The 72,023-nt window shown below is 43.1% G+C and overlaps 2 protein-coding genes across 3 annotated transcripts; both read left to right on the forward strand.

Annotated features, from left to right (window-relative positions):
* The first annotated feature begins 2,779 nt into the window (after window positions 1-2,779).
* Window positions 2,780-29,139, forward strand: LOC140128099 (intercellular adhesion molecule 1-like). The gene is made up of 8 exons (XM_072149494.1): window positions 2,780-3,265; window positions 16,541-16,801; window positions 18,699-19,010; window positions 19,626-19,907; window positions 22,574-22,846; window positions 23,555-23,788; window positions 25,590-25,856; window positions 26,994-29,139. Exons 1-8 carry the CDS (start codon window positions 3,211-3,213, stop codon window positions 27,227-27,229), a joined length of 1,920 nt encoding a protein of 639 aa, XP_072005595.1. The 5' UTR covers window positions 2,780-3,210; the 3' UTR covers window positions 27,230-29,139.
* A 19,919-nt stretch (window positions 29,140-49,058) lies between these two features.
* Window positions 49,059-72,017, forward strand: LOC140128086 (limbic system-associated membrane protein-like). 2 transcript variants are annotated; one of them, XM_072149467.1, is made up of 8 exons: window positions 49,059-49,505; window positions 54,446-54,626; window positions 63,297-63,587; window positions 64,455-64,688; window positions 64,766-65,023; window positions 65,215-65,475; window positions 65,727-65,987; window positions 71,539-72,017. In XM_072149467.1, the coding sequence occupies exons 2-8, from the start codon at window positions 54,572-54,574 to the stop codon at window positions 71,625-71,627; spliced, it is 1,449 nt and encodes a 482-aa protein (XP_072005568.1). In that variant the 5' UTR covers window positions 49,059-49,505; window positions 54,446-54,571; the 3' UTR covers window positions 71,628-72,017. The 2 variants fall into 2 exon arrangements, with proteins under 2 accessions (XP_072005568.1, XP_072005569.1); XM_072149468.1 differs by lacking the exon at window positions 65,727-65,987 and having other exon boundaries at window positions 49,138-49,505.
* The last annotated feature ends 6 nt before the right edge of the window (window positions 72,018-72,023 follow it).

Raw genomic sequence — 72,023 nt, forward strand, 5'->3', positions numbered from 1 at the left:
GGAGGTAAAATGATGAGGTAAAAGACATGAGGTAAAATGATGAGGTAAAAGACAGGAGGCTTCAACTTACAGAATAAAGAAAACGAATCAGAACTTTTAATAGATGTATATTGGTACGTTACCTAATATCCTAATTACTAAAAAAAAACTGGCCAACCCCTTTAACTTCTCATAAAAGCTTCAGAAATGTATGTTTGGATGTACGGACCATTAGTACGGAGTGAAATTTGAGTTTGTGGGAACTGGTGGTGAACAACTTCAGGCTGGATATTTTCGTTTCATTATTCCTTTCTCTTTTTGGAAAACCAACTAAAGTATGAGTGAGTTTCTTTGTTTTTTATGAGGTAAGAGTTTTTTTTTATCAAGCCAAGGATGCATATGGTTGATCTTGTGAACTTATTGAGGAACACGTGAGTTTGTACCCGTGTACCGATGGCCAAATCCATCTGTTACTACAATTTGTCAGCTGAACTGTTTGGGAATTCCAAAATTTTACATCCAACCTGATTTTTTTTGTGTATGCATCCTCCAATTCCATCCGCTTATGGTGTAAAAAGTAAGTTTTATTGACTCTCCATATCCTCCACTCATGATGAGGGATATTGGTGTACTTTATATGCTCAGTACCTACACAACATCCTGTGGCTGGAAGATCCATAGTCTCATTGCTCTCACAGTAAAGTATTCTGTCTATGACGAAGGGTTGACCACCGTTCCTCGAGGTGTTGGGGATGCCATAGTTATAGGCCGAGGTAAATCCTAAATCGATCTCTGTTCTACATTAAACTCCATTCTTTTGTACAGACTCAATAGCCTCAAGTTGGATAACTTGACCTTTTACTCTGATCCCCCCACTGCCCTAATGTCCTTAGTCATCCTCCTCTGCAGCAGCTTCAGTCCAAAAATTGTAGTGCCCAAAATTGTACAGAAATTGACCAGCAATTTAAGGACTTACCTCTCTTCATACATTCTCTGATTTCTACTATTTCTAGCAGCAGTCACTAACATTGAATATTCTGTACCTCAAAGTCTTCACCCCCCCCCCCCCATTACATTTTTGGATTGGAGTCGAATGGCTTCACGTTACATCTCTGGAAATGTCCTATTTTGATACTACTATCAGGGGATTGTTCTTACAGCTGACAGGACCACACTTGGGAGATTTCTAATTGGAGACCTGTCAGCCTGTAGTTTATCAAGGAGCAGTCATACATCTACGTGTACAGGGTGAGTGCGGAGGGGGGTGAAGTTCTCAGGAATTCTACATCTCAGGAATTCTTGTATTGTGTGATACCTTAGCCCACATGTCATAAAAATTTCTCCTTATTTAGACAATTTTTCCCGAAATTAGGCCTACAAATTTAAATTATATCAATTTGGATTTTAAATATTCATCTTCTTCAAATGATACCTAAAAAAATCTACACCTTGTCCCACAAAAATCAAGGCTTTGAATATTGATATGATACAGCTATCCCTGATGGAATTAGGAGATTGAAAGCCACAATAAATTCTCCTTGATCCCCGGTCTGGGGTCTGTATTACTTTAGAGGATCTATGGCCTGCATTTATTAGGGTTTTGTGTACTAAGGGCTCCACGGCCGCACTTTCGTCGGGTTTCCAGTTTTTTTCCGTTTTGCGCCGAATTCTGTCCCTTTGGCGCACGCGATCGGATTTTGGCGCAATCTTTCACGTGACAGAAATCAGGGGACATGGCCGTCGGAAATCCAGACGGATTCGGAAAAACTGCAGAATTTAAAAAACTAATTGTGTCACAAAATCAGTCACTCACATGCATCGGGAAATCGGTTGGTGAACTCCAGCGGACCTCGGCGGACTTCAGCACAGAAGCGACACCCAGTGGACATCAGGCGCACGACCTTAGTGAATCGCCGAAAGACCCGAATCCTCGTCGGAGAAAGCGCCGCTGGATCGCGACAGGACCGGGTAAGTAAATAACCCTCATTGTTGGGGAGGGGTCTGTTTTTGGGATATGTTAATTTGGGGGTTCTAGTTTGGAGTCCAGTTTTACTATTTTGGAAGGTCCATATTTATGTAGAGGTCTGATCTGGAGTCTATTAGAGGGTCGATTAAATATAGAAGTCTTTATTAGTTTAGGGGCCTGGTGTGGAGTCTGTATTATTTAAGGGGGTCCTATCTGAAGTTCATACATGTTTAGGCGTCTGCTCTGGAACCACTATTACTTTATGTGAGGATCTATATTTATTTAGGGTTCTGGTCTGTGGTCCATATTCATTCACAGGGTCTGAATTCTATATAAGTTTAGGGGTCTGGTGTGGAGTCCCTATTATTTAAGTCCCTATTATATAAAGTTCACACATGTTTATGCGTCTACTCTGCAATCAGTATAACTTTGTGGTAGAGTCTAAAGTCTATATTTGTTCTGGTCTGGGGCCCATATTTGTTTACAGGGTCTGAAATATCTCGTAGTTTAGGGGTTTAGTGTGGAATCTGTGTTATTTAAAGGGGTCTCAAATGAAGTTCATATAAGTTTTACTAAACAGTATTACTTCGGGAAGGGTCTATATTTGTTTAAGGGGTCCATATTCATTTGTAGGGTCTTCATTAAGTAATGGGTTTGTATTTGATTTGGCTGTAGGTAAAAATGAAAGCAGCCAGTGAACTTTCTCCTCATGTACGGAGTATAATATATGACTAATGTATAACGGTGGTGACTTGTTTGGGAAATTCCTTTTGTGATGAGGAAATCCCCCAAAGCTCCAATCACTCTTCACCTCCCTCCTACAAAAAAAAGAGAGCCTGCATGTGAGCGAGACTTACAAAGGAGAGGAAGGGTCTGCGAGCACATGGAGGGAAGACGAGACATCTGGATATAGACAGAGAGAGAGGATATAGGAAAAGTGACGTCAGGATATACGTAGAGAGACGCCAGGATATAGGTAGAGAGACCGCAGCAGTACTTAAAGAGTGCAGGCGGTGAATACTAGTTACAAAGTATCAGTGAGACTTCCTATATACACCCCCCATACCGCCCCCTCGCCCTATTAGGGGCTGGCACTCTACAGGGGGGGACACTGAAGGAAGGAGAGAGCTGGATTGAGTCTGGAGTAGATAAGACAGTCAGTCTACAGAAGACTACAACCAGGACATTACCAGGCTGTGCCCGTCTCCTCTACCCTCATCATCTCTGTACCCACCATCCGGAATTAACCCCTCAGCTGCCGCGCCATGAGGACCTCCCAGATGCTTCTCGCTTTGTGTACCGTTACACTGCTGCACCAAGGTAGGACTGATAGTAAATGATTGACGTCTATTAGTCTGGCACACATGTAGCAGGGCTGAGTGAGCGCACACTGTAACACATGCCGGTCATTCAGCACCACTTACTGTGGGTGTGGTAGGTATCAGCTAGTAAAGGCCACTCGTGTAACAAGTCACAGAATACTGCAGTGTCATCCCTGTAAACTAGTCAGTAACTGGTGATCCAGCAGAACAGGGGTTAAGTGGAGCTGCAGAGGGTTTTGTTAATGCTTTATTGATGCTGAGGGTGCAGTTCTGGGCAGAGACCCAAATCACCCACTGGTTGACTGCCTGCCCGGTCCTGAGCCCCCACCATGACCCAAACATGAGGAGTAGCGTTCTGTTCATTCATATCCACCAATGTCTACTCAGAAATGTGTCACAGAGATATGAGAGATGGATGTATCTATTATACATCTACTATCTGCCCATATTATATCTATCAGTCTGTATATGTATCTATCTACAGTATCTATGATCTATCTACTATCTGTCCTGGTCATATCAATCGGTCCATCTACAGTATCTGTGATTTATCTCTTCTATCTAACCTATAGATGATCTCATCAATCTATGAATCTAAATCATATGTTTCTAATCTATTATCTGTCTTACATATATTTATCTAGTACCCACCTATCTACAGTATGTATCATCTGTCTATCTCACACTTCTACAGTATCTAACTCATATCTACCTCATATCTATCTATCTCCTATCTATCTATCTATCTATCTATCTATCTATCTATCTATATATCTCATATCTATCTATCTCATATCTATCTATCTATCTATCTATCTATCTATCTATCTATCTATCTATCTATCTATCTATCTATCTATCTATCTATCTAATATCTATCTATCTCATATCTATCTATCTATCTATCTATCTATCTCATATCTATCTATCTATCTATCTCATATCTATCTATCTCATATCTATATATCTCATATCTATCTATCTATCTATCTATCTATCTATCTATCTAATATCTATCTATCTCATATCTATCTATCTATCTATCTATCTATCTATCTCATATCTATCTATCTATCTATCTCATATCTATCTATCTCATATCTATATATCTCATATCTATCTATCTATCTATCTATCTATCTATCTATCTATCTATCTATCTATCTCATATCTATCTATCTCATATCTATATATCTCATATCTATCTATCTCATATCTATCTATCTATATATCTCATATCTATCTAATATCTATCTATCTCATATCTATCTATCTATCTCATATCTATCTATCTGTCTATCTATCTACTTATCTATCTGTCACATATTTATCTAGTATCTGTCTATCTCTTACTTGTGTGCAGTATCTATCAATCTTATCTATCATCTATATATCTTGTATCTATCTATCTATCTATCTATCTATCTATCTATCTATCTATCTATCTAATATCTATCTATATATCTCATATCTATCTATCTATCTATCTATCTATCTATCTCCTATCTATCTATCTATCTAATATCTATCTATCTATCTGTCTATCTATCTCATATCTATCTATCTATCTATCTATCTATCTATCTATCTATCTATCTATCTATCTATCTATCTATCTAATATCTATCTATCTAATATCTATCTATCTATCTCATATCTATCTATCTATCTATCTATCTAATATCTATCTATCTATCTATCTATCTATCTATCTATCTATCTATCTCATATCTATCTATCTATCTATCTATCTATCTATCTAATATCTATCTATCTATCTCCTATCTATCTATCTATCTAATATCTATCTATCTATCTGTCTATCTATCTAATATCTATCTATCTATCTGTCTATCTATCTCATATCTATCTATCTATCTATCTATCTATCTATCTAATATCTATCTATCTAATATCTATCTATCTATCTCATATCTATCTATCTATCTATCTATCTATCTATCTCATATCTATCTATCTATCTATCTATCTATCTATCTATCTATCTCCTATCTGTCTGTCCGTCCGTCTGTCTATCTATATATCCATTCTATGGGGGAGATTTATCATCAAGTTTATGAGGTAAAACTGTTCTAGTTGCCCATGGAAACCAATCAGAGCACAGCTTTAATTTTATAACAGCTGTGGGAAAATGAAAGCTGAGCTCTGATTGGTTTCCAAGGGCAACTAGAACGGTTCCATAGCATATCAATCTATCATCTCAGAACTATACTTTTTTCTATTTCTTATGGAAGGAAAACCTGCCAGGAATTATAAAGTTTGAGACAAATAATAAATGTATATCATATCTCTGTAATAGATGTCTATATACACTCAGTGTACTACCTCCGGTTCCAATACATGACGGACCATGAAGCTTTTACACCCTATCACTACTCACTGTCCTGTCATGAGCAAGCCAGTGGGCTTAGAGTGAGCCCCCCCTTTATTCACACTGATGCCATGGTCAGCATTATCAGCAGCATCTGAGAGGTTACAAGGCTGGTATTAGAGTTAGCTCCGATCCTGGCCATTGCAGCACGGCTGTAACACGAATGGGGCCACCACAGCTCTGCAGCTCCCGCCACCCCTCCACAATGACAGTAAGGCGTCAAGTTGTCCTCAGACCTTTCCTTCTTGTCCAAATGGAGCAGGCTTCAAGGTGAAGTTCTAGGAACTTTCTTAAATAAACTTCTATTGAGGCGGATGTCAAACTGTATCCCGATCCTTAAAGGGAAATATCAGCGCCCCAATGCCCATAACACAGTAATGACCTTCTCTTCCACATCCTGGTCTTGCTACTTCCATGGATTTTCCGCCTCTGAACCTACCCTTTGGTGGTAAACAATACAATGCATACTTACTAACCTTCATGGATTGTATACGGAAAGGAAGACTCCGCTCCAAGGCTCCCGGAAGGGCAGGCACTTCTGTGTTTGGCTGTTGAGAGACATCTTAGCAAGTGAGTTTTTTGGCAACTTAAGAAGTTAAATGCAGATTGGAGACATATTGTCTGGTGCTCTTAACAGGGGAGACATGGATGGGGAAATGAGTATATGCATTATAGGGCCAAGTTAGAGTTGGTTCAGCCACCACATGTCAGGAGACAGGTTGGAATCTTTCCTCAGAGCTTCATCCCTGAGTCTTTCTCTCACCACCAACCTGTCAGGAGAAAGGTTAGAGTTCCTGCTTAGTGCACAGACGATTATCCCTGGCACCCAGAAGCTAGCACCAAATCCAGCTGCCCATGCAGCAGAGCTCATCCAGCTCCTCTACAAAAAGGATATTTATATCAGCCAGAGAGAAACCCCTGGTCCTGTGCTGGAGATATTACTACCACAGTCACCCACTGACAGACCCGCTATTCCTACCAAGGATTATGTTACCTGTTCTTGCTGTTGTTTGATCCTGCTGGCCCATGTTTGGGAACAGCGTGCCACCATGACACATGCTTCAGGCCGCAACCAAGCCAGCCACTCCAGTCCTAGCCAACAAGCTGCCCTCCACCAACATCTACAGACATCTACATACTTGTTACTGTCAGCTCCCTTGAACTGTTCTACTTTTTGCCACATTTCAGGCTTCAACAGTTAAGATATAAAATTGACATTTGTTGGTGAAGAATCAACAACAAGTGGGACAAAATTGTGAAGTGGAATGAAATTTATTGGATATTTTAAACTTTTGTAAAAACTAATAAATTGAAAAGAGGGGCGTACAATATTACTCAGCCCCCTCATACTTATACTGTATATACTCTCATATACTTATACTTTGTAACACCACTTTTTTTGCTGAAAGTCGCTTGGGGTATCAGGTCTCTATCAGTTTTGCACATCGAGAGACTGAAATTCTTGCCAATTCTTCCTTGGAGAACATCTGGAGCTTCGGGAGGTTGGGTGAAGCGTTGGTGAACAGCAGTTTTCAGCTTTTTCCACAGATTCTCAATTGGATTCAGGTCTGGACTGGGACTTGGTCGTTCTAACATCTGGATACATTTATTTGGGAACCTTCCATTGTAGATTTTCCTTGTCTTGTAGATTATCATTGTCTTGTTGGAAGATACATCTCTGTTCCCAGTCTCAGGTCTTTTGCAAACTCCAACAGGTTTTCTTCCAGAATGGTCCTATATTTTGGCTTCATCCATCTCCCCATCACCTTTAACCATGTGTGACAGTGGGGATGGTGCCACCTCCATGTGTGACAGTGGGGATGGTGCCCCCACCATGTGTGACAGTGGGGATGGTGCCACCTCCATGTGTGACAGTGGGGATGGTGCCTCCTCCATGTGTGACAGTGGGGATGGTGCCACCTCCATGTGTGACAGTGGGGATGGTGCCTCCTCCATGTGTGACAGTGGGGATGGTGCCACCTCCATGTGTGACAGCGGGGATGGTGCCACCTCCATGTGTGACAGTGAGGATGGTGCCCCCACCATGTGTGACAGTGGGGATGGTGCCTCCACCATGTGTGACAGCGGGGATGGTGCCTCCACCATGTGTGACAGCGGGGATGGTGCCTCCACCATGTGTGACAGCGGGGATGGTGCCACCTCCATGTGTGACAGTGGGGATGGTGCCCCCACCATGTGTGACAGTGGGGATGGTGCCCCCACCATGTGTGACAGTGGGGATGGTGCCACCACCATGTGTGACAGTGGGGATGGTGCCCCCCCCCCATGTGTGACAGTGGGGATGGTGCCACCTCCATGTGTGACAGTGGGGATGGTGCCACCTCCATGTGTGACAGTGGGGATGGTGCCCCCCCCATGTGTGACAGCGGGGATGGTGCCTCCACCATGTGTGACAGTGAGGATGGTGCCCCCACCATGTGTGACAGTGGGGATGGTGCCCCCACCATGTGTGACAGTGGGGATGGTGCCACCTCCATGTGTGACAGTGAGGATGGTGCCCCCACCATGTGTGACAGTGGGGATGGTGCCACCTCCATGTGTGACAGTGGGGATGGTGCCCCCCCCATGTGTGACAGTGGGGATGGTGCCACCTCCATGTGTGACAGTGAGGATGGTGCCCCCACCATGTGTGACAGTGGGGATGGTGCCCCCACCATGTGTGACAGTGGGGATGGTGCCACCTCCATGTGTGACAGTGAGGATGGTGCCCCCACCATGTGTGACAGTGGGGATGGTGCCACCTCCATGTGTGACAGTGGGGATGGTGCCCCCACCATGTGTGACAGTGGGGATGGTGCCACCACCATGTGTGACAGTGAGAATGGTGCCACCACCATCTGTGACAGTGGGGATGGTGCCCCCACCATGTGTGACAGTGGGGATGGTGCCTCCACCATGTGTGACAGTGGGGATGGTGCCCCCACCATGTGTGACAGTGGGGATGGTGCCCCCACCATGTGTGACAGTGGGGATGGTGCCCCCACCATGTGTGACAGTGGGGATGGTGCCCCCACCATGTGTGACAGTGGGGATGGTGCCCCCACCATGTGTGACAATGGGGATGGTGCCCCCACCATGTGTGACAGTGGGGATGGTGCCCCCACCATGTGTGACAGTGGGGATGGTGCCCCCACCATGTGTGACAGTGGGGATGGTGCCCCCACCATGTGTGACAGTGGGGATGGTGCCACCTCCATGTGTGACAGTGGGGATGGTGCCACCTCCATGTGTGACAGTGGGGATGGTGCCCCCACCATGTGTGACAGTGGGGATGGTGCCCCCACCATGTGTGACAGTGGGGATGGTGCCACCTCCATGTGTGACAGTGGGGATGGTGCCTCCACCATGTGTGACAGCGGGGATGGTGCCACCTCCATGTGTGACAGTGGGGATGGTGCCCCCCCCATGTGTGACAGTGGGGATGGTGCCCCCACCATGTGTGACAGTGGGGATGGTGCCCCCACCATGTGTGACAGTGGGGATGGTGCCCCCACCATGTGTGACAGTGGGGATGGTGCCCCCACCATGTGTGACAGTGGGGATGGTGCCCCCACCATGTGTGACAGTGGGGATGGTGCCACCTCCATGTGTGACAGTGGGGATGGTGCCACCTCCATGTGTGACAGTGAGGATGGTGCCTCCACCATGTGTGACAGCGGGGATGGTGCCTCCACCATGTGTGACAGTGGGGATGGTGCCCCCACCATGTGTGACAGCGGGGATGGTGCCCCCACCATGTGTGACAGTGGGGATGGTGCCCCCACCATGTGTGACAGTGGGGATGGTGCCACCTCCATGTGTGACAGTGGGGATGGTGCCCCCACCATGTGTGACAGTGGGGGTGGTGCCCCCACCATGTGTGACAGTGGGGATGGTGCCCCCACCATGTGTGACAGTGGGGATGGTGCCACCTCCATGTGTGACAGTGGGGATGGTGCCCCCACCATGTGTGACAGTGGGGATGGTGCCACCTCCATGTGTGACAGTGGGGATGGTGCCCCCACCATGTGTGACAGTGGGGATGGTGCCCCCACCATGTGTGACAGTGGGGATGGTGCCCCCACCATGTGTGACAGTCAGGATGGTGCCCCCACCATGTGTGACAGTGGGGATGGTGCCCCCACCATGTGTGACAGTGGGGAATGGGGCATTCAGGGTTATGAGCTGTGTTCGATCGTTTGGCATTGTGGCCAAAAAGTTGGATTTTGGTTTCATCTGAGCAGAGCATCTTCCACATGTTTGGTGTCTCCCTGTGGCTTTTGGCAAACTTTAAACAAGACTTTTTATGGATATCTTTGAGAAATGGCTTCTTCTTGTCTTCCATAAAGACCAGATTTATGCCTTGTATGACTGCTTGTTGTCCTATGGACAGACTCTCCCACCTCGGCTGTAGACTCTGCAGCTCATCCAGAGGGATCCTGGGTCTCTTGGCTGCATCTCTGATCAGTCTTCTTCTTGTTTGAGATGAAAGTTTAGAGGGACAGCCGGGTCTTGGTAGATTTTCAGTGGTCTGATACTCGTTATTTAGGTTTGTTCTTAAGTTGAATATGTATATAAGTCGGAACTGTATAGTTTATCATTGTACCTCAAGGCAAATTTTTTTTTGTCCCAGTAACAATTGGATTTTCAAATTTATTTGCTGTAATGGGAACAAAGAATATCAATTAAATGTCATTACAGACACTTTACAGCTGATCATTGCAGCCTGGGACTATAGTAACATCCAGAGAGCTTCACCAGAGGTCACAGTGGGCAGAGAGGTCCGTCTGTAACTAGGTTTAATCTGTAAGTCGGGTGTCCTTAAGTAGGGGACCACCTGTATACATTATACAAATAGGTTGTGGAGCTGAATAATGTCAATACTGTTCATAATGTTTATCCACCCCCTAGACTCTGTAGGATGGAGCAGGTTCCTCAATGTATCTATGGCCTGTTCCTTTCTGTTTTTGAAAGGGGCTTTCTATAATAAACCAGAACATCATCATCTATGACTATACATAACTTTCCATTGACATACAGGATGTGACTCAAAACTGCCTACTTCGGCATTTTCTTCAATGGACGGAGATATTTTTGACTTTTTTTGTCAATGAGAGAAAAAGCAACCAAATGGGTTACCAATGTGACCCACCAGGAAGTGGACCTACACAATAAGCCCACACATGTCACCTAGGCCGATACTCTGACAGCTAGGCCCACACCCTACACACAGGCCTGCACTTTTCACACCTTGTCCCATATGACACCTTGGACTTCACTATGAATCACCAATTTTTAATGGGGTTGGTTCTCATTTGCATTCTACAAGACTTTAAAGGGTGAAGGACCTGCATCTGCTGTTTCCTACACAGTGCTGATTTACCGTGCAGTGAGAGGGACAGCATTCTGGTAAGGACAGGAAGTGGACAGGGAGAGGACTTCCTTTATGCACAGGCTGATATGTGAACATACACTGAACTGTCAATAAAAAGAAGGAGGCGGGGTTCACTGCCGCCGGGAGAAAACATGACTCTTATATTCAGAAATTGACTCTTCTATACACATGAGAAAAACAGCTGTAATTAATGTGCAATGCCTCAGTGGCAGATAGGTGATATTTTTAGGACTTTTAACCCTTTACCAGCAGGTATTTTGGTGTGAGTGATAAATTTCTGGTGACAGGTCCTCTTTAAATAATTTGTAACTTATAGAAGGCACAGATAGGACTTCTGCATTTCTGTGTGATTTTTCTTAGTTTTGTAACATAATCACAGACTATAAACTGCACCACAAGTAGCTGTAAGTAATCTGGGCCAAGACGCCTTCCTCTTCCTGACTGTTGCTTCCTCAGGGCCCAGATTGCTTTGCCCATAAGTTGTGTTAGGTATGCAAAAAATCCTGAAAACGAGAACCTCAGCTGTAGGATGTAAAAAAAAAATGCAAGATTTCCCTTAAAGGGATTGTCCAGGAAGACAATATTTTTTATATATGTCCTTATAGTCTCCTCAATTCCTAAATTCAGAAAAAAATATTAATTATTTATAACGAAACTCTCGATGGTGCAGACTGTTAATCAAAAGGATGTCTCTATGGCAACAGACTACAAACAATCCCGGTAGTCATGTGTAGTTATAGTAGTAGATAATGTAATTTTTCCATCTGAACCCTCGGCTAAAGCAACATGGCAGAAAACGTGGACTGAAACGGGATTGAGGGATCAGACTACATACGGAGGCACATTAGTCCCTCACTACATGTCTGTTTTTAGTAAATACTAGAATTTTTCATCAAATAATTCAGGATTTTTTTCTTAAAATGCTGTGTTTCTCTCTTATTTTTCATGAACAAATGATCAATTACTTTTTTCTCTAGTCACAGAGGTGTGTCTCTATGCAGTGTCACATGAGAGGCACTGATTGGACAGTGCCAGAGTGTGTATAAGGGACATGCCCCCAACTGGTAACGCCTAGATGACAATTTATTCATACGTTTCTAGGAATAACAGAGGAACATAACAAGACAGAGCTCTAGGAAAAGAGGATCCGGAGGCTTGTTGTCAAGCTTTTCCTAAAGCAGACATGTCCACCTTTGTGTCACTTATAATAGTAGAGCTCTAAGAGTGCAGTAAGCGGGGGTTGGGTAGATTCTGACCCTAATTTTGGATGCTTTGCATTTCTTTCTATTGCTGGGTGTGAGATTAGGGATGCCGTGTGAGAGGGCATCTGGAGTATGTTAGGTATGGGAAGCATCTCATGGGGGTTTCCATCACTACTAAACACTGCGACAGTAAGTGAAGCCAGCTGCTCGCCTCTGACCACCCTTACCTCTCACTAGTTCTACGTTATATCCACCTAAATATGTAAACTTATTAAAATTGTGGTCAACACAAAGGTGAAGTAGACAATTAGAAGAACATGGTGTCCTCCTTCCATAAACATTGCCCCACTTGTCCCTGGATTGGGCCTGGTATAACAACCATATGCCTCTTTCAAGAACAGTAGGCCATAGATACAATGAGAAATTTGATCCATCGTACAGAGCCTAGGGGTATACGAATTCCAAAATTACTTGACATAGTAATTGGTCAACAATGAAAAACATTATTCAGTTGACTACAAGTCTATTTTAAGTAACTGATCTAGTCTAATTGTGGTCCCTACTGATGTTGGCACCTAATGTTTTTGAAATTTCTGCCGAATAAAAGAAAACTATGGAATTTCTAAGGTAATGGAAGAAGAGATGTATCGGGTAGAGCAGAAATGAGAAGGTTGACTGCTTCTGGCGCTCAACTTTTCTAATAATATTCTTGTAAGGATGTTCATTGAGGTACAAAGCCCTGTGGTGTTTGAGAATACGGGGGTGGGTGGGGTTGAGAAGATTTAATGGGACTTAAACTAAGATTGAAAAAATGATGCTCTCCTCCTGGATCTCCAGTCTGTTAAGATCAGAGACAAATGATGGCAGATACGATACTTGGAGTCAGCAGTTTCCGTGGTAGTACATCATGACCCCAAAGGCCAGTGATAGGCCTGTCACAGGCACAATGTACGTAATGTCATCATTCTTGTAGGATACATCTTGTATGATACTTATATCTTAGCACTGAGACCTCCATCAATCCTGGTCAAGCATTCACCTTTGGCTGTGAGACAAACCCATATCATCAGGTTTCCTCCATTGAATGTGACAGTTCCTTCAATTTCTCGATTCCCTTTATACTCAACTTTACTGACCTATTTGCAACACCCTCGCCGATGCAAGGCAGAGGGGTTGTTGCGAATATGTCCCATCATGTAGCTTGCAGCCTGTGTAGGTTCTGATCAACCCCACAGCAGGTCACTACATAACGCAGATGAGCACTGCAGCGGTAGAGTCTGCCTGGTAAGGCAGGAGTTAATAGTTAAATGTGATGTAATATGTGTTAACCAATCACATGTGTTATCCTACTGTATCTGTAAGCTGGGATGCTATTGGAGGAGTAGCCACCACCTGACCAGTGGCGAGTAATAAAACCCCTGGTCAGGAAAGTTCTAGAGTTCAGTCAGTCAGACCCAGGAGTCTGAACAGAGCAGTCTAGTCTAGTTAGACAGGAAGACAGACCAAAGCAGGTGAGCCCAGCTCCCTGCCTGAGTGTAGTGAGTTAGTCAGTGAGAGAAAGGGATATCATCCTACCTTCAAGGGTGATATCTGAAGCAACCCAGGACAAGCTGAAGCATCCTAATAGGACACAGCTACCTCCCAGCCTGCCCTTGCATCCAGGCTGGTGATCTACTCCTGTGGCTCCCTCCAACTGCATCTCCAGCATTCTACCATTTGTCAAGGCACGTTGCTACTGTTCCTGTTGGTTCCAATAAAGAACTGTAAGTTGTTTTTGTTCAACCTCTGCCTCCGTCTGATCCCTGCTACTACGGCTGTCACCATCACGGGCACCCTGTCCACCACACAGAGACCCATACTCTAGACACCGAAGGGTTGCCCCAGGGAGATCCGCTATAGCAGCCTCTCCCTCATCATTTCTTGTCAACACCACCCTGCTGGAGACCTGCCAGGCTGTAGGACAGCCCTCCGGTTCCCCATACCAAGCACCGTGACACTAGTGTGCCTAGGCCGCAACCGCCAGCCACTCAGGTACTGCGGGCCCCGGCTGCCTCCAGGCCCCAAGAAAAGGCTAGGCCCCGGTGGGGGATGTTGCAGATTAGTACCCATCAGAAACTACAAAACCAAGTATATCCTAAATTGTTCCAAGTCACATTTATGGATGAGCTACCCAAGATGATTATCTTTAACATGAAAGGAGTCAAAGTTGTAGTGGATGGTGCAGTGTACAGCCACTCCACCACTCCTATGTAGACAAATGTGTCTCCATAGCTATAGACCACAAACAGCCCACAGCTTCGTATAACATCTGGAAGTGCTCTACAAAAGCACTGTGTACCACAGATTTTCTCTGTCTCAGACATAACTTGGGGTCAGTTTGGCTCTTGAGAGGTCCAGGTTACCCATTAACTAATGATGAAACATCTGCTGGTGACAAGGACTTCCTGTAAAGTAGGTTTTCATAAAGAACATACATATCATCATTCGATTTTCCTAAACCCTTGAGCATGATGCTTCCACTATTGTGTTCACTCCAGGGATTGTATTGGGTAGTTGATGAGGAGTGCCTGGTTTCCTCTAGACATTATACTTAAAATTGAGGGCACAAAAGGCATTCAATATTGGTTTCCTCACACCAAAGAAATTGATCAGAGTACTTCTTGGCAAATTCCAGCTCGTGGAGTGTTGTAGTGATGATTGATCTTTGGAAATTTCTATCATCTGCAAACATGATCTTTGGAGCTGATCCAGAGTAACCATTGGGCTCTTGGTCACCTATCTTATCAAGGACCTTGACTTCCTTAGTTTGGTAGGTTGGCCAACACCAGGAGAAGTCCAAGTTGATTTTTCCATTGAAGCATGATGGTGATCACTTTCACCTGGTTCTCCAGATCTTATATAGGATGGTAACTTTCTATCTCATCTCTGACCTTGTTATGGTTATACTAGAAGCCTTCACCATTTTGGAATACACTATCAAGCTTTGATAACATTATATATTCTGTTCAGGGGCAAGTTTTGTCCTGGAGGGGTTACATTATTTGATAGGGTTAGATCAGTGGTGGCGAACCTCTGCAACGGGTGCCAGAGGCAGCACTCTGAGCCCTCTCTGAAAGCTGGACAGGACTTAAAGAGGACATGTCACCCAAAATTTCGGCACTAGGAGCTGCTTACTAAACTAAGCAGCTCCTAGTACTTGAACAAACGCCGCAGTGTTAGAAGGATAGCGTTACCGGAATCACTGCGGCGGGGTACAGTGTAATCGTCGGACCGCTCACAAAGCTGTCCGACATATTCATGAGGGGACGGGGTTGTGGCGTGGTTTGGGGCGTTGACTGCCGCATGACGCATGGCAGTCACCACCACCCTATGGAGCGAGCGGGGCGGTCCGGGAAGAGGTTTCTGGTAACGCTATCCTTCTAACACTGCGGCGTTTGTTCAAGCACTAGTAGCTGCTTATTTTAGTAAGCAGCTCCTAGTGGTGAAATTTTAAGGACTCCCCCTGCAGTCCCAGGACAACGGTGCATATGGCTATTTTGTATTTTGCCTGTGGCTGGAGGAGGAGTAAGGAGATGTGGACAGAGCTGAAATATCATTGGAGAACCTACTGCAGGAACCTCGATTCTTCCTGCTAACTGGAGGGATGCTACAATGATAATCCAAATTAACGTTCCTTCCCATAATGCATTGCGTTCCTCAGGACACTTTTACAATTTAGAGCAGAAAAGTTACTAAGAAGTTACTGCTTAACTTTCCATGTTAGCAATTAATGATAAATAAGTAGGTTTTTGGGCACTTTGGGGCACGTTTACTTACCCATCCCATTGCGATCCCCGTGGTGCGTTGTCCGTCGTGGATTTGGGTCCGGCGCGATTCACTAAGATCGTGCTTCCAAGTTCCTTCCTGTGTCCTGCTGCGCCGAGGTCCGCCGGAGTTCACATGCTTCTTCCTGGTGCATGTGAGTGCTTGAATTTGCGACACAAAAACTTTTTTAATTTCCGCTGTTTGTCCGAATCCGTCGGGTTGTCCCGACGGCCAAGCCCCCCTATTTCTGTTGCGTGCAAGCCACCGCCGATGCGCCACAATCCGATGGCGTGCGCTAAAATCCCGGGGCAATTCAGCGCAAAACTGAAATATTCGGGAAACCCGACAAAAGTGCGTCCGACGGACCCTTAGTTAATGAGCCCCACTGTGTCTAAAATGTTCACCATCACTGGGTAAGATGGTTGTGTGATTTGTGGTCATTATTTTTATGATATTGATGCCTTGTGGTTTCTCTTGCAGTGAGATCTGACGACCCTGTGGAGTTCAAGGCCCTAACTCCGGAGGTCTTCGCTCTGTTAAATGAAGCTGTCTGGGTGAATTGTTCTACACCCGATCCCAAAACTTACTTCGAAACTAGATTATTTAAGAAAGACAATGCGAATGGGACCAACTGGGTGGCAACAGAAGTAGTTGTCGATGACTGGGAGATGTCAACAATGTACTGCTACCTTTCACCAGACCAAGACGATAAAAAAAGTCCCATCACGGTCATGGCGTACGGTAAGTATTTCCGTATATAACAAAAATACAATCAGGGAATTTTTTTAAAGATTGCCACTTAATTTCTAGGCCATTTTAGGCCTTTAAACATATCTAGTTATAACTTTTTGTTTTTCCATTGACATATTTAGATGAGGGCTTATATTTTGCAGGATGAGTTTCAACTTTCAATAGACCAATTAGCCCAATAGATACAGTATAACATTAAAAGTAACGAGCAGTACTTATATACAGCCATGAGAGTAGTATATGCTACACTGTACCCATATATACTGAATACCTTTAGTACTACTTTCTAGTGCTCATATATACAGGATAAGAGTAGTAGTATTGCACATATATACAGGATAAGGCTATATTCAGATGAACGAGCACACAACGGCGCGCTGTAGAGGAGGAGGGATGAGTATAGGAGTCTATGGGGACATGTATCCAGCCGCATAAATACAGCCTCACAACGGCTGTCTGAACGAGTCCTTAGTATATTGTGTAAGGTCCATATATACAGGGTAAAAGTTGTAGCACAGAGTGCTCATTAATACAGAATAACATTAGTAGTACTGTGGAGTATTTATATATAAAGGATAGGATTAGTGGTCCTGCCCATTTATACAGGGTAAGACTACCAAAGCAGTTCTTTGCTGTGTCCATATATGCAGGTTGAGAGTAACTGTACTGTGCTATGCCCATATATACAGGATAGGAGTAGTAGTACTGTGCTATGCCCATATACAGTATATGAGCAGTAGTAGTGTGCGGTGTCCATATATACAGGATAGAAGTAGTAGTACCGTGCTGTACCCATCTATACAGGATAGGAGTAGCAGTACAGTGCTGTGCCCATATATACAGGATAGGAGTAGTAGTACTGTACTGTGCCCATATATACAGGATAGGAGTAGTAGTACTGTGCTCTGCCCATATATACAGGATAGGAGTAGTAGTACTGTACTGTGCCCATATATACAGGATAGGAGTAGCAGTATTGTGCTGTGCCCATGTATACAGCATAGGAGTAGTAGTACTGTGCTGTGCCCATGTATACAGGATAGGAGTAGTAGTACTGTACTGTGCCCATATATACAGGATAGGAGTAGTAGTACTGTGCTGTGCCCATGTATGCAGGATAGGAGTAGTACTGAGCCGTGTCCATATATACAGGATAGGAGTAGTAGTACTGTGCTGTGCCCATATATACAGGATAGGAGCAGTAGTACTGTGCTGTGCCCATATATACAGGATAGGAGTAGCAGTATTGTGCTGTGCCCATATATACAGGATAGGAGTAGTAGTACTGTACTGTGCCCATATATACAGGATAGGAGTAGCAGTATTGTGCTGTGACCATGTATACAGGATAGGAGTAGTAGTACTGTACTGTGCCCATATATACAGGATAGGAGTAGTAGTACTGTACTGTGCCCATATCTACAGGATAGGAGTAGTAGTACTGTGCTGTGCCCATGTATGCAGGATAGGAGTAGTACTGAGCCGTGTCCATATATACAGGATAGGAGTAGTAGTACTGTGCTGTGTCCATATATACAGGATAGGAGTAGTGGTACTGTGCCCATATATACAGAATGGGAGTAGTAGTACTGTGCTGTGCCCATATATACAGGATAGGAGTAGTAGTACTGTGCTGTACCCATATATACAGGATAGGAGTAGTAGTACTGTGCTGTGTCCATATATACAGGATAGGAGTAGTGGTACTGTGCCCATATATACAGGATGGGAGTAGTAGTACTGTGCTGTGTCCATATATACAGGATAGGAGTAGTAGTACTGTGTTGTGCCCATAGATACAGTAGATCAGTAGCACTCTGCCTTACCTGGGTCTAAGATTCTTCTTACAGACTCATCATATACTCAGTCATATTTCATGTCCTTCCAGCTCTGCCTTCCAAAGTCACTATAGACATTCAGCCTCTGCTGGAGGAAGAAAAAGAGTCTACGATCAACTGTACGGTTCATGATGTGGCTCCTCAGGAGCTTCTTACCATCAATATCACCAGAGGAGGAGATGTCATTGACAGCAAGTCATATGGAGGACCCCACGTGTTGGACAAAAGGACTGTGAGTCATGTATATACATTTACTGCTAGTCGCGGTGACAACGACATGAACTTCTCCTGTGAGGCCATCCTACAACTCGGGCGGGAGCAAAAGAGAACCAAGTCCCCTGAGATTACTGTACAGACCTACGGTAAGTAGGAGGACATTCCTGCCAGTTATATGTTTGTCTTCACCTATTGGTGGTCAAATTGTTATGAATTTTCACCGAAAATGTAAAAAATATTATAAAATTGGAGGCCTGGAGGGGTGAAATTTATCTGCTAATAAAGATCAGTGCTTACCCGTCACGGGTGGAAACCCCAAAGGGACTTGACAAAAAGTAAAAGATTGTCAACCCTTGCCACCACTAGGGGGTGCTCACTGTATACAAAATCATGATCACGTTCAATAAGAGCTGTATGCTTCTAGCGCCCTTTAGTGGTCGTTACCGGAAGACAAAATTCAAATAGTTTTCACTTTGTGGGAGGGGAACTAGGGAATTTTATCCTTCCAAAATAAGATGCAGCCATTGGATTATGGGCAGCCTTAGGTTGGATGGAAACCTTGGTATCTTCTTCTGGTACTACCCTCCCCTTCATAAAACAGGTCCAGCTATTTAAAATTTAGCACTATTTTTACCAATGTGACCTATAACTTTGTCTATTCAGTTGCTGTAAGAGGGCTTGTTTTTTGCGGGATCAGTAGTATTTTTTATTTAGAGTGTCTGATATCTTGCACTGATACCTTTTTCATGTTTTCATTTCAGCACTTCCAAAACCTGTTCTAGATGTGCCTAAATGGATAGAACTTAATACCCAGTTCAATGCAGAATGTACTGTTGCCAATGGATTTCCCCCAGAAAATATCAACATTAAGATGGTTGTTGAAGATACCCCATATGATGTTGAAAGTTTGGCAAAAGATGGAGCCATAAAGGCCACGACCCAACTGTGGGCGAATTATTCCGATCCAGGGTTGAAATCCATCAGATGTGAAGCTCAATTATTTAACTTTTACAATGAAAATGAGGCGGAGGTCAATGTTTATGGTAAGTTGTTGGGGTCTGACCATATAAAGATTTGGGGGTTCTTGTTATACGCTCGGTATCTGAACCCACTGGAGCCATGATTAGTCATCTATACAGTAATTCAGCTCTTATCTTTTCTCTGAGGTAGGGGCTCATTTACTAAGGGTCCGAATCGCGCTCTTTCGTCGGGTTCCCCGAATATTTCCGATTTGCGCCAAATTGCCCCGGGAATTTGGCGCACGCGATCGGATTGTGGTGCACCGACGACGGCTTTCACACGACAGAAATCAGGGACGTGCCCGTCGGACAACCCGACGGATTCGAAAAAATCGATTTGTGTCGCAAGATCACGCACTTACATGCACCGGGAAGAAGAAGGTGAACTCCGGTGGACCTTGGCGCAGCAGCTGGACCTTAGTGAATCCCGGCAGAACCCAAATCCACGTCGGACAACGCACCGCTGGATCGCGACTGGACCGGGTATGTAAATCTGCCCCAAAGTGTCCATACTCCCCAAAATAGAGTAAAAACTTTGTGCATTGATGGTGTGTACAGGGTTGGCACCATGTGTATGTAGACCGATGACTCACCAAAGGCCTCTATGATCTACATCAACTTGTTCAACACAGAGTAAATTATTCACATCACCATAGATCCCTCAAAATACAGTAGGCCCAGGCATCCACCAAAGTTTGTAATGGAAATTTCCAATGCGATGATCACAACTGTTACCATTTCAACAAGATCGATCACATTTATTTACCCGCCCCGTTGACGCCGCCGATCCAGAATGTCTGACGAGGATTCGGGTCTGCCGCGATTCACTAAGATTCACGTCCAATTTCCTGCATGTGTCGCTTCCCCGCTGAGGTCCGCCGGAGTTCACCTTCTTCTTCCCGGTGCATGTGAGTGCTGATCTTGCGACACAATTTGATTTTTAAATTCCGCAGTATGTCCGAATCAGTCGGGTTGTCCAATGGCCACGCCCCCCCGATTTGTGTCGCATGCAAGCCGGCGCCGATGCGCCACAATCCGATCACGTGTGCCAAAAACCCGGGGCAATTCAGCACAAAACGGAAAAATTTGGGAAACCGACGGAAATGTGCCCCATTGGGTACTGAACATAACCTAAATAATTGCTGAGGAATGTTGGGCCCTAGACAATCAGTCAAGTACAGTAAAGGATGCAAAATGTTGGAGATGGTAAAAGGTACTTTTTAAGGATTACTGAATTCATATTTCATTACTAACTTTTTAAAATATAAATATTAGTGTATTCCATTTGCTAATTTGACACCTGCTATAAATGTTGACATATTTGACAAAGGAAAAAAACTAGTAATATGTTCACACTTGTCAGGGCTTTCATTCACTAGGGAAGCCACAACAATCTTCTCTGTGACTCAAGTTCTACCATGATGTCCAATCTTTCATCCTGAACCATAGCTTTGTGGGCAGAATATTTATTTGGCCTTCAAACCTCAAGAATATTTTTGTCACAGTGGACTCCACATTTAACTTGTCCTTCATGGAGTAGCACAGGTCATGACAGGTCATCAAGTGACTTCTGAGACCCATTGTCGGACTGGGTTTCCTTTGCCTCCCCCAGACAAAGTTGTTCTGATGTTCACCATTCCATCCTAACTAGGCTCCAAATTGCATTGTCTTCTGCTGGCCAACCTCTGGCCATTATGGAACATAAAAGAGCTTGGGACTAATTGAGGATCATCTGTTTCTCCTCTTGGCCAGTCTGATCCCGGTGACACTACTTATGAGTACATATTTATAGCCTGTATTTGAGGTATCTCATGAGAAGGTCTCAATGTGAGGTTTTAATATTAACAGTAGTAGTCCTTTCTGTATACAACCCCGGTGATGTCACGTACAGGCCTCAAAGTAGGGTTTTATTAGTAACTGTAGAGTGGTTTTTGGATACAACCTACTTGAGGTATCTGGTGAGGAGGCATCAAAGTAAGGTCTGTATCCAGAAAGGACTACTACTATTACTACTCAGACCTTACTTTGTCTTAGATCTGGTCCTCATTCAAGGACCTAATGCAACTGTGCCCCACAATGGAGTACTGCCCCTAGTGGCATAACCACAAACTTCTGGAAATATTCAGTCTAGAAGGTTTCTCTCCCTGGAGACAACAGGGATGCGGTCATCATAGCTCAAATCATGCAGGATGGTCATTTGAAAACCTTTGAGCAGCTCAACAATGAGTTTGATTAGAGTGGAAGGTTTTTCTATCATTATTTACAGTTGAGGCACGCTTCATCTACTCAATATGAGACCCTTACTGTAGATAGTAACATTCTGTACTCCTGGCTTTTGGGCAAATTCTTGAAGATGAATTCCCGTTTCCTTTCTATCGAAAATGGGAAGATGATGTGATCTTCATCATGGATGACCGGTTGAGGGACTTGTTGGAGCCGGTACCCACATTGTCTCAAAGATTGAGTCAACTGTTGATAAACCTTGTTATACAGGTTTAGTTTTGACCTACATCTCAATGTCCTTGATGTCAGATTGATAAGATTGAGGGTCGTGAAGACCGCCCCTAGGACGCCAGAATCATTGCCCTACGAAACGCCAGCCCTGGCTTTAGATGACAACATGAAAGTGATGGTAGATCTTACCCCCCTTCCTATATTTATAGTAAATTTTCTTAATGCTTTTTTTACAGAACTACCAATTATAAACTTTGCTTTATCCTCAAACGTGGTAGACCGGTGGGAGAACGTGACTGCGTCTTGTTATGTAACTAATGGGAATCCAGAGGCTTATAATGTCACCATTGCTGTATACGGTGATGATGAGAAGAGTTTGGAGAAGTCCGCAAGCACCCATACCTTCACTGCATGCAGGGGAACCCCACGCCTTCCTGTCACCTGCACGGCTTATATAATCGGAAATACAGACCTATTCAGCGAAATAACACGGACCCTGGAGGTTTATGGTACGTGCGGTGAAGTCATTATTCATGCCAGACATGGAGAGATTGTGATTGGTTGTTATGGTCATGTGATTGGTTGTTATGGTCATGTGATTGGTTGTTATGGTCATGTGATTGGTTGTTATGGTCATGTGATTGGTTGTTATAGTCATGTGATTGGTTGTTATAGTCATGTGATTGGTTGTTATGGTCACGTGAAAGGTTGCTATGGTCATGTGATTGGTTGTTATGGTCATGTGATTGGTTGTTATGGTCATGTGATTGGTTGTTATGGTCACGTGATTGTTTGTTATGGTCATGTGATTGGTTGTTATGGTCATGTGATTGGTTGTTATGGCCATGTGATTGGTTGTTATAGTCATGTGATTGGTTGTTATGGCATGTGATTGGTTGTTATGGTCATGTGATTGGTTGTTATGGTCATGTGATTGGTTGTTATGGTCATGTGATTAGTTGTTATAGTCACGTGATTGGTTGTTATGGTCATGTGATTGGTTGTTATGGTCATGTGATTGGTTGTTATGGTCACGTGAAAGGTTGTTATGGTCATGTGATTGGTTGTTATGGTCATGTGATTGGTTGTTATGGTCATGTGATTGGTTGTTATGGTCACGTGATTGGTTGTTACGGTCACGTGATTGGTTGTTATGGTCATGTGATTTGTTCTTCATCTATAAAATGTGAAATTTGGTGTTTCTTTTTCCATTTCAGCCCCTGCAGAGTTTGATGAAAGTTTGTGCCCCTCAAATCCACTTCTGGTAGAAGGAAAATCAAAGTTTTCCTGTCAGGCAGAAGGACACCCAAAGGCGACAGTAGAATGTAGCAAGGATGGACGTCAAATAAGTAACATGGAGGCCGTGACTAAAGACATGACCGGGACTTATACTTGTCACGCCACAAACCAGAAAGGAAACGACACTAAGTCTGTCACCGTCATCGTGGAATGTAAGTCCAACGCCCTGAAAGCCAAAAACGCCAAGGGCATGCTGGGAGTTTTAAGAGTCATGTAATACTGAGTTTAACCAGCAGTGGCGACTGTAAGAGGAATTTGTAGTCATCACTTATTATAATAAGTTCTGGACTCCCCGTGATCCATTGTAATCTAAAATATGGCACGACTTTCACCAAGTTCACTTCTTTTTCTAGGTGGAAATCGGAGTTGGCTCCAGGTATCAGTAGGCCCCTGGGTGACAGAGCCTCAGTGGGCCCCTTTGCAGTCAACTCATATGGCAGCATTAAAAATTCAGTCTCCTGTTCCCAAAAATATTCCCTAGTTTATCATCCCAAACAGCCCCTCCATGTTTTTTTTATATAAGCCCCCTCAACGCTTAAGCATTCATTAGCTACAGCCCCTCTCACCCCTATGGATTCCATATGTACAGCCTAAAGTGGGCCCCCTAGCAGCCCTGGGCCCCGGCACTTGCCCGGTTATGCTCAGCACTAGCACCGCCCTGGTGGAAATAGAGGTTAGAAAGAAGCGAATTAGCATATTTTTTCAGGGATGATTGCAATAACGTTTCGCTAATTTAACCCCTTCTTTTACAATTTTACTTCCTATGGGTGGTAGTTTTCCATATGGTGAATCACTTTGGCACCATTTTTTTGTGGGCTCTGTATTTTACTGTGCGCTCAAATCTTTATTCTTGGGGTCAGTGTGATTACGGGGATTCCAAATTTATATAAGTTTTATTAGATTTGAATAGGTTTTCATAAGTGACAACCATTTTGTACAAAATAAAATTTCTTCATTTTGCCATATTTTGACTCTGATAACTTTTTCCGAGTTTGGCGTACCGAGCTGTGTAAGGTGTCACTTTTTGCGGGATGTGATGATGTTTAAATTGATACCAATTGTGGGACTGTTATGACCTTTTAATCACTTTTTATTTCAACTTTTATTAGTTGCAAAATGACAGAGTTTTCGGACATCTGAGCGCTATTTTATGTTATGGGGTTCACTGCCGGGAATAACCATTTTTTATATTTGCATAGATCGGGACTTTTGGGATGCGACAATATCTATATTGTTTATTTATTTTTATATAAGTTCTATGGAAAGGTGGGGAGATTTTAATTTTTTTTTTATTATTTTTTTTACAATATTTTTGGACTCCCTAGGGCACTTTAACCCTAGGGGATTTGATCATTCCTACTATATACTTCAATACAGCCTTGTTGAAGTATATGGTGGATCTGTTACAATATTTTTGGACTCCCTAGGGTACTTTAACCCTAGGGGGTCTGATCATTCCTACTATATACTGCAATACAGCCTTGTTGAAGTATATGGTGGATCTGTTACAATATTTTTGGACTCCCTAGGGTACTTTAACCCTAGGGGGTCTGATCATTCCTACTATATACTGCAATACAGCCTTGTTGAAGTATATGGAGGATCTGTTACAATATTTTTGGACTCCCTAGGGTACTTTAACCCTAGGGGGTCTGATCATTCCTACTATATACTGCAATACAGCTGTGTTGAAGTATATGGTGGATCTGTTACAATGCGAGCAGGCCAGTATGTAAAAGGTTAGCACCCTCTATCGGTGCCAGCTGCCCTCTCCATAAACTCCTTGCACCCGCTGACATACCATTGAGAATTATTGAAATCATTGCAAAATATTAAGACTATTGATTGCTATAGAATACCGCCACTCAACCCCCCCCCCACTACATATTTGCTCCTCCCCCAGAGCACTCATTTTCAGTGTTTTTCACCGATTTTTTTTTCTCGTTTCCTTAGATCCACCAACGACCCCAATTGTGACTGTTTCATTCAATGTGACAATTACAATAGGAGATCCCTTCAACATAACGTGCCAGTCAGATGGCTTGCCCTCTCCCGCTTACCGCTGGCTTATCCCTGATAATGCTGAGGTCCAATACTCTGAAGATAACACCTCAATAATAATCTCCGCAGCAGAGCAGTCCCATGGAGGACCCTACCTTTGCATGGTGCGAAATGCACATGGACAATCACTTGAAATTGAGGAGATGACAGTTGTGGCACGTGAGTATCACTGTTGGGATATTAAAGGGAACCTGTCACCACATCTTTCACAAAATAAGCTACTAACAGGTTCTCATAGAAACCAATTAACCAAATGCCAACTAAAAATAGTTTCCCCTTTACATTCCATTAAAATCGACTTTATCTTACCTGCCATACAGTCAGATCTAGAAGCAGTCGGATGGGAGAGTGTCCTCCCATCCTCAGTCATTTCTACTCCTCCCCATGCCCCATTCTAACCATTCAGAAATTCATGTCATGTGACCAGGGGGATCCAATCTAAGGTCCTTTAACATTTGAAAAATGTACCCCATGTATTTGATCGCATGCAATCACAGCCTACATGGACTTCTAGTCCTTACCATGCTCCATTCTGCTGTGATTTCATGTGATCAGATACATACATGAGGTAGATTTTTTAAAATGTCATGTGACCAGGGGGATCCAATCTAAGGTCCTTTAACATTTGAAAAATTTACCCCATGTATTTGATCGCATGCAATCACAGCCTACATGGACTTCTACTCCTTACCATGCTCCATTCTGCTGTGATTTCATGTGATCAGATACATACATGAGGTAGATTTTTAAAATCTTAGTGGGTAAAGGACCTTAGATGACATTACTCTGGTCATATGACATGAAGTGCTGAATAGGGCATGGAGAGCAGTAGAAATGAGGGCTGGAGGACACATTCCCTCTGACTAACTGCTAGAACTGACTGTATGCCAGGTAAGATAACAAAGTTTATTTTATGGGGATGTGGGGAAAACAATATTTAGCTAAATGAATGGTGGCATTTAGTTAATACAAATCTATGGGAACCTGTCACTAGCTGTATTTGTGAAAAATGTGGTTGTGTTTAAAGTGAGTATAGCAAAGTCACATTCGGTATCACAGGATGTGGTGGTGACAATTTTGTCCAGTGATTAGTAGAGATTAGAAAAAAATGGCGCCACCTATGTCCATAGGTCATGTCAGGTATTGCAGCCTCTTCCAAGTCATTCTCAGGCCCCTTGTTATTACATAAGAAGTTAACTGTTCTAAAAATATCCATAATTTTAGAATTTGAATTCTAGATTTTTTGTAAAAGATATTGGTGCAATGTGTTCTGACCTGTATTTTTTTTCTTTACAGCTGGCGTTAACATTGGATTGATCGTTGGTTTAGTGGTCGCTGGAGTTGTCCTTGTGGCTTTGGTCGTTTTAGTAAGGTATTGTGTATGGAATAAGAATCGAACAGGAAGCTATTGGTTATTGGGATCCACAAACCGCCCCGGTCACACTAACGGCAATATCCCAACAGCACCCACCGCCTCCGAAACCAAAGTGTCCATGACTGAAATTCTCCAACATGGAGATGGAGATTCATGAGGGAAATGGCCGCTGTTCTCCTTGGAAATCATGTTTATTTATCGGAAAGAGGGGTTTGACAACCAATCAGATTACACCTACAGTATATCTATCATCCTTGCTAAAGAAGCCTCCTGATTGGTTGACTGATTTAAATGGAATGGAAGCCTTTGTTGCTGTGACTTCCCAACGGTTCCTACTCCACCCCCACAACCTTTTCAGAGATATTTTTATAGTTTTCTATCACGTATAATGACATTTCCCTTGTTAATCTTCATAACGTGGATCCGGACTACTTGAGGATTAATTTTTTTAATGTAAATTTTTAATTTACCAAAGATGAAGAAGAACTCGATCATCATCGACATGAAGGACTGGGGAATTTCTAAAAATACCTGAAGCAAATGAAGACTGTGAACCTCAATATCTTGTAACCTGTCTATCTATCTCCTATCTATCTATCTATCTCATATCAATCTATCTATCTATCTATCTATCTATCTATCTATCTATGTATCTATCTCATATCTATCTATCTATCTATCTCATATCTATCTATCTATCTATCTATCTATCTATCTATCTATCTATATATTTATCTCATATCTATCTATCTCATATCTATCTATCTCATATCAATCTATCTTATATCTATCTATCTATCTATCTATCTCATATCTATCTATCTATCTATCTATCTATCTATCTATCTAATATCTATCTCCTATCTATCTATCTATCTATCTATCTATCTCATATCTATCTATCTATCTATCTATCTATCTATCTATCTATCTATCTATCTATCTCATATCTATCTATCTATCTCATATCTATCTCCTATCTATCTATCTATCTATCTATCTATCTATCTATCTATCTATCTATCTATCTATCTCATATCTATCTATCTATCTCCTATCTATCTATCTATCTATCTATCTATCTATCTATTATCTATCTATCTATCTATCTATCATCTATTATCTATCTATCTATCTATCTATCTATCTATCTATCTATCTATCTCATATCTATCTATCTATCTATCTATCTATCATCTATCTTATATCTATCTATCTATCTATCTATCTATCTATCTATCTATCATCTATCTTATATCTATCTATCTGTTTGCCAAGTAAAAGGTTCTTTATGGACATTGTTGTCTTCTTCTGTGGATCCTGGGGGGTGGGGGGGGGTGGGACCTATCAGTAGTTGATGGCACATCTTTGTTATGCTGCCACTTTTTACAATAATCAAGTGTTGCCCTTTAAGGACATTATTGGTGGCTCTCATGTAGACCTGATGAAGGTCCATCCAGTATATAATCCCTATGAGAAATGTGTATTATTCTGCATTACTGTAACACTAGTGGGTCAGCACACTGAGCATTAGTCATAATTCGTCACATGTCCACGTTATGCAGTTATTTCACTTTTTTTCATGTTTTATTATACTGTAGGTTTCTTAGAATTGTGTTATGTCTGGTTACTGCACCCATCTCAGGTATAACCACACCGGGTGATTGTAATGTGTTCTTAACATATCAGTGTTGTTCATGTGATCTGAAATAAGCTACGTTATGTTTCTTTCCACTTCTCAAGATACTTACAGGGTAACACTACCTTCCAACAGTAACATCTCTCTATATGTACTTATCCTGAGTCACATCCTGTATGACACTCCAGAGCTGCACTCACTATTCTGCTGGTTCCTAGGCTGATCTTATACAGAGTCATAAAGGTGGCAGATTGCACAACGAATCCCGATTGCACCTGATACACCACACATCAACTTGTTGAAAAGTAGAGCTGCCCTTTAAGTATCCCCTCCATCGTTCTTGTCTTATTTATATAGTGTTGTTGTTTCTGTGTATATAACTGGATGAATGGAACGAAAATGAAATAAAGTTTTTCTTCAGGTCCACAGTCTGTATTGTCTGATGGATGATTGTCTGCTGGTTGGAAGTGACGCGGTTAATGGTAGTGGTCAGATGTATGGACTGACCGCTCGTCTTTCCAATGAGTGATGATGCAGGAAACCTCAGAGAAGTTTCTGTCAGGACTATCCGTGACTGAACGGCCACCGAATGGTCCTTATTGTGTACACATGATGTATATGTTGTATTGCAGCCCTTTTTACAGTAAAGTGGTTTCTCTACGATGTGTTTTGTGGGTATTTATGTTGAAGCCTCGGCCCGTTTTGTGGTAAAATAACAGGACATTATGAATTATTTTGTCCGATAAAATCACAGGCACCTAAAGGACTCCAGTACGGTCAGTGCGGAGGTGCGCAAGGTGCGATGCGTCCACCAGGGGTTGACAGGATTTGGGCAGCCATCGCCCAGGATGGAGTGTTCTTGGTTTGAGGCCTAGCTGAGTGGTTGTGGTGGCTGATATTAATCCTCCCACACCCTTCGGATGTATAAGAGGGAGGGTCGCTCACCAACCCTTCAAATCTCAAAATTTAGCTGATTTATGCCCCTTAGGACCTGTCTCCTCTTCATGTGTAACGTTACCACACCGGGAGCTGACCACAGTGTGAGGGAAGCTGCATTCCCAGGGACTGCTATGGCTTGTAGCTCGGCCTACTGCCAGATGGCTTGGTCCAGGAGAACAGGCCTCGTCCACACCCGTCACCAAGGAGATGCAAGAAGAAGAGAGGGCCGTGATATAGATAAAGGATTCCCCAGTCTGTGTGTGTTAACAGATCTCCGGGCAGATTTCTAGATCTCTGCTTGCTTTCATAAATATACAAATATTCATCACACACATATACAAGTACCCACAACTATTTTCTCCATATTACACTTACACTTGTATAAGATTACAATAATATACACAAATTTTACATTACAAGTGACGCTATTATGGGCCATTACTCCCTCCCAGACAGTAGGATGGAGGAGAAGTGGTTTACTGATTGGTGATCGGGGTACAGCAAACAGGACAAACACATATATCATGGGGGCAGAAACCTGGCGTCTTCCCTATGTCTTTCAGTTCCTGCGATACTTCTCACATTGGAGTAAGCTTTGGGCTCTATCTTCCTTCTCTGACTACAGCAGATGTCAGACAATCCATGGGAGGGAGGGGGGAGGCTCTTTCACTGCAGCTCAGCGCTAGACACTGTGCAGGAAGCTGCTGTGTGGGAGTCTGCAGTAAAATTTGATCCTCCCTACACCAGAAGAAGAAGGAAGAAGGAGCCTACAGACATGTGAATAACATGGCTGCATGGGGGTCAGCCATTCACAGGTATTATCTGCTTCATGCATGCAGTTGCAACATCCCCCACCGGCGCCCGCAGCCCGAGTGGCTGGCGGTTGCGGCCTAGGCACGCTAGTGTCACGGTGCTTGGTATGGGGAACCAGAGGGCTGTCCTACAGCCTGGCAGGTCTCCAGCAGGGTGGTGTTGGCAAGAAATGATGAGGGAGAGGCTGCTATAGTGGATCTCCCTGGGGCAACCCTTTGGTGTCTAGAGTATGAGTCTCTGTGTGGTGGATAGGGTGCCTGTGATGATGGCAGCCATAGTAGCAGGGACCAGACGGAGGCAGAGGTTGAACAAAAACAACTTACAGTTCTTTATTGGAACCGACAGGAACCGCAGCAATGTGCCTTTAACAGAGTAGTGGAGTGCTGAGATGCAGATGGAGGGAGCCACAGGATGTAGAGCGCCAGCCTGGATGCAGAGGGCAGGCTGGGAGGTAGCTGTGTCCTAAAAGGATGCTTCAGCTTGTCCTGGGTTGCTTCAGGTATCACCCTATCCTCACTAACTCTTAGCTATTAGTTCCAATCTTCAGGCAGGGGCTAGGCTCTTCCTGCTCTGGTCTGGTATGCTAGCTGTACGGAGTCTGTACTGGAGTAACTCCAGTCTGCTTCTGCAGACTCCTAGGTCTGACTGCTCTCTACTCTCTTCTGAGAGAACTCTGACCTGAGAGAGTGAACTCTCTCCTCACACTGCACTCTCTTCTCAGAGAGAACTTCACTTCTTCTGGAAGTTTCCAAGGATCTTGTTACTCCCCCTGGTCAGGTGGTGGCTGCTCCTCCAATTACATCTCAGCTCACAGAAACAGTGTGTAACACATGTGATTGGCTGACACATATTACATCACAGGAAACAATTAACTCCTGCCTTACCAGGCAGGATCTACCACTGCAATGTTCCCCTGTGTCCTTTAGTGTTATGTAGTGTGATGTAGTGACATGCTGTGGGGCTGACTAGACCCTACACAGGCTGCAAGCTACATGGTGGGACATATTCGCAACCACTCCTCTGCCTTGCATCGGCGAGGGTGTTGCACAGTCATTTGGCAAACAGCTAACAAATGATACAGCTGTTATGGGAATAGTTCAGCCAATGGGAACACTAAATGTATTACTATAATAAAGCATTATAATTATAGGGTATTATGAGTTTGGGGCTACAGATAAGCATCAGTGGGGCATAATGAAAGAGGTAACATTATAAGTGAGGACTTCAATGACGGGTGCTGTTATAGGTAGTGCTACATGAATAGGGGAAGTGTCGTAACAAGACACCAGTGGGCCTCCGTGTGAACTCTCACTGCCACCCCCATCCCACACATTACACTTGATAATACACATATGCTGAACAGAAACACACAGCACTATACTTTCATACCGCATATATACAGATCACTGGATTAAGGTTGTGGGGGCCCCCGGGCACAAAATCTTGCAGAAGCCCCCACTGAGCCCAGAGAGGGTACAAATTTAATATCTAACAGTAATCCGTTAGGCAGGATCCCCCTTTGTATTCTGTTAGGCAGAGCCCCCCCCCTTAGTAATCTGTAACACAGCACTCCCCCTTAGTAATCCATCAAGCAGGCCCCTCTTTTTAGTTAATTAGCCCCAATGCAGCATAAAAAAATACAAGAATGTACTTTCCTCCTGCTTTTTCTTTGGTGTCCTCTGCATCTTCATGCCAGCGGTCATGGGCAACACACACCGGTGCTCTGCTGTCCTATAGATGCGCATGCAAGTGATTATATACTGAAACCAGCTCAGCAATGGAGCTGGGTAAAGGGGCAAAAGAGTGCCAGTAATGAGCCGGCCCTGGTTGCTGCTGTCTCTGGAAGCGATGCAAAGCCGCGGTACTGTAGCAAGCACATTGCTGCTTGTGTGGACCCATGAAGGAGCAAAGTGGTGGAGGCTCTGAGACCCGTGCACTAGGAGCCCCACCCATAAGCCAGCCCTTAGTGTCTAGCAGCCCACATATATACAGTCCAGCCATTTCCCAACATTTATGAAATGTCCATCAGCTTCCCCTTATATGTGTCCTGTCAAGCCGCAGCCCTCCTTATTAATTTGATGTTAAGTAGCCTCATGAATTTTTTTCCAGCAGTCATCCCTCTGTAATTAAATTTCCAGCAGCCACCCGTCTGTAAATACATTTCCGGCAGCCACCCTTCTGTAAATACATTTCCGGCAGCCACCTTTCTGTAAATACATTTCCAGCAGCCACCCCTCTGTAATGAAATGTCCAACAGAAGCCACCCCTTGCTAATGAAATGTCCATCTCCCTTGGCTTCCATCTTACACTCATACAATTGATTATTTTCCACTCTCACGGACCATTTCATCCCCGAGCCTGGGGGAATTATAAGTTTGTGGAACACATTACATTATTATTTTTTAATTTCACATGGGGCTATTATACAGTGTGAGGTACATTGGGATCCACAGGGGAGGAGCATTATGCTACGTGAGGATCAATAAAGTAAGTGGTCCCTGAGGGCCTTGGCTTAGGATGTGCAGGAACCTATAGCTCTGTTTTTGCATTACCCAATCCTGGGCCTAGGCAGTCTGATACCCCAACTCTGTATAATACCCCTTTTGTGTAGCACCCTCCCTAGGTGGCCCTATTTAAAAGCCCCATTTTTAAAGTCATAACCTCCCACCCATATGTAATGTAGACAATTTAGAAAAAAAACTCAGTTTGCAATTAAAAAAATAGACTTAGTAGAAAACAGTAGTACAGTGACATCTAGTGGTACAGAGCAGGTACTGCTACAGGCATGAACTATCTCTCACATCCAGATGAAACCTACCATATAAACATTCCAAAATGCATTGAAAATGGTGAAAAAACGCATTTGCGCCGTTTTCTTGTGGGCTTGGATTTTTACGGATTTCACTGTGCGCCCCAAATGACATGTCTACTTTATTCTTTGGGACGGTACGATTACGGGGATGTATAGGTTTTATAATGTTTTCATACATTTACAAAAATTAAAGCCTCGTAGAAAATGATTTTTGGGATCTTTTGGGATTACGCTAATAACTTTTCCATACTTCGGTGTACAGGGCTGTGGGTGTCATTTTTGCGACTTTTGATTGCGTTTTCAATGCTACCATTTTTAGGAGTGTACGAGCTTTTGATCACTTTTTATTGAATTTTTTCAAAATGGCAAAAAAGTGCCATTTTTGACTTTGGGCGCTTTTTTCAGTTGCAGGGTTAAATGCAGTGAAACATTGCGTTTACAAACGTAAACGGTAATGTAATTAGGCAAATCACCTCTCATCAGCTGTTGTATATGCGTTTCAAATGCAATGAAAATGCGACCAAAACGCAACGTGTGAACGCGCCCTTACCGGTAAGTCCTTGCTATTGTATCTACCAGACACAAGAAATACGTAGATTTATCTTCTTTGTCTTGTAATTGTAAATCCATAATACAGTCATGGCCAAAAGTTTTGAGAGTGATACAAACATTAATTTTTACAAAGTCTCCTGCATCAGGTTTTATACTGGCAATTTGCATATACTCCAGAATGTTATAAAGAGTGATCAGCTTAACAGCAATTAATTGCAAAGTCAATATTTGCCTAGAAAAGGAACTTTTTCCCCAAAAACACATTTCAACTTCATTGCAGGCGCCTTAAAAGGAGCAGCTAACATGGTTTCAGTGATTGCTCCAGTAACACAGGTGCGGGTGCTGATGAGGACAGGACTGGAGATCCATCTGTCATGATTAAGTAAGAATCACACAGCTGGACACTTTAATAGGAGGCTGGTGCTTGGCATCATTGTTTCTCTTCTGTTAACCATGGTTATCTCTAAAGAAACACGTGCAGTCATCATTGCACTGCACAAAACTGGCCTAACCTGGAAGAGTATCGCAGCTAGAAAGATTGCACCTCAGTCAACAATCTATTCTATCATCAAGGAGAGAGGTTCCATTGTTGCCAAAAAGGCTCCAGGGCACCCAAGAAGGACCAGCAAGCGCCAGGACCGTCTCTTAAAAGTGTTTCAGCTTGGGGATGGGGCTCCCAGCAGTGCAGAGCTTGCTCAGGAATGGTAGCAGGCAGGTGTGAGTGCATCTGCACGCACTGTGAGACTGCGGAGACTCTTGGAGCAAGGCCTGGTGTCCAGGAGGGCAGCAAAGAAGCCACTTCTCTCCAGAAAACACATCAGGGACAGACTGATATTTTGCAGAAGGTACAGGGAGTGGACTGCTGAGGACTGGGGGAAAGTCATTTTCTCTGATGAATCCCCTTTCCGATTGTTTGGAACAGCTGAAAACAGCTTGTAGGAGAAGACAAGGTGAGCGATACCACCAGTCTTGTCTCATGCCAACTGTAAAGCCTCCTGCAGCCATTCATGTGTGGGGCGGCTTCTCAGCCAAGGGAATTGGCTCTCTCACAGTGTTGCCTAAAAACACATCCATGAATAAAGAATGGGACCAGAATGTCCTCCAAGAGCAACTTCTCCCAACCCTCCAAGAGCAGATGGTGATGAGCAATGCCTTCTCCAGCATGAGGGAGCACCTACCATAAAGCAAAGGTGAGAACTAAATGGCTCAGGGAACAAAACATAGAGATTCTGGGTCCATGGCCTGGAAACTCCCCAGATCTTAATCCTATTGAGAACTTGTGGTCAATCATCAAGAGACGGGTGGACAAACAAAAACCAACAAATTGTGACAAGATGCAGCAGTGATTGTGCAGGAATGGACGGCGATCAGTCAGGATCTGGTGCAGGAGGTGATTGAGAGCTGCCAGGGAGAATTGCAGAGGTCCTGAAGAAGAAGGGACAACACTGCAGATACTGACTCGCTGCAGTAACTCCTTCTCACTGACAATAAAAGCTTTTGTTACTCATAATATGATTGCACTTGTATTTCTGTATGTGATAAAAACATCTGACAAACCAGAGGGCAACAGATCATGTGACAATATCATATTTGTGTCATTCTCAAAACTTTATTTTAGACTCTTAGAGGGAACCAAATCTGAAGCATCTTCTCTCTATGGAAACCTTAACGCTGCAGACCATCAAAACACTTGCTCTTATGGAGGTGGTCACACTTGCTGATGATCAATTCATCTATGACATTTCATTACAAGCACCCAGCTGCTACTTACCATTACAAATAATTTACAAGCAGTAAGGATGTACATATTTTACATACTCCTTCTATATTTTGACTACATGGAGAGAAATGGAAAATAGTTCTTTAAGGTTACAATAAGTTAGTAAAAAAAGAACTTCTATTTTTTAAACCCATCCAGCTATGTAACCCCTAAAATATGCTGATGTGACGGCCCGGTCACTAAAGATGATTGCTCATACAAAAATGTGTCTGGGACTGGTGCCATGGTATAATATTCAGGAAGTTAAGTGAATTGGAGGAACCACTGCATATTCCCTGGTGGGGCATCGTTTTGGGTTACTAGCAGTAACTGGGTGTGACCTGTGTACCAGTCTGCCCAGTCAGTATCCAGTAATGGGCTGGGGTCATCATGTATTATCAAAGCTCCAATTATACACAGGTCTCAAATGAGAAATAAAGTGTATTATGTGCAGAATAGTTGGCAGGTCATTCTAAAAAACATTAAATAAGGTATTTTTAATATGGTCCCTAATTCTCAAGAAATCTAATAATAAGTCTCTGTGGCTTCCACTGCTGTCGGATGATTCGTTGTGAATGTGACCACTGAGCCATCGCTGGCCATAGCTGTCACGTCTGAATAAGCGCCATATGACACCTCAGGATATGAATGTGACGTCAGAACTTTTAGTCAACGGAAGTGGAAGCCCCAAAAAACAAAAGCCGCCCCTGGTGCCACTTCTATTTTTTTTCTAAACTAGTCTCTGTGTTCTTCAGAAAATCACTTTTAATTATCTTTTTTGCCTTCGAGCCGTTGTTCTTGTGGTTTTTTTGTGCAAACAAAGCTCTTACTAGAATAAAAACCACAAGGATCTTCTGAGAAATCTAGAATATGACTGTGTGGATAGATCTGGCTTCAGGCCAACATATACCGGAGGATGGTCCAGCTGTCAGCATGAATAGCACCAGACAAGTTTCAAGAAACACCCTTGGAAAATGGTCCATTGGGGGTCATTTACTAAGGGCCCGAATCGCGTTTTTCCTTCGGGTTACCCGAATTTTACCGCCTTGTGCCGATTTTCCCAGAATTGCCACGGGTTTTTGGCGCACGCGATCGGATTGTGGCACATTGGCGCCGGCATGCATGTGACGGAAATCGGGGGCGTGGCCGTAAGAAAACCCGATGGATTCGGAAAAACCGCCGTATTTTTTTTTTTAAAAGTGTCGCTTAACACGCACTTACCTGCACCCGGCCCGGCTTGGTGATTTCCAGTAAACTCCGATGGACTTCAGCGCAGCAGTGACACCTGGTGGACATCGGGCGCACTACCTTAGAGAATCTCCAGAAGACCCGAATCATCCAAAGAGAACGAGCCGCTGGATCGCGACAGTGGCGCGTTCTGTGCGGTGGATACGGGTCTTCCGGTGATTCACTAAGGCAGTTCCTCCGCCGTCCACCTGATGTCGCGTGCATGCCAGCGCCGATGTACCACAATCCGATCATGTGCTCCAAAATCCCGGGGCAATTCAGGGGAAATCGCCGCAAATATTCGAGTAACACGTCGGGAAAACGCGAATCGGGCCCTTAGTAAATGACCCCCATTGTGTCTGACACAGATCATTGTGCCAAAACATCAGTATTGTAAGGGGTTAATACCAAAAGAAAAGCACAGAGCCTACTGATCATGGAGGAATCTACCATCAGATCTGATTCCTCATGGTAGGTTTCCTTTAGGTGGCTTGGTTTCAGCTGACGCCTCCTTCTTATCAGTTATCACTTATGACTATTTGGCTTCTTTGCGGGAGAGCGTTATGTCAATCCATGGACTCCAAAAACAATTATTGGGTGTGTTTTTTTGTGAAAACTGCATGGGGATCCTGATATTACAAAGTATTTCATGATTCAGCAGATGTAAAAAGGTTGTCGGAAGGAATTGACCATAGGTTTTCCTGCCCGGTTTGCCAGACTAGTGTCAGTTTTGAATGTGATCTATCTTTATCATGTCAGGGTTATGGTTTTTAGAGCTGCTTTTGCTTTATATATTTTTGTGACCTTGGGGATCAGAAACAAGTAGAGAAGCTATGAGGTTTTATTTCTGGTTTGATAGTTCAGGTAACCCCGAGGTTAGGCTAACAGGGTGTTTTAGAAATTGAATCTAGGGCATTAACAGGGAGAGTGATAGTCATGCTTGACCCTTGCCTCCCATGCCTCTAGTTACAACACCTTGTTTCCTCCTCTTTCCTTTTTCTTTTCTACACTCTATATGGACATAGGGTGCCCGTAATCACCTGATTGACCCTTTGTTTATGGCACCTCCACCGAGGAACATCCGGAAATTTGAGTGTAGATATTCACCTGTTACATATCAAGATGTGCAGCCCACAGAGGTGAGCTTTCCTTTTCACTAAAAGCTGCATCTATACTCTTGAACTGTATAAAGAAAGCCACCCGGCTCACACTCGCTTTGTCTCTTCCTATTTTTTGCAGATGGGCAACCGTGCGTTCATACAATTTCTTTGAAGCCAGATTACTGTTTGTTCACTTTTAAACGAATTCAGTAAAAGCTAAGTTTTAACCACGATTTGTATTTTTTTGTATTGTTACATCGACAGCCTTAACTTGCATCTGAATTATATGCAGGTTCTGCTGGCTTGGTGTTTGAGCTTGTAATTGCCTTATCAGCAGGATCTCTCAGGGTAACATTGTTATTTTGATTCATAGAGGTGTAAATTATCTGGGTGCAGTAGTGTATTATAATATAGGCGTCTTGGACGGTAGCCTGGGACCCATGGCCACCCAACCACCCATTAAATTTTATACTGAGAAGGACCTTTTTTTTTTTTTTTTTTTTTTTTTTTTATTAATAGATTTTTTTATTGAAATTTTACAGAGTGAACAAAAGACATACTCAACAGTGTTACATTATTGATATTTTTCACAACCACCTTAAATCCAATTATCATGTTATTTTCATCCCACATCCCCTCCCCCCCATTATCCAATATTATTTATCCAAAAAACAAAGAGAAAATACAGCACCTTCCCCCTGAACCCTGCTGGAGCTGAACAAAACAAAGAGAAAAAAAAAAAAAAAAAAAAACAAAAGGAAAACCGAACCAGAAGAAATTTATTGGCTTTTTTCGGACTCCCATTGATCCCACAGCTGCTTAAGTTTTCTACTACTTCTATATCTTTTTTCATATGTACATTCATACGACTTAGTACGTTCCACTATACTTTGCCATTCTCTCGTCCCCGGAGCGATGCTATCTTTCCAATGTTTAATCAGAACCCATCTTGCTAGAAAGAGAACCTTCAAAATCAGGTCAGACTTGGATCTTGGGCCTATGGTAGGGGAGATTAAGCCCAGTAGGCCGAGGGTGGCCGTTCGCACTAGGGAGCAACCTACCCGTCTCTCTATAATTTCAAATATCTCCGACCAATACATCTCGATCGTGGGACAATCCCATAGAATATGGAGGATATCAGCATTGGATCTATTACACCTCGTGCAATTAGAGTTGTCCTTTAATCCTATCCTATACAAAAGCTGTGGAGAAAAATAAATCCTATACAGAATATTCAATTGTGTACATCTGTGATTTAAATTAATTGAGCTTCTAACCACATTTCCATATATCTCCCCCCATTGTGCTTTAGTGATAAAACCAACTTGATTCCCCCACTTAACTTGACTGGAGTGACTCAGATCCTGGTTTAGGTCTTTTCGAAAAAACTGATACAATTTAGATAATTTAATAGAGGTCACTCCAGTTTCTAATAATTTTGTGAAGGACCTTCACCCTTGAAATAATCACACATCTGTTCCTGCTCTCAGTACATATGTACACAAGAACCATTTCAGGAGCTTTAAAGGTCCTCCAGATGTCCTGAAACCACAGATTGAAAGCAGGTAGAAGGGACTCACTCTTCATTCCCCATGGAGATGATTCTAGTACCATAGGTGGAAAGTGGCCTAATCTGCCATTGTCTGGTTGAGTTTTTCGGTAGAGTAACCTTGCTGTGGTTAGAAATGATTCCTTCCCTGTACTTGAGGGAGACCATGGAACCCCTGACTATAGAGCTAGCAAGATACAAGTTTGTGAGCGTGCCTGGTCCCTGGATGAGATGGTAGTACACCATAAAGAATTTGGATGGGCATAGTGGGGATTTGCTCTTTCAAGGCGGCATACCTGAACCCCATTGGTCAAGAAATAACATGCCATATTCATATATTACATGAAACCCAGCAAGAAGAGAAAATACCATGTTATTTTTTCCATTTCTCGTGGGAGCGGTGAGCACAATTTGTTAATTCCTGCATTCTGCAAAGTTGGGAAACCTTTTCCAGCCAACATGAGATTGGTGGGGTCAGTGTCGGACTGGGTTTCAATAGGCCCACCAGAGAAAATCAATCTAGGGGCCCACTCTTCATTATCCCCCAAGAAATATACTCTAGAAGCCTTCAAATTGTGTTGTTTTCAGATGAAAAGCCAGGGCCCTCTGGTACTCTGGTGGGCCAGTCCGACACTGGGTGGGGGTATCTCCTGGAAGCAATAAAATGGAATAAGAGCTTTCTTAGCCATCAGTATGTAAGTAACATGTTTGTCTTTAGATAACCTGAAGCCTCCAACCCCAAACTCACAATGTAGAACAATGTTGCAAAGTCTGGCGAATATATTTTCCGAATGTGATTTTGCGCCTTTTTCCAGAAGATGTCAGTCTTTGGGCGTTACCACCATGTATGTCCTATGGCCCCACCACCCTCTTACAAGATGTTTTCTCACTTTGTCCTGGAAAAGTTCTTGTTGGACAAGGGGATGGTTACAGTCAGGGATAAGGGTGGACTGCCACCTTGTTGGCGGATATCCATGCCGATGTTAATAGAATATGGCTGCCAGTGTTTTTGGCACTCAATCGAAGTCGACATAATTAGTGGAAGGAAGATCGGCACTGGACAGAATCTGCTTTTGTTTTGGTTGGTTATATATAAAGTTGACCAAGACCAATTAATGACCAAACCCAAGTTTTCATCCACATAATTGTGTTTTTTAATCATTTATATTAGTATATTTATAAATGTATATCCTTGTAGGTGAAGTGTCCTGTATCTTTGTATAGATTTTCTCAATAATAAAATGTTTATGATGCAAAACACTTCACCTATAACATAGGGTAATAAATCCGTTGTGATAGACTGGTCCATGCTTGTCAGTGACATCCAGAGGGGTAACATGAAACAGATGGGCCCCAGTGCAAAGTCTGTGCCAGGCCCCCGACTATAATGTACGATTTATGGTACTAGTCTTCTCATATAGAGCCCCCTAAGCCTGTTGGGCCTGGTTGCCATTGCACATTCTGCGTCCCTGGTGACAATAGGGTGATAGGATCCAGCTATGGAGCTGGTATATAATACACTGTTATTATGATCACACACATCCTGATATAAGTATCTGCATAGGTCCACACTTAAGCACAGGAAATTAGCTCTTACATGATGAATCTGTATGCCGGACATCCCCATCTCCGTACTATGAAGAGTCCGGCAGCCATTGTATACGTGAGACCATTGTGCGCAGGTTACTATAAACACGGACAAGAGAGCGACTCTCACTGTCGACGTCCCACATCACTTGTATACATCCAGCGCTACCCGTGTAGTCTGTGGCTCTGGCTATATATACACATGTGTAGGGTCCTGTATATGGAAAAGTAAGGTTTGGTGTCTTTGCAAAAACAATGTGATTTAGAGGACTTCCTCCATCGCCCATGTTAAGACGTAGGGATATCACAAAGGAAGATCCCAACTATAAATTTGTTAAGATTGAGTCCAGCTCTTGGAGACTTAAGAACCAATACATACTCATTTATTAATATCATATCTGTGTGTATATAGTTCGTAGCAGCAGGACTGTGAAAAGTAGTTTCATATTCACAATTTCGTCAGTAATCAAGAAAGCTTTATTGTATTGTATTTTCCCTTGGGGGCGTTTCCTCACACTGCTGTGCTCTTATTTCATTGCATTGAACTGCCCCATAGACCCTCCCCTCTTACAAGTCAATAACATTGTCATTAGGGTCTTTTAGTAAGGAAAGGCAAATTACCAGCGGTGAGACGGATTTGCGCATTTACCCTCAATCAGAAGTTTGAGGATTTCGTCTGACACTTGCCCCAGCTGCTGAATCTTTAGCCATGTTTGTAATTTTTACCTCCTATAGGGAAATCTGGTGACACTCTTAGAAACTGATTAGCATATCCATAAAAAGACGGTTCCTTCTTCTCGATATGAGGCTACAAAGTTACATCTTTCCATCTATATCACGTCATTGTTGTTTTGTATGGTATTTTGGACTTAATAATTCTTTACTGTAAAAGCTGTAGACACACTGGGGGTCATTTACTAAGGGCCCGATCCGCGTTTTCCTGACGTGTTACCCGAATATTTCTGATTTGCGCCGCTTTTCCCTGTATTGCCCCGGGATTTTGGCACACGCGATCGGATTTTGGCGCGAACGCGGCGGAAATCGGGGGGCTTGGCCGAGCGAAAACCCGACGGATTCGGAAAAACCGCAGCATTTTAAAAAAAAATTTTGCGGTACTCGCGCTTACCTTCACTTGGTCCGGCTTGGTGAAGATCAGTGCATTCCGGGGAACTTCAGCGCAGCAGCGCCACCTGGTGGACGTCGGAGGAACTACCTTAGTGAATCGCCGGAAGACCCGAATCCACCGCAGAGAACACGCCGTTGGATCACAAATGGGCCGGGTAAGTAAATCTGCCCCACAGAGTCACTGTAGGAAGGTATGATACAAGATGTCCTACAGGGCATCTGCAGCACACGCCACTGGGCTGACAGGAACATGTATGTAGATGTTGGTGTGGGGCGGCCTGTAAGCCAGGACTTGAGTGGCTGGCTTGGCTGTGGCCTAAAGCTTGTGTCATGGTATCACTATGTTCTAGGTTAGGAGTCATCCACCCGTGTCCTGGGCCGGCAGGATGAAGCAGAGAAAAAGAGAGAGTTTGAAAATAACTCAAAGTTGCGTTTATTGTGAAGAACTCCAAACAACAGCAGTAACAGGGTCTTAGGCTGGCAACAAAATCCTTGAGAGAGGCGGCATGTTAGTAGGCTGGCCATGGTAGTTGTATATCGTTAGCCTAGGGCCAGTGGTCAGTGTGGCTGGAATCAATGCACTTTTTGTAGAGGAGCCAGATTGGCTCTGCTCCATGGGCAACATGAATTGGTGCAGCCTCTGAATGTCAGGGAATATGACCCATTTTATTCCTGGTCATGTAATGTCAAACCAGTGCACAGCTTATTGTATACCTGATCATTTGATGTCACACAGGTGCACGGCTTGTTATTGTTAGGATAGGGTACACACAAGACAGGGGAAGGTGAGCCCTGAGCTTACCCCAACCTCTGTCCCTTCCTATAGCCCCCCCACGCTAAACCGTGGGGCGACTACTTGAAGACTCGGAATATACTGAGTAAGTGTGGATAAGGGCAAACACAAACAGACTGACAAACATAGAACATGAAAGAATAGTAAACAAGCCGGAGTCACAACTAGAGGGAACGTCAAAGGCAGAATCAGTAAGCAAGAGTCAAAGTCCAAAAACTAGCCGAGTTAACAACAATATAGATACAGATACTGAGCAATACAAACGAGCAGCAACCAGGGAGAAAGGGATTTTCAAACACTGGCACTGGGAACTAGTGAAGCTGCAATTTATGCAGCCAGAACTCCACCTCCAGAATCTGATAGGAGCTGGACAGTACCTGGGAATTAACCCCTCACGGTGCAGAATAACCAGGCACCCAGCAGAGGTTCAAAGTCCCAGCCCCTCCTAGACAGCGCGAGATCTTAGCAGCCGCTGCCCAGGACGAGAGGTGGAGTTTGCGCGGATACGCGCCGGGGTACGGAGAACGCTGCTGGCACCACCAGAAGAACCAGAAGTCCCAGCAATCTCCCTAGCGAACCTGACAGTACCCCCCCCCTGACGGGGGGCCTTCGGACCCCTAGATCTTAAAGATGGCTTCTGAGGGTTGGCCTGATGAAACAACCTGAGCAACCGTGGAGCATGAACATCTCTAGCCGGAACCCAAGACCTATCCTCAGGACCAAAACCCTTCCAATGGACCAGGTACTGCAGGGAGTTACCTACCCATCTGGAATTCACCACTTTTTCCACTTCAAATTCCAGATTCCCCTCCACAATAGATGGAGAAGGAGGGTCAGGAAGAGGCAACACAGGCTCCACATAGCGCTTAAGAAGACTTTTATGGAAGGTGTTATGAACCCGCCACCCCGCTGGAAGTGTAATCTTAAAGGAAACCGGGTTAACCATATGAGTGACAACAAACGGACCCACAAACCTGGGCGCAAACTTCAAAGAGGGGACCTTCAATTTAAGGTTTTTCGTGGATAACCACACTTTATCCCCCACCACAAACGTACCAGAGTTAGTGAGCCTTCTTTCAGTCTGTTGGACCATAGAATCTTGTGCCCTCCGAATACTCTCCCGAACTTGTGACCAGAGCGAGCGTAACTTGGATGCAATAGCTTCCGCTCGAGGAATGTTAGAGACAGGCACAGATGAAAAAGAGAAACGAGGATGAAAACCATAATTGCAGAAAAACGGAGATACCTGTGTGGACGAACTACAGTGGTTATTAATAGCAAATTCTGCCAACGGAAGGAATTTCACCCACTGGTCCTGACTGTCCGAGACAAAGAGTCGCAGATATTGAATCATCTCCTGATTCATTCTCTCGGACTGACCATTAGACTCAGGATGAAACGCAGAGGAGAACGACAGATTAACTTCCAGTCTAGAACAGAATGCTCGCCAAAATTTGGAAACAAATTGTACGCCCCTATCAGACACAATATCATCTGGTATACCATGGAGGCGTACAATATTCTGTATAAACAAATCAGCCAATTCTTCAGCTGAGGGTAACTTTTTTAATGGAACAAAGTGTCCCATCTTGGAGAAACGGTCCACTACCACCCAAATCACTGTATAGCCTTGAGATGCTGGCAGATCAGTGACAAAATCCATTGACACTTTAGACCATGGCCTGGTGGGAACTGGAAGCGGAAGAAGAGGCCCCTCAGGACGTCTCCTGGGAGTCTTTCCTCGCGCACAGACCTGACAGGCTTGGACAAATGTGTGCACATCTTTAGTCATGTGAGGCCACCAGTAACTTCTCTTTACGAGATCCAAGGTACTCCGCATACCCGGATGACCTGCCAATACTGAGCAATGCGTCTCCTCCAACACTCTCAAACGACAAGAAATAGGAACAAACAATTTGCCTTCCGGAAGGTCTTTGGGTGCAGATTTTTGTCCTGCTAAAATTTGAGAGGAGAGGTGGGAGGAGACAGCTGCCAACACAACACCTGGAGACAAAATATTACTGTCCGTAGTCGCTGGAAGCTCAGGAGTCCCAAAGCTACGGGACAAGGCATCAGCCTTCACATTTTTTGACCCAGGTCGGTAGGTGACCACAAAATTAAAGCGAGAGAAAAACAAGGCCCACCTAGCCTGACGTGAGTTCAAACGCTTAGCAGTATCCAAATATACTAAGTTCTTATGATCTGTGAGCACAGTTATCGGATGAAGAGCTCCCTCCAAAAAGTGTCGCCAGACTTCAAATGCCCACTTAATGGCAAGGAGCTCTCGATTACCAATATCATAATTCCTCTCACAAGAGGAAAACTTTCTAGAGAAATATGCACAGGGCCTCAGTCTGGTGAGAGTGGAGGACCCCTGAGACAACACTGCACCTACTCCTACCTCGGAGGCATCAACTTCCACAACAAACGGTAGAGAGAGGTCAGGTTGAACCAAAACTGGGGCTGACGAGAATGCCGCTTTTAAAGTTTCAAACGCTGAGCAAGCGGCAGGGGACCAGTTGTTTGGATCAGCACCCTTACGGGTTAGATCCGTGAGGGGTTTGGCGATCACAGAAAAGTTCTTTATAAAGTTCCGATAATAGTTAGCGAAACCTAAAAATCGTTGAAGGGCCTTAAGATTTGTAGGCCGAACCCAGTCCGTGAGCGCCTGAACCTTACTCGGATCCATCTGTACATCAGAGGGAGTCACAACATAACCTAAGAAGGAAACCTTCTGGACGCAAAAAACACACTTTTCCAGCTTAGCGAAGAGGTGGTTTTTGCGCAACCTGGTAAGTACTTGGCGGAGATGTTGCTGGTGAGAAACCATATCAGGAGAAAAAATCAAAATATCGTCTAGATACACCACCATAAACACACCGATGTAATCATGAAAGATGGAGTTCATAAAACCTTGAAAAACCGCTGGGGCATTACTCAAACCAAAAGGCATAACCAGGTATTCAAAGTGCCCCAAAGGTGTATTAAATGCGGTTTTCCACTCATCCCCTTCTCGGACCCGAATCAGGTTATAAGCCCCTCTGAGATCTAATTTAGAGAAAACTTGGGCCCCAGAAACCTGATTTAAGAGATCCGGGATCAAGGGGAGGGGACCTGAGTTTTTTACCGTTATCTTATTTAATTCTCGATAATCAATACACGGCCGTAAACCACCATCTTTTTTCTCAACAAAAAAGAACCCGGCCCCAGTGGGCGACTCAGAGGGACGAATATGTCCGATTGCCAAACTCTCCTCAATATAGCTCTTTAGTGCCTCCCGTTCTGGCACCGACAAGTTATATATACGACCCTTAGGCAATCTAGCATCGGAAAGAAGGTCAATTTTACAATCAAACTCCCTGTGAGGAGGAAGGACTTGGGACAAGGGTTTAGAAAACACATCTGAGTAGTCAGAGAGAAAACCTGGAAGACTCTGATCTTCCGTCACTACTGTACATAGTGAAACTCTGGTCAGGTGTTCCTTACAGAGAGGACCCCAATGAACCAGCTCCAGAGTTTCCCAATTAATTACCGGATTATGGATCCGGAGCCAGGGTAGACCAAGAATGACATTTTCAGACAGGTTTTCCATAACTAGAAAAGAACACCATTCTTCATGCATAGCTCCCACCATAAGCTTCATCTGCGGGGTTCGGAATTTGATCAACCCTGCCTGTAGAGGGGTCAAATCCGCACCCGACATCTGGATAGGAGTGGACAATGGAATCAATGACATGCCAAACTGAGAGACAAAATTATAATCGATTAAATTAGTCGCAGCACCTGAATCCAAAAAGGCGCGACCAGTGCAGGAAACAGACTGAAACTTAACCGTACAAGGTAAATACATTCTAGCCACAATAGGGAGTACCTGAGCTCCTAAGCAGTCCCCCCGACTACTGCTTAGGAGCGGAAGTTTTCCTGCTGCTGCCTCTTGGAACAGGTGTTGATCTGATGATCAGGACTTCCACAGTAGAAACAAAGATGGCGTCTCACTCGACGTTGCTTCCGCTGTGCAGGAGAGATGCTATCCAGCTCCATGGATTCCAATTCTGGACTACCCGGAGACGGACTGGCCGCTGGCTGACAGTCCGAGGACACCCGAGGTGATCGCCTGGATCTTAGGCGACGATCAACTCGGATGACCAGAGTCATAGCATCATCTAATGTCTGAGGCTCGGCATAAGCTAAGACTAAGTCCTGTACTCGGTCTGACAGTCCGGACATAAATTGGTCTTTTAGGGCGCAGTCATTCCATTGCGAGTCAGTCACATACTGTCTGAACTGGGCACAATACTCTTCTGCTGTCCGTTTTCCCTGACACAGAGATCTAAGGTGGGAAACTGCAAGTGCTCGACGGTCAGGTTCGTCATAAATCTGGCCTAAAGCAGAAAAAAAAGCGTCAAGAGAAGAACGGGATGGAGAGTCAGGTGGGAGAGAAAAAGCCCAATTTTGCGGATCCCCACGCAACAGGGAAATTACCACGCCCACCCTTTGAATCTCTGTGCCCGATGAACGAGGGCGTAAAGAAAAGTAAAGTTTACAGCCCTCCCGAAATGAAAAAAAATGCTTACGGTCACCAAAAAACACGTCAGGGAGAGGAACCTTAGGTTCAGGTATGGGTGGCAGTGGATCCTGCGGTGATGTCTGCCGTGGAACCTGCATAGATTCCTGAATTTGGAGACGGGAAGCTAGATCCTGAACAAACTGAGTTAGGGTCTGGACCTGAGCGACCACAGCTGACAAAGGCTCCATGGAAGGAGAGAATGTAGCAGGTCGGATACAGGATGCAGACCTATGTTAGGCCAGTGTTTCTGTTAGGATAGGGTACACACAAGACAGGGGAAGGTGAGCCCTGAGCTTACCCCAACCTCTGTCCCTTCCTATAGCCCCCCCACGCTAAACCGTGGGGCGACTACTTGAAGACTCGGAATATACTGAGTAAGTGTGGATAAGGGCAAACACAAACAGACTGACAAACATAGAACATGAAAGAATAGTAAACAAGCCGGAGTCACAACTAGAGGGAACGTCAAAGGCAGAATCAGTAAGCAAGAGTCAAAGTCCAAAAACTAGCCGAGTTAACAACAATATAGATACAGATACTGAGCAATACAAACGAGCAGCAACCAGGGAGAAAGGGATTTTCAAACACTGGCACTGGGAACTAGTGAAGCTGCAATTTATGCAGCCAGAACTCCACCTCCAGAATCTGATAGGAGCTGGACAGTACCTGGGAATTAACCCCTCACGGTGCAGAATAACCAGGCACCCAGCAGAGGTTCAAAGTCCCAGCCCCTCCTAGACAGCGCGAGATCTTAGCAGCCGCTGCCCAGGACGAGAGGTGGAGTTTGCGCGGATACGCGCCGGGGTACGGAGAACGCTGCTGGCACCACCAGAAGAACCAGAAGTCCCAGCAATCTCCCTAGCGAACCTGACAGTTATATCCCATGTCATGTGAGGTCACACAGGTGCACACAGGTGCACTGCCCGTTATATCCATGGTCATGTAATGTCACACAGGTGCACGGCCCGTTATATCTCTGGTCATGTGATGTCACACAACTGGACGGACTGTTATATGCCTGGCATTTGATGTCACACAGGTGCACGGCCCTTTATAACCCAGGTCATGTGATGTCACACAGCTGGACGGACTGTTATATCCCTGGTAATGTGATGTCACACTGGTGCACGGTTCATTATTTCCCTGGTCATGTGATGTCACACAGGTGCACGGTTCATTATTTCACTGGTCATGTGATGTCACACAGGTGCACGGTTCATTATATTGCTGGTCATGTGATGTCATGGCTCATTAAAACGCTCTACTCTGATTACTGTGATATAACAAGGGATATAATGAGCCGTGCACCTGTGTGACATCACATGACCAGGGAAATAATGAGCCGTGCACCTGCGTAACATCACATGACCAGGGATATAACGAGCCGTGCACCTGTGTGACATCACATGACCGGGGATATAACGGGCTATGCACCTGTGGGACATGACCAGGGACTGGTGTTTATCCACAATGAACGATGAAGCTTCCTAAGCAAGCAGAGATCTAAGAAACTGTGAGAAATTGATAAGGAAATTTTATTGGAAAATTATAGAACTTTCCAATATACAAATCATTTTTTTAGCTGAAATGGGAGCCCCCCTTAATATCTACATGAACAGAGATGTAATAAGACAACTAATATCCCCAGATTCATAGGGGAAGCTTGTGGTGTGGAGTAATGGCTTCCTGTTCTGCTAATAAGTAGAAGAAGAGACCTGCTGCTGGTAATAAGACACAAGACGTTTGGGTCGGAGGCCTCCTCCGCACTGACCTGAGGAGAGCGAACGATGCCTCTGTAAATAAGAGGCTCACATAGGGAGCACAAGATTATTAAAGTAAACCCTACAAGGAGCTTGGGATGCTGGGAAAAATCTAAACATCTGCCAAGTATTCCCCAACGTCTGTGCCGGGGATTTCACAAGACTCTGAGAAAAGGAAACTGCAGCATGTAGTATATACTCCAGGAGCGAGGTAAGAGACTTCTATGTTATATCTGTATCTTATATCGGACCATTGTCATACACCCGTATACTGCTCTATATGATCCAAAGCTACTACTACACCACATACACCTGACATCCCCATCCATCCTACTACATCTCCATCTGTTCTCATACTACTACACACTAACACTATAGAAATGTACATGCAACACTACTCCTACATAACCTACATGTTACTCCACATCCTCCTATTACTCCATATATCCTCTCCTATATCTCCTCCTATTACTCCATATATCCTCCCTATATCTCCTCCTATTACTCCATATATCCTCTCCTATATCTCCTCCTATTACTCCATATATCCTCCCTATATCTCCTCCTATTACTCCATATATCCTCCCTATATCTCCTCCTATTACTCCATATATCCTCCTATATATCCTCCTATTACTCCATATATCCTCCCTATATCTCCTCCTATTACTCCGTATATCCCCCCTATATCTCCTCCTATTACTCCATATATCCTCCCTATATCTCCTCCTATTACTCCATATATCCTCCCTATATCTCCTCCTATTACTCCATATATCCTCCCCTATATCTCCTATTACTCCATATATCCCCCATATATCTCCTCCTATTACTCCATATATCCTCCTATATCCCCTCCTATTACTCCATATATCCTCCCTATATCTCCTCCTATTACTCCATATATCCTCCCTATATCTCCTCCTATTACTCCATATATCCTCCTATATATCCTCCTATTACTCCATATATCCTCCCTATATCTCCTCCTATTACTCCATATATCCTCCCTATATCTCCTCCTATTACTACATATATCCTCTCCTATATCTCCTCCTATTACTCCATATATCCCCCCTATATCTCCTCCTATTACTCCATATATCCTCCTATATATCCTCCTATTACTCCATATATCCTCCCTATATCTCCTCCTATTACTCCGTATATCCCCCCTATATCTCCTCCTATTACTCCATATATCCTCCCTATATCTCCTCCTATTACTCCATATATCCTCCCTATATCTCCTCCTATTACTCCATATATCCTCCCTATATCTCCTCCTATTACTCCATATATCCTCCCCTATATCTCCTATTACTCCATATATCCCCCATATATCTCCTCCTATTACTCCATATATCCTCCTATATCCCCTCCTATTACTCCATATATCCTCCCTATATCTCCTCCTATTACTCCATATATCCTCCCTATATCTCCTCCTATTACTCCATATATCCTCCCTATATCTCCTCCTATTACTCCATATATTCTCTCCTATATCTCCTCCTATTACTCCATATATCCTCCCTATATCTCCTCATATTACTCCATATATCCTCCCTATATCTCCTCCTATTACTCCATATATCCTCCCTATATCTCCTCCTATTACTCCATATATCCTCCCTATATCTCCTCCTATTACTCCATATATTCTCTCCTATATCTCCTCCTATTACTCCATATATCCTCCCTATATCTCCTCATATTACTCCATATATCCTCCCTATATCTCCTCCTATTACTCCATATATCCTCCTATATCTCATCCTATTACTCCATTTATCCTCCCTATATCTCCTCCTATTACTCCATATATCCTCTCCTATATCTCTCCTATTACTCCATATATCCTCCTATTACTCCATATATCCCCCTATATATCCTTCTATTACTCCATATATCCTCTCCTATATCTCCTCCTATTACTCCATATATCCTCTCCTATATCTCCTCCTATTACTCCATATATCCCCCCTATATCTCCTCCTATTACTCCATATATCCTCCCTATATCTCCTCCTATTACTCCATATATCCTCTCCTATATCTCCTCCTATTACTCCATTTATCCTCCCTATAACTCCTCATATTACTCCATATATCCTCTCCTATATCTCCTCCTATTACTCCATATATCCTCCCTATAACTCCTCATATTACTCCATATATCCTCCCTATATCTCCTCCTATTACTCCATATATCCTCCCTATAACTCCTCATATTACTCCATATATCCTCCCTATATCTCCTCCTATTACTCCATATCTCCTCCTATATCTCCTCCTATTACTCCATATATCCTCCCTATATCTCCTCCTATTACTCCATATATCCCCCCTATATCTCCTCCTATTACTCCATATATCCTCTCCTATATCTCCTCCTATTACTCCATATATCCCCCCTATATCTCCTCCTATTACTCCATATATCCTCCCTATATCTCCTCCTATTACTCCATATATCCTCCCTATATCTCCTCCTATTACTCCATATTTCCTCCCTATATCTCCTCCTATTACTCCATATATCCTCCTATATCTCCTCCTATTACTCCATATATCCTCCTATATCTCCTCCTATTACTCCATATATCCTCTCCTATATCTCCTCCTATTACTCCATATATCCTCCCTATATCTCCTCCTATTACTCCATATATCCTCCCTATATCTCCTCCTATTACTCCATATATCCTCCTATACCTCCTCCTATTACTCCATATATCCTCCTATATCTCCTCCTATTACTCCATATATCCTCCCCTATACCTCCTCGTATTACTCCATATATCCTCCCTATACCTCCTCCTATTACTCCATATATCCTCCCTATATCTACTCCTATTACTCCATATATTCTCCCTATATCTCCTCCTATTACTCCATATATCCTCCCTATATCTCCTCCTATTACTCCATATATCCTCCTATTACTCCATATATCCTCCCTATATCTACTCCTATTACTCCATATATCCTCCCTATATCTCCTCCTATTACTCCATATATCCTCCCTATACCTCCTCCTATTACTCCATATATCCTCCCTATATCTACTCCTATTACTCCATATATCCTCCCTATATCTCCTCCTATTACTCCATATATCCTCCTATATCTCCTCCTATTACTCCATATATCCTCCCTATATCTCTTCCTATTACTCCATATATCCTCCTATATCTCCTCCTATTACTCCATATATCCTCCTATATCTCCTCCTATTACTCCATATATCCTCCCTATATCTCCTCCTATTACTCCATATATCCTCCTATATCTCCTCCTATTACTCCATATATCCTCCTATATCTCCTCCTATTACTCCATATATCCTCTCCTATATCTCCTCCTATTACTCCATATATCCTCCTATATCTCCTCCTATTACTCCATATATCCTCTCCTATATCTCCTCCTATTACTCCATATATCCTCCCTATATCTCCTCCTATTACTCCATATATCCTCCCTATATCTCCTCCTATTACTCCATATATCCTCCTATACCTCCTCCTATTACTCCATATATCCTCCTATATCTCCTCCTATTACTCCATATATCCTCCCCTATACCTCCTCGTATTACTCCATATATCCTCCCTATACCTCCTCCTATTACTCCATATATCCTCCCTATATCTACTCCTATTACTCCATATATCCTCCCTATATCTCCTCCTATTACTCCATATATCCTCCCTATATCTCCTCCTATTACTCCATATATCCTCCTATTACTCCATATATCCTCCCTATATCTACTCCTATTACTCCATATATCCTCCCTATATCTCCTCCTATTACTCCATATATCCTCCCTATACCTCCTCCTATTACTCCATATATCCTCCCTATATCTACTCCTATTACTCCATATATCCTCCCTATATCTCCTCCTATTACTCCATATATCCTCCTATATCTCCTCCTATTACTCCATATATCCTCCCTATATCTCTTCCTATTACTCCATATATCCTCCTATATCTCCTCCTATTACTCCATATATCCTCCTATATCTCCTCCTATTACTCCATATATCCTCCCTATATCTCCTCCTATTACTCCATATATCCTCCTATATCTCCTCCTATTACTCCATATATCCTCCTATATCTCCTCCTATTACTCCATATATCCTCCTATATCTCCTCCTATTACTCCATATATCCTCCTATATCTCCTCCTATTACTCCATATATCCTCCTATATCTCCTCCTATTACTCCATATATCCTCCCTATATCTCCTCCTATTACTCCATATATCCTCCCTATATCTCCTCCTATTACTCCATATATCCTCCCTATATCTCCTTCTATTACTCCATATATCCTCCCTATATCTCCTCCTATTACTCCATATATCCTCCCTATATCTCCTATTACTCCATATATCCTCCCTATATCTCCTCCTATTACTCCATATATCCTCCCTATATCTCCTCCTATTACTCCATATATCCTCCCCCATATATCCTCCTATTACTCCATATATCCTCCTATATCTCCTCCTATTACTCCATATATCCTCCCTATATCTCCTCCTATTACTCCATATATCCTCCCCTATACCTCCTCATATTACTCCATATATCCTCCCCTATACCTCCTCATATTACTCCATATATCCTCCCTATATCTCCTCCTATTACTCCATATATCCTCTCCTGTGTCTCCTCCTATTACTCCTTATATCTTCGTCTGTGTGTACAGCTGTCTCGTTGTGTATACAGCCCCTATGTCTTGTCACTCTTGGCCCTGTGCACAGGACTATATGGAGTCCTGTGAAGCTGCTGCACAATTTTCTGCTGTGTCCCATCCCCCATTGAGTACTTTGTCCTATACCCTTCAGGTGGTAGCAGTAGAGTACTCTCTGGGGGGACTTGCACATCTGCCCTAGCTTCCTATTTACACAAACCAATATTATTTTATGTTCTTACTCATTTGCATAGTTGCCATTGATGCAATAACACTATTGGTGGTAATACTATTCCAACCCCTTGAAATACAGAGTCTTCAACTTTCGATTCCTCTAATTGCTGAAGATGTGATTTCTCAGGGTCATAATAATCCCGCCCCCTTGTACATCACAGTTATACACAGTGTGTAGATTTTTCTTCTATTCTGCTCAGGGAAACAAGCATCGGTGCGTCTCTGCGGGCGACTTCCTTCCATCTATTGTTTTGGCAAAGTTTATGATAAAGGAGATGTTTTCTCTCTAAGCCTGTAAGCCACGCTCAGATTCACAGCGCTCTGCCATGAAGCTCCATCTCCTCCTCCCCGTCCTCACATCACTTTTCAGCAGTCTATTAGGTGAGTTTACAAAACTTTACAGCTTTATTATCCTTCCATGTGACGTTATGTGCTTTGTGTAGTCTGCACAGGGTTGTATTATTGAGGGGAGTCCTTGGAGATGAGATACGAGGGGTTGTATCCAGCTGGAGGGTGGATGGTTGTCTACAAGGTCCTTCTCCTTCTGAGGGCCTTCAAAGTCAGGTTGGTGGGGACATTATGGGGACAATTATGTTAAAGACTATCAAACTACACCCCCACGTCTTCCTGAGTAATACTTTATGTAGTGCTATTAGATTTCAGCTCTAGTATAAATGGCAGATTCCCATTCCAAATTTTTTTCGGATTCTTCTGTCCTTCTTGAAGTTCCCTGTGGGATTATACTGAACACCAGACTTACTCTATTCTTAGATCAGATATTTGTGAGACATAAAAAAATTAACAAGTCTTAAAGGGATAATCTGATAAAATGTCTTAAGGGCATATTCATATGTTTTTTATATTTCTGTGTATGTTTGTGATGCTATTAGTGTACCGTAGAGATTGACGGGAAAATACATTTGCAACATTTATTGTGGGTTCTGTTTTGACGACTTTTGACTGTACACTCTGAATGACACCGCCCCTTTATTCTTTGGGTTGGTACGGTCATGTGGATACCAAGTATATCTAGCTTTTATGCAGTTTTAATAGAAATATTTTTATCTTTTTATACAATTTTTGTTTTGTTTTGCCATATTCTGACGCCAATGACTTTTCCATACTTTGGCTTATGGAGCTATGTAAGGTGTCATTTTTAACGGGATTAGTTGACGTTTTCAAGGCTTCCATTTTGAGGGCTGTTTGATCATAATGAGGCTCATTTACTAACCCGGTCCAGTCGCGATCCCGCGGCACGTTGTCCGACGAGGATTCGGGTCTTCCGGGATTCACTAAGGTCATGCACCCGATTTCCTGCATGTGTCGCTTCTGCGCCGAGGTCCGCTGGAGTTCACCTTCTTCTTCCCAGTGCATGTTAGTGCTTGATCTTGCGACACAATTCTTTTTTAAAATTCTGCGGTTCGTCCGAATCCGTCGGGTTGTCCGACGGCTAGGCCCCTTGATTTCTGTCGCATGCAAGCCGACGCCGATGCGCCACAATCCGATCGTGTGCGCCAAAACCCGGGGCAATTCAGCGCAAAACGGCGAAATCGAAAATATTCGGGAAAACCCGACGGAATCGCAGCCGCAGGACCCTTAGTAAATGTGCCCCATTGTATACAAATTTTTATTTGTAGGGAATGATATAGTAATAAAGTGTCATTTGGAACTGATTTGGGGTTCACTGATGAGAATAATAATTTTTAGATGCCTAACTTGTTTTGGTTTGTCTATTTATTTTCATTTCTGATCTAGGGAAAGATCGGAAAGGTCTGATCGCTTATTTTATATATATATAGCAATACTATGCCCTTGCAGTATATGGACTTGTTACTGCGAGCTATAAAGATCCTGCACAATGACAGAGACTTCCAAAATGGTGGCGCAGGCATTTAATTACTACGGATGACTTTGGCCACAGCCAGATACCGTTAGCAAAATACAGGTGTGGACCCACATAGTGCAGGAAAAATCCACTATGTAAAGCTCAGTCCCTAACCCTTTCCATAACTTCTTAACCCCTTCCCAACATTTGAGGTGGATTGAGGTGCATTCCCGCATTTTGCAGTACAGTATTTTCCGGACTATAAGGCGCACATAAAAGCCTAGGATTCCAAAGTGCGCCTTATAGTCCGGTGCACCCTATGTATGGAGGAGGGCAGCGGACCCTACTTACATAGGTCCCCGCTACCGGAGACCGGAGACAGCAGATCGCCAGCGGGAACTGCAGACCACGCGGCACGAACAACTTCTGCAGCGTCGGTCTGCAGTTCCCGCTGGAGATCTGCTGTCTCCGGTAGCGGGGATCTATGTAAGTAGGGTCCACTGCCCTCCTCCACCTGAACGGACCCCCTTCCCCGGAGACCACTCACCTCTTGCCGCTCCCACCTCTCACCGCTCCGTTTTCTGCCACGCCCCCGGACCTCCGCCACGCTCCCGGCCACCCTGCGCCTTATAGTCCGATGCGCCTTATATATGGAATTTTTCCATATATAAGGCGTTTTCTACTAATGCGCCTTATAGTCCGGTGCGCCTAATGGCCCGGAAAATACGGTATTATTACGTCAAGCTTCTAGCCCCAACCCCAGAAGCTGCGGGTGTTGGCTGTAAATTATAGCTGACACCCTACTCTAACAACCGCGATTGGAGATTTCGGGGGTGGGGGTCCGCTGCTCTGATGGCAGCCCCGGGGTCTGCGAGTCTGCGTGATCTTCTTCCGGGAACAGGAATCTGCCTTTTAGTAGGACCGGGCTGTAACACACTGAGCATGCGCTGCATCTGTGTTATATGACTGAGAGCTGTTAATAAGTAAAAAAAAAATAAAGTTTAAAACATTTAATAAAGTTTTTGCAATAATAAGAATTAAAGTAAAAGTCCCCTAAACACAAACATCCCCTATACACGTTTAATAAAGTAAGAAAAAAACACAAAAAAATCACCAAAAAATATCGCAGCGTCCGTAACAATCTGTACAATAAATCAGTAACATTATTGAACCTGCTTAGTGAACGCTGTAAAAACAAAACCTGAAAAACTCAGCAAAAATGTACATTTTTTATTAAATCCCTTCACAAAAATGTTCCAATAGTTATGTGCGCCAAAATGGTACCACTGAAAAGGACAACTCAACACGTAACAAATAAGCCCTAAACCAGTTCTGTCAACCAAAAAATATACGTTATGTCTCCGAAAAGATGGCGATAAAAAAATAAATTACATTTTCTTTATATTAGTTTTTTCCCAGTAAAATTGTAAAAATATATAAAAAAAACTATATAAATGAGGTATCACCGTAATCGTAGTGATCTATTCAATAAAGATAATATAGAATTTTTAGTGTACGACCCCCACAAAAGGAAAGGAAACCAAAATTGAGGATTTTCTTTTCCTGCATACATTCAAGAGTTAATAAAATCTCATCAATAAGCTACAGACCCACTAAAATGAAGTATTTGTAAAGTGCATCTCATGTCGCAGAAAATAAGCCCTTATATGTCCAAATTGCCAAAAAAATAAAGATTGTATAGCCAATAAAAAGTGACAATGCATAATCTGCTCTGAATGGCGCAGCTTCCCTTCGATGCCCTGGCGTGTGCCCATACAGCAGGTTACCACCACATATGGGGTATTACTATACATGGGAGGGATTGGGGATCAAATTTTGTGGAGCGTTTTTGGTATTTTATCCACTCAGGACTTGTACATTTTGTAAATTTCAAAATTGCATCCGATTTTGTTTTAACCCACAGTAAAACAATTAAAGGGTTAAAAATATTTATAAAATTTGTTTTACCTACGTTGAGGGGTGTAGTTTCTATAATGGGGTAATTTATGGGGTTTTACTTTTATTTAGGTCTCTCAAAGTGACTTGAAACCTGAGCAGGTCCCTCAATAGCAGGATTTTGCTTTTTTTATGAAAATGTGAAAAATGGCACCTAAAATTCAAAGCCCCATAGCATCCTACAAAAATAAGACTATGCATAAAAAACCATGTCCACATAAAGAAGACATTCGGTGAATGTTAGTTATTACGTTTTTTTTGCTGTTATGACTATGTGTGGAAAAAGTAGAACATTTTGAAAATCGGGAATTTTTCCAAATTTTCAGCAAGAATCTGATTTTCTCATAAATAAATGCAAAACACACCACCAAAATTTTACTAACCAAAACTAACATAAAGTACAAAGTGTCACGAGAAAAGAATTTCAAAATCACTCGGATATGTTAAAGCGGTCTGAAGTTATAACCACTTATAGCGATACAGGGCAGATTTTTAAAAAATGGGCCGTGTCAGAAAGGTGAAAAGTGGCTTCGGTTTTAAAAGAAACCTACCATTGGATTTGATGCATTTTGAAGCAAACATACCTTGAGAATGCTGTAGCTACACTGATGCAGGATCATATCTTGGTTAATCCCTGAGCTGAGTGTTGTTGCTGAAAAAACAGATGTAACATTCAGGAACTTGGGAAAGCTGGGTCAGCATGGCTGCCTAGATCACGGAGCTTGTAATTACAAATGGCGGTTAGTCAACCATCAACAGGAGCTGTATCGCTCATACACAGCAGCTGGGGGATGGTGCAGCAATTGATTTTTCTGTCTGGCAAGGAGAAAAGTGATTGCATCATCATCACCTGCAGAGAAAAACTCACAGGCTAGGGCTAGGCTAGGGTTCTGTGTCAGCACTGAAGCTGTACCGAACACTGACTCTGTATCCATGAGGTCTGGACTGGACCATGTGCTCCCACTGCACATGCTCACCAGAAGGATTCTGACATGTAGAGGGCCTTATTCGCAACTTCCCTATTGCCCTTTGGCAGGGGTGTTGCATATGAGAAATCAGTGTTTATTTTAACAGGCGCAGCTTTTGTTTTACTTTTTGGCATTGGTCAAACTTTTTATGGTACAGGTTGTACCTTGGATTGGTACAATGTGCAATGTGCCCAATATTTTTATAGTCAAACCTTGTTCTAGTCCTGACAAGTAGCTAGAATTTGGATATTTTGGTAGAAGTTTAGGTAGAATGGCATCAAAGAATAGCAGACCATAGACCGAATGTTTGTTTTACCATTTCACCCCATGTATTGGTCATGTATTTTCACAAAAAAAAAACAAAAAAATCCCAATGATCCCAGTGGGCCGTAATTTGCTGTTGATGATACACGAGGACGATCAAAGTCCATTTGGTTGTTATAAAGGGGTCTTTAGTTTTTTTCTTTACACCAGGCATCCTTTACAGATCTCTACCCCACGGTGCCATTAGACAATAACACCTGGAGGAAGACTCCTTTAAGTTCACATTTCCAATGGGGGGGGGGCAATCAATTATAAGAGCAAAACAGCAAAAAAACAGAAGCCTCTGACACCAATGAATCCCATAAGACCCCGTTACAATGGGGTCCATTAGTCTTCCTTTAGAGCGTCCATTGTTTTAGTAAATGCCGGGGTGTAACATTTGGCCTCCTTGAGGAGGAAATGTGTGATTTACGGCGTAACGGGAGGGATTTCCAGGGAATATATAGATTGTGAGATACAATTGGGGATCAGCAGGATCATAGGGTATAGCAGGATTATACCAGGTTCTGTGATAGTCCATCATGTGACTCAGCCCTTTTATTCTTATGATGAATTATGATCTAATCAGAGGACCTTACCGATCCTGCGACACAATACAAAATCCGTAGCAGAAGACCCCAGCCGATGGTTATCCTCCACTAGGCATCATTTTATATTACACTCCATGCTGAGTGTGAATGTATGAACTTCCTCTCATCTGCTCATAACCGTCTCTGATTATTCACAGGAAATGAAAGAAGCAGATATAATTAACCCCCTAGGGACCACAACATTTCAATGTTTTTTTTGTTGAGTCATTGAGAGCTGTCACTCCATCTACAGAATTGTCAGCGGGAGTGTGACCATACAAACCTGCAGACAGTGTTTAGGTATTGACCCCTGAGAGTAATCAGACCTTGTTGTTAGTAGCAGCAGGACTGTGAAATATGCATTGTAGCTTCTGCAAGTGCACTGGGGGTGTGTCCTCACACTGCTGTGCACTGAGCAGCTCCAAAGCCCCTCCTTTCTTCTGTATATAACAGCTATTGCAGACTTATGTCTGAATAGAAGAGTAGCCACTCAGAGGAGAGGGGAGGGGCTGCACAGCCTATCAGCTAAAGGCACAGCAGTGTGAGGAAAAATCCTGTGTGCATGTAGAGAGGCTACATTCATAGGGGAACATCTATCAGTACTTGTAAGCCAGTTTTTTGGTGAACAAGTGCTGGAGTAATCACAACTATGCCGAAACTGATATAGTTTTGCCCCAAAGGCTTAGACCTCCTGATGGATTCCCCGCGGTAGGGTGTGTGGTGACCATCAAATCCTGGTGAGTGAATGATAAATTCCCCCATATAATATTTTTTATTTTAAGAGTACATTTTTTAAAAATTAGGAGAATGTTTTTGTTTTCTTCTTTTTTTCATTACCAGGAGGGCAAATGGAAATAAAATTGTCACTGCTTTATTTTGGAAGCTTTTTTTTTTTTTGGTAGAGTTTCCCCCGAAAGCCTCGATCACCTTAAAGGAACAATTGTTTATTGTCAAAATTTCACACAATAAATTCCACAGTGACAAAACCTGCCAAGTCCACCGCCCCCGGCCGTTACCTCCAAAAAATTCCTTCCTGCCATAGAAAAGACAATCACATTTCTTCTAAGATCAACATTCAACCTGGATAAACAAGTCTTTGGTTTTCTTCAGGCGATTACATTATATCTGTCGGCACAGACTTCCTGTGAAAGTTGCAGCGGTGACCTCAAATAAATCAACTCCAACAAGTGCGAAGGGCAGGGACCCTGGGACATAAACTTTGTACAAGTACAGGACGAGGGTGACTCGGGAGCGTTACATATCGCCTACTGGCAGGTTCCTCACTTACCAACACATAATGGGGTTTTATGGACATATATCACCTATATACCATCACTACATCTTCCCTTATTGCGGTATACAAAGTGTAATAAAAAGGGCGGGATGAAGGAATATCTTGCAAGTCCATTTAAATAACCAAAAATAAACTCGTCAAAGTATGGAGTGGGGCAGGGGGCTACTTAATGGGAAACCCCATTCTTTATTGTAGATTTGGACATTGATGTGACCTAGGTCTGGTGACAGATGGCGCTGTAATCACCAAAAATCGAAATGTGTACGAAAACATTGAAAAAAGGGGAAATATCAGATCCAAAGGAGTGCAAGAGGCGAAAGTGAGTGGCAGCTCATTCTCATGACTTGTCATCTAAAAAGCAGCATCTACAGAACAAAACCAACCACACTGAATGATCTCCAACAAAGATCATGGATGGAGCAGCACTTGTTCATCCTCAAATTATTAAAAACGCTGTCAATGGATTTTAGCATAGAAAAGGATATTGTCAGATTCAACTAGGTACACAAAGAGAACAGAAAACTACTATCCACATCGTTCCCGGGTTACGCTGAATGTAGTTTCTAAATAAAGACTTTACCCCTGGGGGTGAAAATGCAGGGTCAACTTTGGAATCATTGGATAGATTTTTATGAAATATTTGTCACATATTTGTTTGAAATAGCATCTGTGTATCTCTAGTTAAGAAGATTGTTATTTCTCAAGATATCCCCATTTTTGAAAATCTCTTTACCCATTTTGTTTTTTTTGGCGATTACAGGGCCATCTGTCAATCAAAATGACCTGAAAAGTAGATTGAAGTAGATGTGAATTTCCAATAAAAATGATGGTCTCCATGTAAGATGGGGGCGGGGTAGAGGTCAAAACTTGGTATCATTGGATAGATTTTTGAAAAATATTTGACACATGTTTAGTTTTTCACTCTGATGTGTATTTTGTGAGATATTCCACAATTATAACCTTTTTGTTACGTCCAGTATATAGGTTGTTAGTTGTAGATCTGTGAGAGTTCAACATAGACAACCCGCACTGATCATCTGTGTACAGTGGTGGTGAAACACTTTTTTTTCATAGGTTAGTTACACTTTAAGATCTCAGGTATCAGTAAATACCTGTGATAATACCCCCCTAGATACATGACATTTTCTCTATAGTCAGTCACTTATGGGTTATGGAACAAAGTTTAAAGAAATGGGGTGTTTCTTAGCTGCTCTGGGGTTGTCCTTAGCATTAAGCAGGGGTGGAGTTCTTCTACAGTATGGGATTTACATGGATTTACATTTTCGAAACTCTGATGTAGAAACATATATGTGTTCATGAAACATCCAGACTACAGGTGTAAAAATAATAATGGAGCACAACACCCAGCATTCCCCAAACGATGCAGCATTTTAACACTAAAACATGTTCATAAATTTAATCTCTTATAGATTACAACCTGTGTTATACTTCTGAGCTGGAATCACCATTCTGCAGGCTTCAGAGCTTATATCTCAGATATTGCAGGTCCAGTGTCTGCACACAACTGGTAAAATGCATTCTGGGAATTGTATATTTTACACCAAACCCCGTACACGAGTCTGAAGTAGGAAAAATGAACTACAATACACTACATTATGGAAGTTCAAGGACTTTATGTATCATTGTACAGGGATTTGGACTCCCATGTGATGTTAGTAGTATCTGCCTACCCATGGAAGTAGTATCCTGTAGAGTAGTCATGTTTTAGTACAGGACACTAGGCCACCAAGGAAACAGGGTCTTCAAGGCGTAACTTGAGAGGGTTTAGAGAATGAGGACACACTAGGGCCCCAGACCCTTTGAGGGCACATGTACAGAGGCCTGTTCTTTAAACTACCGATTTTGCACCTCGTTTCAGAAGGTCAATGTTTAATCTCCATTGGTGTCCTAACATTATATATTTCCAAGATGCTGGCAGTCAGGGTTACTGCACCCAACAGAAACAGACAAGATATGGTCTATAACTCTTGGGCTAAACATGGCCACCTGAAGACGCCATAGACAACTTTTTAAAGTGTTCAATGTTCCCTTTCAGCCACTCAGTCAAACAAACCATGTAAGCATTGGTATTGACGTTTTCCCTTCTCCTTTCAGCTACTCTACCAATTCCTGAGTTGCATTTCGAAGAAAAGATCTTTGAGGATGACAATACCGACATCACATGCTCCTTCCGATACACAGAGAACGTAGAAGTCAACTTAGAGATAACACAAGGCAACATAACATTGAAAGATTGTAATCAGAAGAGAGGCACCCAGACCAACAACGTCTTCTATACCAACAGAACATGTACGGTGGAGGTCACTATGGAGATGGACAACACAGACTTCCTATGTGATGCTTATTTTAAAACCGAAAGCGAACCAAAGAAGATGTATGTACAGAGTAAGTGTATGGCATATGGATGGAAAATAACCAAATGTTCAATCTTCCGATATTGTTTTATTGGCCTCCAAACCTGCTGCTCCGGAGGTCCTCCCAGTCTTGTTGTGGAGCAGGTGGCATGTGACCATAACAGCCAATCAGCAGCTGAGCATTGATTGGGTTATAATTCACTGGGTTAGTATATAACACATCACAAGTTTAGTTGCGGATTGGCTATAGTGGTCAGAAAGACCATGTTCTCCCGCTTGAGCTACAGCAATGTTTTACCTAAATAAGTAAAGTAATGGTACACTTGTTATTTTTTAGTCTTTTAAGCCATTGACAAAAACATTGGAACCCTAAAAACTATCAACCCATGCCACAAAAAAACAAGCCCTGGAAGAAATACATTAATACATTTTTTTGGGGGGGCGGATAATTTAGGCCAAAAATGTATCCAAAAGAATAGGTAAAGTGAGATTACAGTAACGAATACATGCCACGTGCAAATACCAAGTAGAGTTGGCTAAAACCACTGGACACGTCATTTAGAATCTATATTTAAGACCCTGGCGGGACTTAGGTCCATCGTTCTGTAGCATATATTGGAAGGCCCAACCAGTGTTGGACTGGGTTTCCTTAGGCCCACCAGAGAAAATCAATTTGGGGGCCCACTCTTCATTATCCCCCAGGAAATATACTCTAGCAGCCTCCAAATTGTGGTGTTTTCTAATGGACCTCTGGGGTTCAGTATTGGGTTGAGCCAGGGCCCACCGGAGGATCCTTTGGTACTCTGGTGGGCCAGTCCGACACTGGGCCCAACAGTTATGTTTGACAGGTAACATGTATTTCCTGCAGATAATTATTGTTCTAATGTCTTTCTTCCAGGGGAACCTACCATCACAGACTGTCCGAACAAGTTGGTATGGGTAGAGGGAGAAGAAAACAGTTTCCATTGTAAAGCCACAGGATACCCAGTGCCTACCGTAACCTGTAAGAAAGACCAAGCCATCTACCAGGAAGGAACAAAGCATAAAACATGGAGGAATATGACCGGCAACTACACCTGTAAAGCTATAAACTTTGATTCTGATTCAAAGATAGTAGAAGTGTTCGTCCAGTGTAAGTATCCACACATCGGAGGGTCAGGGACACTCTACTGAGATCAATATAAGAGTCTCTGCTTTCTGGTTTTTCAGACAAGCCTGAAGCGGTTGAAGTAAAAGTCAGTCCTCCTCTCCACAATGAAGGTGACATGGTGACAATGACATGTAAGGCAAGCGGTGACCCAACTCCTACTTACACCTGGACAACCCCATCATCCAACGTCCAGTTTTCTGCAGACAACACAACGCTGACAATCGAGAAGATGGAGAAGAGTCACCTTGGGAAGTACAAGTGTACAGCCAAAAACCAACATGGCAGCCACAGCCTAGAGAAGGAGCTTGGCCTAGCAGGTAATTCACAATGAGAACTAAGGAGTGTGAATCCGTATAAGGAGGTTCAAATGCTTGGCTTTTGTAGATCACCAACATCCTTCTGACCTTCCTAGTGGGCTGTTTTATGCCCAACCAAATGTAGAAAACAAAATTTATTTCAATTTTTTAATTCATAATTTAACATTTTTGTCTTTATTTTTTTTTTTAAGTCCAACCTAAAATATCGGACAAGAACGTGAAACCATCCATGGAAGTTCTGGAAGGAGAAAATGTCACGCTGTCCTGCGAAGCAACTGGAGTTCCCCCTCCTGATCTGAGCTGGTCTTATCCAAAAGTTGAGGTTAACCTTTCTCCAGATAAGCGTACTCTCAAAATATGGAGTTTTAAGAAGGACCATGTAGGAAATTACTCTTGTACTGCCAGGAATGACCATGGGAGTGTCACACGGACCCAAGAAATCAAACTCGCAGGTAACATGAAGTCTATAAGTAAGACATACCCACTTTATAATTGGGGGCATGGAAGTCCCTCTCCAATACCACCCAATTCCACCAATAAATCAGGTTTAACGGCCTACTTTTGGGTTTTGTAGACCACATCCCTTTTCTATAAGGATGCATATGGTCCACTCCCATACCCGAACACTATCTCTATTACATTTTGGACATTGGACAATATAAGTGTCATTATTAACAGTCTGTAATTTACTGTTTATTTCTAGTCAAGCCTAAAGTATTAACTATTACCATGAAACAATCAGCCCCCCTGCTGAAAAACGAAAACTTGACCTTGACTTGTGTGGCACAGGGAGCCCCCCGTCCATCCTACAGCTGGCAGCTCCCGACACCCGATGTGCTCTTCTCCCCTGATAAGAGCACCATTTATATCTTGGGGGCTCAGAAAGCACATGCCGGAGATTATAGCTGTACTGCTGAAAATAAGTATGGGCGGGACTCAATGACAAGGAGGATTACCGTCACAGGTAACGGCATGCCTACTCTCGTAGCACAATGCATGGCATGAGGACAGGATGCCTGGTGCCTCCCATAACATAGAAACTCGACACATGTAACATCTCGTAGACGTCTACCAAGTCGAAGACCAACGACCACTAATATTACATATAATACCATAAACCCACGGATCCATCTGCCACTAAATACTCACTACCATCCGTCACTCAGCACTAGCACTACATCTACTAATCTACAGAATGAGAATTTCACGGCAAGTACTGACTTTCTCGTAGCAATGGCCCCTTTTGTGTCCGAGGAGGCTGCAAATTTACTATTTTTGTTTTTTATTCTGAGATCATATTTTTTTTTATCGACATACCAGTACCAGTACCCAGTGACAATTTATAGATAATATTTTATATGAATTTTAAAAGCATTCTTGGGGGGGGGGGGGGGGGGGGCAAAATCATAGACCTTAATTTTTTGTTTGTTAATCAGGTGATGAATATTTTGTTAATTCTTTTAAATCTTAATTTAAAAAAATCTTCACGCCCTGCCAGATTTAATATGGTCTCTGCCGGAAAACTGGTGGAGATTATGGTAAAAAATGTCTCCAGTTTAGACCTGGTCTATAGTTTGTGCCCATATTTACTAAGAGTCCAGAGCCTTTTAGTAGATACGGTAGATAGATTGATCATTCTTTCCATCTTGCGGTTAAAGGGCTATTCTGGTATTTTCCTTAAAATATGTATTTAGCATCAAGAGGATTTTGGATCTACACCATTCTAAAAGTTGCCCACTCATTCCATCTATAGGATAGGAGATTAATAATAACAATGGGAAGATTTTATCACCACTTTATCTGAGTTCTTCCCCTTTTTGAGACTTTTTTTTCATTTCAGTTGAGACATATTTGTCTCAGTTGAGACTTTTTTGTCTCAGTCAAGACAGAAAAAAGGTATCAACTGAGGCAAAACATTCTCAAAAGTAGTATGTTCTATTTTCTGTCTGGGCTTTTTTTTTTTTTTCTTTAAAGACCCAAAAAAGTCATAAAAAGTCTCAGCACATAGACTAGAAGGGGACTGGAGTGACTATGAGACCTTTTATAAGACTTTTTGCAAAAGTCTCAAGTCATGAATGTGGCTTTGCGTGGTGATGCACTAGCAGTAGTTCTATGTTTAGGCCAGATTAATGAAAAGGTTTATATAGTCCTGGAAAGTCTCAAAAGTCTCAAAAACCCTCAATGTGACTACTTTGAGACTTTTTTAATGCCAAAAAAAGCCTAGGAAAACCAAAGTGTTAATAACCCCCCCCCCCCCCCCCCTCCTTCCTCCCCTACTATGTTCTAAAAGGATCCACTAATATAAAATGTTGATTTTGAATGGTTCTACTCAAGTGGTGTAACTTGAAGCTGAGCCAAGTCCCCAACAATAATGTATGGTTTATAGTACTAGTCTTCTCATATTGGAAAGTGATCCCTATTCGCAATGGTTAACTCTCACTGCTCTGTTCCCAATTCTGCCCGATCCCCGACTTTTGTGGTGATTCCTGAGTTAAATATGAAGTATCTTATCTTCATACAAGTGGCCAACAAATTTTAAAACATATTTTTACTGGAAACCCATTTAATATATGCATTTACAAGACCATATCTAGATCCCACTCCATTCTCCTTGCAATATACAAGATCACTGCTTTCCTTAGCTGAGACCCCAGTCCAGACATACATAATACTATATAGATACCATAGGTACCATAAATTAACCCCCCTACAAAAAAATTTACATTTTCTGAAAAATAATAAAAACCAGGGATGTACCTAAATGGGGTGGCAGAGGGTGTAGTTGCAACTGGGCCCAAGAGTTTAAGAGGGCCCATAAGGGTTGTCCCACCATGCTATCACCATGATAGGGGATAAGTTAAAGAACGCAGTGGGTCCAATCACTGGCACTCTCATCCATCAGGAAAATAGGTGGCTGTCTACTTACAAAAAATTCCAGAAAATGAAGTGGCTCACAGTTTGTCCACCAGATGGTAACCTCTCAGCATGAGATCAATTACCATGTAGCCAAGGGGACAAAGTATAGGAGGAGCCCATGTGTGGTTCCTGGAATAAGGTGGTCCAGACCTGAAAGGGAAGAACCTGTATAGAGATTCACCAAGACAATATCTCCCTCCACCTGACAAATCCTAAGTGTGTAAAGCATGTAAATGAGGGAAGTCATCATCTTCAAGGGTTTTACAAGTGTTGTAGGGTTAACAAGTACTAAAAAGGGGACGTCATTATATATTTTCTGCGAAGTCTCACTTCACTTCATATATATCATATATCACCTTCATACACTCACCGGCCACTTTGTTAGGTACACCATGCTAGTAACGGGTTGGACCCCCTTTTGCCTTCAGAACTGCCTCAATTCTTCGTGGCATAGATACAACAAGGTGCTGGAAGCTCCTCAGAGATTTTGGTCCATATTGACATGATGGCATCACACAGTTGCCGCAGATTTGTCGGCTGCACATCCATGATGCGAATCTCCCGTTCCACCACATCCCAAAGATGCTCTATTGGATTGAGATCTGGTGACTGTGGAGGCCATTTGTGTCCAGTGACCTCATTGTCATGTTCAAGAAACCAGTCTGAGATGCTTCCAGCTTTATGACATGGCGCATTATCCTGCTGAAAGTAGCCATCAGATGTTACAGGGTACATTGTGCTCATAAAGGGATGGACATGGTCAGCAACAATACTCAGGTAGGCTGTGGCGTTGTACCAAGGGGCCCAAAGAGTGCCAAGAAAATATTCCCCACACCATGACACCACCACCACCAGCCTGAACCGTTGATACAAGGCAGGATGGATCCACGCTTTCATGTTGTTGACGCCAAATTCTGACCCTACCATCCGAATGCCGCAGCAGAAATCGAGACTCATCAGACCAGGCAACGTTTTTCCAATCTTCTACTGTCCAATTTCGATGAGCTTGTGCAAATTGTAGCCTCAGTTTCCTGCTCTTAGCTGAAAGGAGTGGCACCCGGTGTGGTCTTCTGCTGCTGTAGCCCATCTGCCTCAAAGTTCGACGTACTGTGCGTTCAGAGATGCTCTTCTGCCTATCTTGGTTGTAACGGGTGGCGATTTGAGTCACTGTTGCCTTTCTATCAGCTCGAACCAGTCTGCCCATTCTCCTCTGACCTCTGGCATCAAGGCATTTCCGCCCACAGAACTGCCGCTCACTGGATGTTTTTTCTTTTTCGGACCATTCTCTGTAAACCCTAGAGATGGTTGTGTGTGAAAATCCCAGTAGATCAGCAGTTTCTGAAATACTCAGACCAGCCCTTCTGGCACCAACAACCATGCCACGTTCAAAGGCATCAAATCACCTTTCTTCCCCATACTGATGCTCGGTTTGAACTGCAGGAGATTGTCTTGACCATGTCTACATGCCTAAATGCACTGAGTTGCCGCCATGTGATTGGCTGATTAGAAATTAAGTGTTAACGAGCAGTTGGACAGGTGTACCTAATAAAGTGGCCGGTGAGTGTATATATCATATATCACCTTCATATATATATATATTCTACAATGCCACCACTGAAAAAAGAATGTGTGAGACAATTCTTGAGGGTAACGTTAAATGCACACTTTGTTTTTGTTTTACATAACTTTTTTATAACTTTTTACCAAATTCAATTCCAATATCTCACACTAGAAACGAGGACTTAAGGCCATATTTTGAAAATGCACTATTGTCCAAGGATGATGATGACGATCACCCTTGTCAAAGGGGTTGTACACATCCCTACATCTTAGAAGAACGTCTTGCCAATAAGATCAACACCACAAGTATTTTCCCGCTGAGACCTCAGCAATCAGCTGTGATCAGTGGAGTTATCTCTAGCACCACCTCAGGAGAAATGAGAAATTACACAGTATCCATTCAGATCAATAGCCTGTCCATGTAATGACAAACATGTTAGGTCCTCCAGAGCAAGTGATGGTCTTGGTAGCTGCTCTTTGATTTTGGAGACCATCTTTATTTCTTTCTTATTTCATTCTCCAATGTTCATGGTTCATGACATCAGTCGTCCAAGGATAATTGAAATGGGCAGGGCCGTCTACACCAGACCATGGTTTACACATTTCCCAGCTGGTCCATCAATTAGTTGCAACAAGGTGACCAGAACATTAAGGGGGACATTAATCATAGTGGGTCTCAGGTTCGCCTATTTTTGCGCCTGGTTTGCTCTTCTTTTTGGCTCCTGATCTATGATGGATCTAGTTCTGCCTTAGTAAATGCACTTTGGATTTGTCGCATGTCCCATTCATTTGCGCCTAAATTAGAGCCAAATTTGTCTCAAATTGTTAGATCTCATTTGTGAGCAATAATGAAAGGAGACTGAGAAAATGTGACAGAACGTTCAGGGCTTCATCTTTGCCCAAAAAACTATCATTGTGATGTAACTGCAGGGACTAAAAGTTACAGATATGTTAAAAAAAAAAAAAATTCTTGCTGAAATGAGTCTTTGCCTTTTTTTTTAATAATTTACAGTAAATGGAGACTGATAATATTCTCAGATCTGTACAATAAGACAATAATCACTCCCAGAGATGATCCCATAGAAAGTGATGAAGTCCTTACTGGAGAAATTTTACATTTTAAAACTGCTCCGAAGTATTTTCCATGTTGCATAAAGGGAATTTTTCATTTGGGAACCTGAAATATATGTTTTTAGTAATGAAAAGGGAAGTTTTTTGGAAGTGCAGCTGCTCAGAGGAGGTGCATTTTTGCGCCTTTTTTTGTGCCTTTTTAGGCACAAATTTGTGATAGATCCCGTGCAAACATCTGTATAGGACGCACTCACTATGTCAGATAAGGCGCAGGGACTCAAAACCACTAAGTGCCGAACTTTGCCATGCGCCAGAAAATGGCACATAAATGCACCAAATTAACGAGATGCGCCAGATTTTTGCGCTAAAAGACGCTCAAAACAGTCTAACAGACTATGATTAATGTCCCCCGAAATCTTTTAAAGGAAACCTACCACTTGAAGTGGCAGGTATAAGAAGGAACTAACGAGCACCAGATCAGGGTGAGCTGGTACCGGAGCTTATTTTTGTTAGTGTTTTAAACTGCAGTATCGCGGTTTAAAACACTTTTTAAACTTTATGGCCGAAGCTGCTTCAGCGCAGGGAGGTACGCGCTCGGCTTACCATGCGCGCGGCTCTCCTTCACTTCCTATGTAGCCGCGCGCATGGTAAGCCCCGAGCGCGTACCTCCCTGCGCTGAAGCAGCTTCGGCCATAAAGTTTAAAAAGTGTTTTAAACCGCGATACTGCAGTTTAAAACACTAACTAAAATAAGCTCCGACACCAGCTCACCCTGAGCTGGTGCTCGGTAGTTCCCCCTTATACCTGCCACTTCAAGTGGTAGGTTTCCTTTAATGATGTCACCAACAAACTTGGGAATTGGTAATATATACCTCACATAATTCAATTAATTCAATCAATCAACAATACCTGGAATTTCCCTTTAAGAAGTCGGATATATTTTGATGAATATCATTATGTCTCTTTCAGAAAGCAACAGAGGAGGAAGAACAGAAACGAGTGTCACCACCATCCTCACCCTACTGATCTCCACCAGCCTGATGATCTACCTGTCCTAGAGATCTCCTCCACAACAGAAAACATCTAAAGGATTATCAGATCATATGTGGCTTATTAAAGGGAATGTGTCACCGGAAATTACACCTTTAAAGCCAAGTTTTTATATCACAGACAAGACAGGATGACAGTACAACACAATATTATCATTCCTATTCCATGAGGCATACAACCCCCAGATGACCTTCCACAACCACCAGCTAGGATTTTACTGTTCAGTGGGGAAAACTACACTCAGATGTCCTTCAACAACCACCAGCACTTACTATACTGGCACATGATGCGCACCACCCTTAGGTGACCTTCCACAACAATGAGCTATGACTTAGTTGTTCAGTGGGGCATACTACCCTCAGATGTCCTTCAACAACCACCAGCATTGACTTTACTGGTACATG

The sequence above is a fragment of the Engystomops pustulosus genome, chromosome 4 (assembly GCF_040894005.1).
Source record: "Engystomops pustulosus chromosome 4, aEngPut4.maternal, whole genome shotgun sequence".
In the NCBI taxonomy this organism is placed as follows: Eukaryota; Metazoa; Chordata; class Amphibia; order Anura; family Leptodactylidae; genus Engystomops; species Engystomops pustulosus.

Coding starts and splice junctions, on each gene's coding strand:
- LOC140128086 (XM_072149467.1), top strand. CDS start 54,572: ATGAAGCTCCATCTCCTCCTCCCCGTCCTCACATCACTTTTCAGCAGT. Junction 65,024..65,214: donor GAAGGAGCTTGGCCTAGCAG/GTAATTCACAAT, acceptor TTTTTTTTTAAG/TCCAACCTAAAATATCGGAC. Junction 65,988..71,538: donor AAGGAGGATTACCGTCACAG/GTAACGGCATGC, acceptor TGTCTCTTTCAG/AAAGCAACAGAGGAGGAAGA.
- LOC140128099 (XM_072149494.1), top strand. CDS start 3,211: ATGAGGACCTCCCAGATGCTTCTCGCTTTGTGTACCGTTACACTGCTG. Junction 3,266..16,540: donor CGTTACACTGCTGCACCAAG/GTAGGACTGATA, acceptor TTTCTCTTGCAG/TGAGATCTGACGACCCTGTG. Junction 16,802..18,698: donor CATCACGGTCATGGCGTACG/GTAAGTATTTCC, acceptor ATGTCCTTCCAG/CTCTGCCTTCCAAAGTCACT.